We start from the raw sequence: 72,089 nt of genomic DNA, 5'->3' as shown, positions 1-72,089 counted from the left end.
GTGACAGCACATGCTGTCAGAAATTTTGTTTATGAAACTGAAAATAAAACTTTACTGTGTTTTGCAGGATTAGGACAATCTAACCCCAGCCCTTCTCATCTGCTACCAACTTCTGCATCCTGAGTACATCATGCTCTTGACAATGTTACTGCTATTGTTTTCTGTGCCACTTCAAGTTTCCCATCTAAATTATTTTATCATACATTATTTATTATGTGTGTGTGCCTGTACGTGTGTGAATACATATGTATAGGTGTGTGCAATGGTTGCATGCAGTAGTCCTACTCCAAGCCACTAGAATGTCTTAGTAACTATCACCTCTAGGTCCCACTCCCTAGAGTGTCCCCATTTCATTCAGAATACTTCTCAGTGTGTTTACCAGTTATGAAATGCCTGTACTGCTGGACTATGAGATCTTGAAGACAAACAGAAAGTAATGATCAATTCACCTAGCAGTCTATTTGAAATAGCATCCTCTTTTAATAAAAAATGGCTTAAAATAATGAAGATGCTCAGTGTGGTACATTACTATTAATGGCAGCACTCAGGTGTCTGGAGCAGTTTCAAAAAAGAGTTGAAAATTCCTTAATTCATGTCTGGGACCTATTAATTTAGATTAACTTTCTCTGTTCTTGAATTCAGATCTCTTGTTACTTTTGCATCCTTTGTGATTAATATGTAGTATTCCATAAAGTTTTGAGTATGTGGAATAAAAATATTAGTAAAGTAAAAAGCTACTAAAATGAGGGATTCACCAAGGAAGATTTTAGTATACTTGAATGGCTTGAAATCATTGCCAACACTTTTTATTTTTAAAAATAAAAGATGAAGACCTTTGGTTTTACATTTTATACTTTTATTATAGTTTGTAGGTGATTGTTAATTTAATTTTTTATACAGTGTATTTTGGTCATGTTTCCCCTCTTCCAACTATTGCTAAATTCTCCTTATCTCCCTACCTACCCAACCTTCCTGTTCATTGTTTCTCTCAACAAGTTAATTAATTAATTAAAAAATCAAAATCAAAATAAATACTAAAATTAAAAATAAACTGACAAGACAAAACAACAGGAAACAGGAAAGCCTATGAAAATATTAAGCTATTTTTGTGACATTTAGTTTGGGGAATGAGACTAGCCCTGGAGTGTAGCTCTTTATATACCTAGGCACAGTCCACAGAAGAAATTTGATTTTCCTTTTTCTAGAAGTTATTAATTGCAAATGGCATCTTTGTTATTGGTGGAACCTAGTGTCTAATTCCCTCTTTCAGTGCTGGGACCATGTCTGACTTGAATCTGTGCAGATTGTATGCATGCAGTCATAGACTCTCTGAGTTCATGTATGCATCAGTCCTGCTGAGTCTGGAAGATACTGTTTCCTTGGAATCATCTAACACTTCTGGTGCTTACAGCCTTTCCGCCCTTTGTCCACATAGATCTCTGAGTGCTTTTTTTAGGGGGGGGGGTGATGGGCTTTGATAAAGACATCCCATTTAGGACTGAGTGTTTTAAAGTCACTCATTCTCTACATGTTGTCTACTGTGGGTCTATGTATTATCTCCCATCTACTGCAACAAAAAGCTTTTCTGATGGGGGTTGAGTGGTTGAGCACTGATCTATGAGTAAAGCAATGGGGCATTAGGGGTCATTTTATTGCTATGTTCACTTATTAGAATAATGGTAACATGTTTTCCCATAGGTCTATTACTACTCTAGTTTCAGGTTCTTGGCCATGTTCAGTTTCTGGTATATGTTTCATCTCATGCAGTAGGCCTTAAGTTAAAAAAAAATGTTGTTGATTAATTCCATATCATTTGTGAGGGATGTCTCAGCCATTAAAGGCTATGCTAACAAGCACAAACACAAATTCTACCTTTTTAAGACTCTCCAGAAAGCAAAAACTCCATACTAAACAACATCTCAATTACTCAACCGAAAATGAAGAAATACCTTATGAATAATTTTATTAAATCATAAGCTTATGATGTATAATGAACCTACAAAGAAATATAAATTTGCTAAACAACCAATAATAAAACCAGTAGTCAAACTCCCCAAAATTGAATAAAGTATTTACACATACATTCTAAATGGGTCCTATTAACAGGTAATATCATTTTCAATAATGGTTAAGAATATATTATTTTCCAGCTCAAAAGTGTGATCAAGAAGATAGGTATATGGAGACGTATTATAGTAGTAGGATAACAGCCTACCATGTGCAAATCTCATCTTCAGTCCCTAGTACTCCATGAAATCAAGAATAGTAGTGTACACCTGTAATCCCAGCAACCAGGAGGGGAAAGCAAGAGGATCAGAGGTTCAAAAAGTCATCCTCACGATGCTAAAATAGGAATATCTCAAGCTCTAGACAAGTCTGAGCTGTATAGGAAATTTAGGACTAGCCTGGGCTACAGAGCAATATCATGCCGCCCCCCAAAAAACTATAACAAGAAACTTAAAAGAAATTAAAAGGATATAAATTAAAATATTTATATATAGTTGCGATGGCATAAAACTTGAATCCCAGCACTCAAGAGGCAAAGACAGTAAGATTTCTGTGAGTTTGACATCAACTTAGTGAGGTTCAAGCCAGCCATTGTTCCAAAGTGATACTCTGTCTAAAATATATATGTATCTGAATAACCTATATAATGAATATATATTTATAATATATAAATAGTTTATAACTGTAATTAGTCTATACTTTATAAATAATATATTTGTATATATAACATAGACTATTTATTTTAACCAATAATTTAATTTATATCTCATCATTTTTGTAATATGATGCTTAAGACAAAAAGTATGTCAATATTTTTTTATTAAAACACAAGTTACCTGTTGTGTAACTTTAGGCAGATTACCTGACCACTCTAAATTTTATTCTTTTAATTATAAATGTAACAACAATGATAGAATTTGCCCCTAAGAATAAAAAATATGTTTCATAAACATTACATGCACATGGAAACACTTCAATCAATATCACACATCAGTAACAGAGTTTTGTGGCTTTAGCAGGAACACCAATCTGACTCACAAGAAATCTAAATTCTAATACTAGTTCTACCATGAATCTGCTGTTCGACCTCAGGCTAATTGCTTGGTCATTACTGTGGTTTATCTTGATTAACTTGAGAGGATCAGCAATCAACTAATAGACACATTTCTGGGTCAATAAAGGCATTTTTAGAAAGGATTAACAGAGTGGGAAAGACCCTTGCTGAGAATGAAAACAATCTTCATCAGGTGGCCTACCCTTATGAGGTCTAAGTCACAAAGTGAAGTTGGTTGCCTGCCTGATTTTCCTCCAGTTATACACTTTCTAGAAGATATGTAGATCAATGTAAACTCTGTCCCTAGAGAAAAGCCCTGTTTGCACCAGAATCAAAGTCCTACTTTTATCATATGCATGCATTAAACATTTAAACAAATTCATTTATTTTGGGGAAGATTATTCTAATTTATTCCAATTATTTTGAAAGGGAAACACTGTGTATCCAAACAAGCTATTTTGTACCATTCTCAAAGACATACCTTATTGCTGGTATAACACTTTGTGCAAGTGTTACATTTTTTTATCTCTAAGCCTTCCATTTGCTTTTTGGGCAAGCTATTTTCAGACTAAAATGGAAATGTAGCAACTGTCTAGTTAACAGGATCAATTTACACAGGAGGAGGTCTGGCTGAGTTGCAGAGTTTAGCATTTAGCTTAGAGCCTAGGTTTTAAGAAAGGCTAAAAATGTTTTATAAAAAAAAAAAAGATTTGGGAAGTTCAATGGTCACGTTTCCTTGGATTCTTCTCTATAAAAATCACTCAAACTTATCAGATAATTGTGATTAACTACATTTCAATGGTTCCTTAAAATTTTATAGTTTTTCTTCTCAAAATTCTCATGCCTACCACACACTTCTGAAATAACTATATTTTTGACAAGACATATGGGATACTTTGATGAACGTTTAGAAACTATATAGTATATGAAATTATATAATCTCCATTATTTTTCAATAGCATAGAATAAAAACTCACCTGACACCTGCACATCTGCCTGAAGACAAATGACATAGATTTCTGCTATTAATTTGCTTACTTTTAATTGAGTGTAAAAGTGCCTGAGGTTAATGTAACTGGCTTGAAAAGAGCTCAACTACCAGTAGAAAAATTCTGATTAAGAATATTGTACTGCTTATACATGTATTTAAAAAACAACATCTGTCTAACACATATCCCCCAAGAGATCAATTCCCCCAAGGCTCAGAAAGATTGTAATAGGTAGAAGCGGTAGATAGCTTCCAGGAAACTGTTTTCCAGACACAGCAGGAGCAGTTGCACATATGAAGCCAATGGCAATTATGAAAGCACTCACAAATCAGACAAAATTCTAGGTATTTGAAGCTGATGGAAGAGAGAGAGGGTGAATACTTGTTAATGGTGTGACTGCCCCTAGGAGGACAACTATATTCCAGAGTAGGACCCACTGCTAAGAGTCATTAGACAGTGTAAATTGGAATCAATTTCTTTTTAAAGAAGCAGACTTGAATTTGGGTAAGTAGAAAAGTGAAAGTGACTGGGGGTGAACATGGAAGGAGAGGGGTGGTGAATCTGATCAAAATACATTGCATGACATTCTAAATATTAATAAAATATTATTTTTAAAAGTTAAAATAAAATTTTAACAGGATTCGTAATATAAAATAACCTACAATAAGAGATAAACTATATTACCATTTGTGCTCATTTTGAACAGTACTATACAATGAGAAGTGAAAGACTAAAACTTATATTTATGAAAGAAAATACCTGCAAAGATCTGTAAGAGAATAATTATAATGTTTCAGCAAAATAAACAGTCACAATAAATAGGAGACAATGTAGAGGATGGGGAAAAATTTTTTTACCCATTATATATTAAACATGACACCATTGCGTTTCGCAAAATGAGCCAGAACTAGCAAGGTAAATAACATGTATTTTCTCCCATTTAAAAAAAATCTAAGTTTAAATTTTTATGTGCATGTGTGTATGTCAGGATTGTAGAAAAAAGACTATGAAAGGGGGAAAGAGATTTTAAAGGAAAAAGGAAGGTAAACAGAATACCTGTAACATGGAGGAGAATGGAGACTATTCCTGGGAAGGATGGAAAAGAGCAAGAGAGAAAAATAGGTGATTAATGGAAACAATGCATATACACATATAAACATGTACACACACACACATATATATATATATATCTGCATCTACATATATGTATATATGTGAAAATTCTAGGATAAAATCTTTACTTTGAATGCTAACTTTGAAAATTGACTGGTAGGGATTTCTGCAGATACCAAGCCATTCCACATGGCTAGATATGATAAAAACAAAAACAAACAAAAACCTCACCTTCCACTAGAGTCTGCTGATTTCACTCCAGGACCCTCTGCTGCAGATGCTCAGATATTCCATCAACCAGATCTAGTAAAATAAATGCCTGATCTCCTCTTCCCTGCCCTCTTAGAAGTCACCCTAGCTGTCAGGCTAATCACTTTACTTTGGGACTTCAGCTCAATGGGCTAAAACCATAACAAAAGACACATTCAGCAACCTATCACCAGATACTCAATTCCTTTCCCAGCAGCACAGTACAAGTAATGTCCAAAAAACAAACACCAAAAAACAAACAAACAAAAAAACCCCTCAAGAATATATGCCCTTCTCTGCTTCCAAATTACCAGCCCCATAATAGTTGTCCCCAATGGAAACAACTATAGTGGAACTCAACAGACACGGAATTCAAAAGAACAATTATAACCATGTTCAAAGGGCTCCAAGGGGAAATAGAACCATAAATAAACTTAAAGATCACAGAAATAAATGCCTAATTGAAGTCTAAGAATAAATAAATAAATGGCTGAAGGGAATAATGACCATTCAGGATATGCAAATTAAATTCAATAAAGAGATACAAATATTGAAAAAACAAACATGAAACTGAAATTGAAGTTTTCAATGTGTCTAATAAATGGCTTACTTTGAAACATCAGCAACAGAATGGAACAAAGACAAGATGAAATGTCCAAATTTGATGACAATGTAGAAGAATCGGACCATTATTTTTTCAGTGCTTGTTTGTTTGGTTTTATTAGTGAAGCTGAGTTGAAAATATTATTAAAGATACTTTATATACAAACTTAGGAATAAGAGTGAAAAACTAGAAAGATGCTCAAATGACAATAAGAGATATGAGCCCCAAATTAAATATAAACTTCTCTAAAAGAAAGAAAGCAATTGGTTATCATAGTATACATATGGACACACATCTTTCTCCTTCTCTTTGTCTCTCTTGATTCTCTTCTTTCTTTTTCTCTGTCTCACTATCTGTGTCTCTCTGTGTCTCTGTGTCTGTGTCTCTTTGTCTCTCTGTGTCTTCTGTCTATCTTTGTCTCTCTGTCTCTGTCTCTCTCTGTGTCTCTGTCTCTGTCTCTGTCTCTCTCTCTCTCTCTCTCTCTCTCTCTCTCTCTCTCTCTCTCTCTCTCGCTCTCTCTCTCTCTCTCTCTCTCTCTCTCTGATTCTCAAGCTACATCTCTAACCAAAAATTCCTGAAGAGAAGCTGTGTCTGCAGAGACTGATTGGCTGATGAGAATTTTTGTACTGTGGAGGAACTGGAATGTTACCATTCCAGGTAATAATTACCTTATCTTGAACTAAAGTCTAGCTCTCCAGAACAACCATTCCTTGCTCATGTTTGTGTCATCACTAACATATGTGACAGTAGATAAAAGCCTTTTTGTAATCTACAAATTTTTTAATAAATTTTGTAGCAGAAATTATGGAATTTCAAGAAAACACCAAATCTACAAATAATTGGTGTAGAAGGAGAATAATTCCATATTATACACAAGGAAAATGTATTCAATAAAACCTCAGATTCTTCCCCAAATTCAGGGGGAATGATGCCTATCCACTTATAAGAGGTTCATAGAACACTAAGTAGAAAGAGCCAGAAAATACACCCCATATTGTAGTGTAACTAAAAAACACACTAAATTCACAGAACAAAGGGTACTAAGAGCTGCAAGAGAGGAGGCCCAAGTTGTATGTATAGGTGGGCACATCAGAACAGCTGATTTCTCAATGGAAACTTTAAAAGGCAGAAAAGCTTGTAGGAGCATGTTTCAAATTCTGAAACAACAGAGATGTCGGTCCAAGCTAATTTAGCCAGCAGAACTTTCTGTCATAATTGAAGACAAATAAAAATGCTTCTAGGACAAAAGCAAGATAAATGAATTTATTTTCACCATGTCTTCCTTACAGACAAGGAGAAAATTGTTTGTACTAAGGAGAAAAAAAGACCACCAAGAGGCTACCATAAATGGTGGTAGGGAAGCCGTTGTGCAGAGATTAGACCAAGAAAACAAGCACCCAAAATGACAAAAGCAATAAAATGACAGCAGTCAATATACCTGTCAATAATAATTCTGAATATTAATGGCCTTAATTATACAATCAAAATTCACAAGGTAGTTGATTGGAATAGAAAAAAATAAATCCATCTTTTTGTTAATTACAAGAAACACACCTCCTCTTCAAGTGTAGATACTAAATGATGACAAAAGTATCCTCAGCAAATGGAACCAGAAACAAGCAGGCACTATTATTCTAGCAACTGACTATATGGACTTGAAGTTAAAATTAATCAGAGCACTTCATTTTGATGGTGGGAACAATGCCAAGTCCTTATAATTCTATCCATATATTCATTAAACATGGGTGCACCCAAATAAAACAGATAATATTGAACATTAAGCCATGGATTTCCATCCCTCTAACCCTCAGAAATAGAAGGTGATTTTAATACCCCATGTTCACCAACAGACAGGTCATCAAACAAAATAAACAGACAATATTAGAGTTAAGTGAGATCATAGATTAAAGGGAACCAGAGGATAGCTACAGAATATTCTTCCCAAACACCACAGAATACACATTCTTCTCAACAGTCATGGAAGTCTCTTTAAAATTGATCATATACTGATACTCAAAGCTAATATCAATAATTTTAAAATACTAGAAATAACTCAATGTATTCTGACTATAATGAAATAGAAACTTGAAATTAATAAGCAAACAAAAAACTTCTCCAAAATATAGGCATTCATGGAGATTAAACAATATACCACTGAATGATAAATGTATCACTGGAGAAATCAAGAGAGAAATAAAATACCCCCTGTAATTAAATTAGAACAAAAAGGTAATATTTCAGAATCTATGGAATACAACAAAAGCAGTCCTAAGGGGAAGATGTGTAGTTGTAAGTGCCTGCATCAAGAAGTGAGAAAAGGTTTCAGCCTGGAAGATCCAGGAACAGACAACTCATGCTCCCTTAATTAAGGAAATAGCTGGCCTGTATGTATGTGTATGCTGTAAGTTCTGTTCATTTGAGAGTTGTCCAGTCTGCTGCTGTGCGATTTGCTGTTTTAATTATTGAAATATATGAAAAAATAGATATGAACAGAACTATTTTTTTCAGTATGATTTTTGTGCCACAAATGTCATCAAAGGAAAAAATAAAAGAAAAGAAGAAACATTCTGAAAACCAGATGCATATCCATTGAACAGATACGATGGCCATATGTCACATATCAAATACAAGGCCAAGCTACTAACTATTGATTATATAGTTGATACAAAAGGAGATAAGATGAGCCTAGATTTTATGATAAAACCCCATAGAATAGTGTCAGCTGGTCATTCTCAGGGACAATACGAACAAAGGATCTCCATCATCATATCCCTTTCTGTCATAAAAGTTTTTCATCAGCCAAAAAACAACCCTCTTTATATCTTCAAAACAAGTGTCCCTATGCCAATGAGGTCCTTTCCAGAACCAAGTAGTATTCAGTCACAACCCACACAGGCAAGTCCATGGACATCAACTGTCTTAAATCTGACTACTTTCTTTAAAAACAACAACAACAAAAACAAAGAAACAAAAAACCAAAAACAAAACCAAAAAACTCATCATTGTGTTTGTTTATATTTCAATTGATATTCCCCTTCCATCCCCCTTCCCTGTTACTCATCCACAACTTCTGAAACTCATTTCCTTCTCCCCCTCCCTTTTTGCCATTTATGAGGGTACTCATTCACTCATTCACTCACTCACTCACTCACTCACTCACTCACTCCCACCTCACTGTTCTAGCATCCCCCTACCCTGGAGCATGAAGCCTTGCCTCCATTGATGTCAGATGAGGTTATCGGCCTCTACATGTGTATCTGGAGCCATGGATCCCTCCATGTGTACTCTTTGATTGGAGGTTTAGTCCCTGGGAGCTCTGGATGGTAATGTTTAGCTGATATTGTTCTTCCTATGGGATTGCAATCCCCTTCAGCTCCTTCAGTCCTTTCACTAGCTATTCAGTTGGGGTCCCTGGACTCAGTTCAATGGTTGAATGTGAGTAGCTGCATCTGTATTGGTTAGTTAAGTGCTGGTAGAACCTCTCAGAGAAGAGTCATACCAGGTTCCTGTCATCAACATCATGGGGGTTTGGTGTCTACAGTTGAGATGGATTCCTAGGTGGGGCAGTCTCTGGATGACCTTTTCTTTCACCTATGTTCCATTTTTGTTCCAGTCTTTCCTTCGGACAGGATTATTTCTGGGATAAAAATTTTGAGTTGCATAGTTGGCCCCATCTCTCAACTGGGGGCCATGCTGAAGGCGGTTTCTAGAGGTTGTATCTCCTCTTTGTTGGATATTTCAGCTAAAGTCATCTCAGTTGAGTCCTGGAAGCCTCCTGCTTCCTTAGAGTCTGGGACTTTCTAATAGCTACCCAAGTTCCCCATCCCCCACTGCCACATACTTCTATTCAATTTCCTGTCCCTCGGTACTTCTTTCCTGTCTCTTACAGTACCCCATTCTGCCAATGTTTCCTCCCTTTCTCTCTCCTTCCCTGTTCCTCCTGTAATTGTGTTGTTCCCCCTTCTATGTAGAATTAAAGAATCTATACTTTGGTCTTTCTGCTTCTTAAGCTCCATATGGTTTGTGTGTTGTATTGTGGGTATTCTGAGCTTCTGGGCTAATACCCACTGATTAGTGAGTACATACCATGTGTGTTCTTTTATGTCTGGGCTACCTCATTTAAAATGTCATTTTTTAGTTCCATCCATTTGCCTGTGAATTTCATGAATTCATTGTTTTAATAGCTGAGTAGTAATTGTGTAAATGTTCCACAATTTTATATCCACACTTCTATTGATGGACATCTGGGTTATTTCCAGCTTCTGTCCATTATAAATAAGACTGCTATAAATATAGTGGAGCATATGTCCTTGATACATGCTGGAGCTTCTTTTGGGTATATGGCCAGTAGTGGTACAGCTAGGTCATTGGGTAGAACTATTTCCAATTATCTGAGGAACCTCCAGGTTGATTTCTACTTTCTAATATAGTACTCAAAGTTATAGCCAGAGCAATTAGGCAACAAAAAAGATTAAAGGGATACAATTTGGAAAGGAGGAAGTCAAAATATCACCATTTGCAGATGATATGATAGTATACATAAGTAACCCCAAATCTCCACCTGAGAACTGATAAACAACTTCAGCACAGTAGTTCAGTAGCCTTTCTGTATACTCAAAGAATAAATAAGCTGAGAAGGAAATTTGGGAAGCAAAATCCATCACAATAGTCCCAAATAATATAAAACTACTTGGTTTGACTCTAACCAAGCAAGTGAAATATCTGTATGACAAGAACTTCAAGTCTCTGGGGGGAAAATGTGAAGATTTCAGAAGATGGAAAAATCTTCCATGCTAATGGATTAGCAGAATTAACATAGTAAAAATGGCCATCTTGCCAAAAGCAATATACAGATTCAATTCAAAACTTATAAAACCAGAACAAAATTCTTCACAGAGATAAAAAGAGTGATTTAAAAATTCATCTAGAATAACAAAATCCAGGATAGAGTCCAGTTTCATCAGGACTGGTAGCCTGCTCTCAGGTTGCTGGGCACTCAGAGAGCCTCAGGTGGGCTCTCACTCCTGAGCCCAGAGGTGAGTCCACTTTCCTTCCCCACTGTCTATCCCTGGAGAGGCCAACTGGAACTCTCAGGGCACAGGTGGAAGTGCTGCCTAGAAACAGACACTTCAATATATGGAAATCCATCAATGTCATCCACTATATAACAAACACAAAGGGGAAAAATGATCATCTCTCTAAATGCTGAGAAAGCATTTCACAAAATTCAACACCCCTTCATGTTAAAAGTCTTGGAAAGGTCAGGAATTCAAGGCTCATACTTAAACATAGTAAAAGCCATATACAGCAAACCAGTAGCCAATATCATACCAAATGTTGAAAAACTTGAAGCTATCCCTCTAAAATCAGGAACTAACCATAGTTTCCCACTCTCTCCTTACCTATTCAATATAGTAATTGAAGTACTAGCCAGAGCAATCAGACAGCAAAAAGAGGTTAAAAAGATACAAATTGGAAGGGAAGAAGTCAAAATATCACTATTTGCAGATGATATGATAGTATGCTTAAGTAACCCCAAAAATTCTCTAGAGAACTTTTACAACTTCAGCAACGTGGCTGGATATAAAATTAGCTCAAACAAATCAGTAGCCTTCCACTACTCAAAGGACAATCAGGCTGAGGAAAAAATTAGAGAACTGACAACCTTCACAATAGTCACAAAGAATATAAAATACCTTGGTTTGACCCTAACCAAGCATGTGAAGGTTCTGTATGACAAGAACTTCAAATCTCTTAAGAACAAAATTGAAGAAAACCTTATAAGATGGAAGAATCTCCCATGTTCATGGATTAGAAGGATCATCATAATAAAAATGGTCATCTTGCCTAAGGCAATTTACAAATTCAATGTAATCTTCATCAGAATTCTAGCTAAATTCTTCATAGAGTTAAAAAGCACAACTTGAAAATTCATTTTGAATAAAAAAAACAGGATAGCAAAAATTCTCACAATGAAAAAAAATTTCCATGGGAATCACCATCCCTGACCTCAATCTGCATTACAGTTCAATTGTGATTCAAAACTCCATGGTATTGGTACAGAGACAGGCAGGTAGATCTTTGGAATAGAATTGAAGATCTAACAATGAACCCACACATCTATGATAATTTGATCTTTGACAAAGCAGCTAAAAACATTCAATGGAGAAAGGACAGTCTCTTCAACAAATGGTGTTGGCTCAACTGGAGTCAGCATGCAGAAGAATAAACACAGATTTTTTTTTCTTATCTCCTAGCACAAAGTTCAAGTCCAGGTGGATCAAAGGCCTCCACATAAAACCAGGCACACTGAAATTAATAGAACAGAAATTGGGGAAGAGCTTAGAATATAGAGGCATAGCAGAAATTTTCCTGAACAGAACTCCAATGGCTTATGCTCTAAGATCAAGTATCTACAAATGGGACCTCATGAAATTGCAAAGTTTCTGCAAGGCTAAGGACACTGTCAAAAGGACAAAACTGCAACAAAATAATTGGGAAAAATCTTTACCAACCCCACATCTGATAGAGGGCTAGTATCCAATATATTTATAGAATTCAAGAAGTTACTCTAGAGAATCAAATAATCCTATTAAAAATAGGTTACAGAGATAAATAATAAATTTTTCAACGGAATAATACTGAATGGCTGAGAAACACCAAAGAAAAGCTCAACATCCTTAGTCGTCAGGTAAATGCAAATCAAAACAACCCTGAGATTCCACCTCAAACCAGTCAGAACAGCTAAGATCAAAAACTCAGGTGATAGCAGATGCTGGCCAGGATGTAGAGAAAGAGGAACAATCCTCCATTGCTGTTGGGTTTGTACACTGGTACAACCACTCTGGAAATCAGTCTGTCAGTTACTCAGAAAATTGGACATAGTACTACCTTAGGATCCAGCTATACTACTCCTGGGAATATACCCAAAACAAACTCCAACATCTAACAGGGACACATGCTCAACCATGTTCATAGCAACCTTTTTTTAAAATAATAGCCAGAAGTTGGAAAAAACCCAGATATCTTTCAACAAAGGAATGGATAAAGAAATTGTGGTACATGTATACAATGGAGTACTACTCAGCAATCAAATAAGGATTAGCTAAAAGGGTCTGTAACCCCATGGGAAGAACAAAATTATCAACTAACCAAACCTACCACAGCTCCCAGGGAGTAAAACAACAAACAAATAGTTTAAATGAAAAGACCCATAGCCCCAAGTGCATATGCAGCAGAGAATAGTATTTTCTGACATCAATGGGAGGAGAGACCTTTGGTCCAATGAAGACTAATTTTCCCAGTGTAGGGGATCGCCAAGGTGCTGAAAGAAGTTGGTTGGAAGAGGGAGCACCTTAATTGAGGCAATGGTAGGTGGAAAGGAATGATATCATGGGAAAGGAATAACATCTGAAATGGAAATGCAGAGAATATTCAATAAAAAAATTGGGGGAGAATAAAAAAGTCTAACAAAAAAAAAAATAAAACAGAAAAGTGAAAACCATCCTCAACAATAAAAGAAATTCCAATTTCAAGCTCTACTAAAGAACAATAGTGATAAAATCTGCAATGGTATTGGTACAGAGACAGGTTGCTCAATGGAGTATAATTGAAGACCCAGAAATAAATCCACACACCTCTGTTTACTTGGCTTTTGACAAAGAAGTCAAACAATCCAGTGGGGAAAAGGCAGCATTTTCAACATACAGTGCTCGTTCAATTGGCAGTCAGCATCTAGAAAAATGAAAATTGATCCATTCTTATCTCCTAGTATAAAGCACAAATCTAGACACACTGAATCTGAATCTAATTAATAGAAAGTGGGAAAGAACCTCTAACACCTTGGCATGGGGAAATTTTTCTGAACCGAACACCAATGGCTCATATTCTAAGATCAACAACTCACAAAGGGGACCTCATAAAATTGAAAATGAAAGGCAGGGGACAATATGGATAGGATAAAACTACAACCCACAAATTGGAAAAAGATCTTCACAAGCCTTACATTCAATAGAGGGCTAATATCCAAAATATACAAAGTACTAAACTTAGACTCCAGAGAACCAAATAACCTTATTAATAATGGGGTACAGAGCTAAACAAAGAATTCTTAACTGAGGTATCTTGAATGGCTGAAAATTCCTTAAAGAAATGATACATATCCTTAGTCATCAGGGAAATACAAATCAACATGACCCTGAGATTCCACCTCACACCAATTATAAAGGTTAAGATAAAAAATGCAGGTGACAGCAGATACTGGCAAGGATGTGCAGAAAAAAGGAAGACTTCTCCATTGCTAGTGGAACTGTCAGCTAGTAAAACCACTTTGGAAATCTTTCTACTTTCATGGTCCCAGGAACCCCAAGGAGTGGTCATCAGGTTTGGCCCAGCTGTTGGGTTTTGGTACAAGTGTAGATATTGAGGCTTGAAATAAGGCTTTATCATTTGCAGCTTCAACTTCCCCTATACCACTGCAGCTTGGTGTTGTACTATGCCTGTATTATCTAAAAACTGGTCATCTGCACAATTTATGAAAAATCTTTTTCAGAGTAATATTTTTCACCTTCTGCCACGCCCCCTCAATCCTCTCTTATGATGTCCTCTGTTTTGCCCATGCCTCCTTAATTACCTTCAGGAAAGAGCTTTCCAAAGAACATCACCAGCACTCTCATAGACACAGTTGGAGATAAAGAAATCTGAAGGTTAAAGAAATCAAGAATGTGAAAGAAATGTTAGGGATTTCTAGTCTGAAAGCCACTTGCTCTACCTTCAAGAAAGAGATAATTGCTTCACATTAGGACTTTCAGTGCTCTTTCCAGTTATTTTAACAGCAAAGTTGGCAGGGACTTCTCAGGTGTGTTTGGACCATGATAATTTTGATGCCAATCAACTGCTGAACAAAATCAGTGAACCACCCAAACAAGCTCCCACACAAGGTATGCTGTCAATTGCCATGGCTGCTAAAACACATCAGAGAATCCATTTTCTAAAGGATGATTCAGTTCAGCACAGCCCTCTTTGATTCCTGCTTACTATGCCTCTTCTGATGTAATCAGGAGAGGTTTTTTGTTTGTTTGGTTGGTTGGTTGGTTCTTTGTTTCTCTTGAAAATCTTTTTGTGTGGATGATGAACTTACAATGCTGACTCTACAGCGGAACAAAAGGATGACCTTAATAGTTGAGTATAAAGCTAATGGCCAGACACATACTGATCTCTGTCCATGTTCCAGCTTTGACATATAATGTATCGACATGTTTGTCATTGCCTCTTGTATAATGAGTTTTACTACTTTTTCTTTCTTTTTAACTAAAGCTAAACAGAAACTATGACTTTATATAAATTAAGCTCCTAAACTATACAGATAAAGTATAAATGAAGTAAAGGATTACCTCAAAATCCTTCCCTCTTGTATCCCTAGAACCTTCCAGAATACTCTCTCCTTTGTCCTACAGTTGGGAGGTACAGATACATTAACCCCCATGTAATACTGCTTTGAGTAAATGTCTAGGACTTTAAAAATAAAAATCATTTGGGATTTGTGATGTTCAGCCAAAAATATAAAGATTCTATAAACATTATGGCAAGGAATCACCTTTAAAGATCATCAGTTAAAATTAGTTTAAAATCAAATGAAAAAAAGATTAACTTCTCCTTCCAAGCTTTAGAGTCTAATACATCTGAGGACCTTGTGAAAATGATGATAGTATCTCTACTAATTGGGTCATTTACAAAACCTGACCTAAGAGGTAATGTAGATTGTCCTGAAGCTGTTTGTATTTTAATGTCAATTCCACTTCCCCAAGAAGGGCTGGCTAGTCACAAGACTCCAACCGAACCTTCCCATTTTAATTAGTAAAATAATGGAAAGCCAGTGACTGGGCAGGGTGAGGGAGGTGGAGAGGGCTGAGAGGTCTGAGGAGGTCAGGTCGGAGAGGGAGGTGGAGAGAGGACAGGTCTCAGAGGTCAGAGGACGGAGGGTGGAGGTCATGGCAATGTGGAATTTCCCAAGGACCAGCTAGACGCAGATGGGATTGATTGGTGTTAAAAAGCTATGAACATTAAGGATTTTACAGGTCTAGTATCTCATATAAAAAGGCAGTTTGTATCTTTGTCTATGTGATGTAATCTTGTTGTGTAGAGGGTTTGTGGATATTGTGGAGAGTTGAATATATAAACCCGTATGAAAAGCTATCAGGCTGTAGAATTTTGTTTGTGGGATTTTGAGGTAGAGAAACACCCTGAGACAGAGGCAGAGAACAGGTGGTAGAAAACCACTAGAGAAGGGAGTTGTGCGGACAAGTTGGTGCCAGAGGTGCATGAGGTTCCGTATCAGGTTCGGGCCTGAGGAGTGAGAGATAATCATTATTATTTTTTAATATTTACTGCAACAAGGTACTTGCAGTTAGCTAGAAGAAAAACATTTTGCCATTTGTTTATCCTAGTAATCTTATGGCCTAAATTTTTCTGGATGGCTTTAATTTTATTTCATGTCATTTTTTCTCAATAAAGATAATTATTATGTGAATAACTTTTAAAAATTGGAAAAGGCCCTAGTTGGTGTTATGATGCACCTTAATAGTTTAGAAAATGTAGAATAAAAGAAACCCAAGAGAAGTAGATGGGTAGAAACAACCAAAACAAGGACAAAATTAACAAAATGAATACTAAAAAGCATCAAGTCAACAAAGAATTGGTTCTTTGAAAAGATAAAACAAGGCCAAAAAGCCCTATGTCAAATTATTCAAAAGAAAGAAGAAAAGGACCAATTAATAAAATTAGAGATGCACAGACAGAGAAACATCACAATAGACATCAAATAAACCACTTTAGAAACATTTCCATATACACATGAGCTGCCAAAGTTAAAACAAGATCTAAAAGAAAGTATGACTTTATAAAATTATATCACCTACAAAATTTAAATTGAGATTATGTAAACAATATACACATATCTATTAAAAAAGCAAAGAGATTGAAAGAGTAATAAAGAAAGATCCCTCCAGACATAAATCCACCCAGTTCCTGAAGCATTCACAGTAGAGTTTATCAGTACTTTAAAGCAGAACTACAACCAATGCTTATTCCACAAAATAGAAATAGACATAAAACTTTAAATTCTTCATGCAAAGCCAGTATTACCAAACCAGATAAAGATAAAGAAAAAGAGAAGAAGAGAGAAGAAAAGAGAAGAGAAAAGTAAAGCTTGAATATTCTGTGTAAAGCTCAGGGACAGAGCAAAAATATCTAAGAGCCAGAAGATAGAAAGAAGTGTGAATTATTGTCATCTGAACATGACACAGCCATGGTAAACATGATCTAATAGGAGCTGCGTCTTCCTATACAAGATTGGGTCTTTCAACAGCTAATAATAGTAGGTCAGGCTCCTACTTCTCCTTGCTGAATTTTTGCCTACTAATAGATTCTAAGACAGGGTAGTCTTAGTTGTGAACTCACAGATAAGCTCACCAGACTTGACAAAGAGTTGTAAACTTATGGTCACATAGGTAGACCTGGTTAAACTTAATAGTCACCCACACACAAAAAGACATGAGTGTGATGAAAGAACTTAAAAAAGAAAGGAGCACTAACATGGGTAGGAAGAATATTGGAAAAGATGGTAGCAGGTAGAGTAACCAGAATACATTATAAACATGTATGAAATCATCCAATGATAAATTTAATACAAATAGTAATAAAATTAGATTTTAAAAATATGATAGAAAAAGAATATTTTGACTATGTTGACACTGAAGATATTTACTCTACATTTCATAAACTTTTATGCAGTGGCTTTTGTACCATTATAGTGCAGTAGTCTAACATCAAAACTAGTTGAATATAAACAAGTAAACCGATACTCCATTTATTTTGTTAATGTTATTCCCAGGTCACATATAGAATTTGATAGAAAACATATTTTTATAATTCACAATCTATTTTAGTGTTGGAAAGTTTTGAGATCATTATAACTCAGCATGGGATGTCTGCTGATTAACCTAGCAGTAAATGCAAAATTCATCCAGCAGAACTAAAGAATAAGACAACAGTTTGATTTCACCTTAATGAATTTTGATCTACCACCAATAGTATACACCCCTGCCAGTCATAATTACCAGACTCGTTATGTTCAGGAATAAGGTAGGTGGGCAGAATTGTGGAAATGAACTTAAAGATACCAGGAAGTGTCTTTTCTATCTTTCCTCCAAGTTCTAACTTAATGTTTTTGAAAGAAGACATTGGAGTTTACTGAAATGTTTATGTTCCTTTGAGAAGTTAGCACTAAATCTTAATTCTAAATAACCATATGTGCTGATTCTTCCTTGAGAACTGGTAAGAAGACAGATGAGTAAAGGAAGAGAAAAAACGAAAGACATCCCCAAAAGAATGCAGATGCTTATGCTTAAACCATGTGCATTCAGTGAATGAGGAAGCCAGGAAATGATGTTGGATCCCATGGAACTGGAGTTATTGGTGGTTGTGAGCTGCTATGTGAGTAGTAGAATATGAACCCTGCAGTGACAGTGTTTAACCACCATACCACCTTTACAGTCTCAAAAGCTTCTTCTAACAAGATACATCTTAGTGGGACCTAAATAGCTTTAGGACAGATGTTGATCACTCACCTGCTTCTTTAATCATATTGATATGCAATGAGCTTTAGATTATGGCTTTTGGTGATCATTTGAATGTTTATGCACCAGAAAAACACACCTGCTTAAGTTCTAAACTCTCAGTAGCTTCTCTCCTTAGGGCCTTGAAAGAGAATCATAATTTGCCAATTTTCTCTATACTGTTTGGAGAATCTGAAGGCAAGGCTTGCCTTGAATGTGGTGTATAAATATTGAGCATTACTGTTTATACAGATGTAGATCCAGATACAAGAGTATGGGGGACCCATCATTGAGTTTTCTCATTTTCCATCAGCAACCTTTGAATTTGCTGAGGTTTTGAGGAACAAAAAAAAATTATCCAAAATGAAAACTCAAAGGGAGATATTTGAGAAAGAATGCCTTTAAAGATGGTTCACTCCCCTTTCTCAAAGAGGCTCTTCTATTTGCAGCTACCTGGGTAGAAATATACCCATCAGTATTAAGTTAGTGAATTAGCTGCCAATGATGGGACACGAAGCTCTGTTTCTTAGATTTTCAGAATCATTACACAGACTTACATTTATCTTCTTGACTACAATATTAAGTGTGTGTGGGGGGTCAAGTGGGTGTATGGATAACTAATGAACCATTTCTTTTGCCTCAAAATATTTTTGTTGTTGTTGTTCTAATAGCATGAATCTTGGTGGGCTTTAAATAACTACAAAATGGGTCCTGGTCAACAGCAACACCCAGAGAGTTTATTTATTTATTTATTTATTTATTTATTTATTTATTTATTTATTTATTCATTCATTTTTAGAAGCTTGGAATTTTTTGTTCTACCCTAAACTGTCAGGGAGGGGAAAATAAATAGGGATTTTAATTAATCTATAATGGCAAGCAATTTAATAATTATGTTTATTTAGTGAAAGCTCTACTAAAATCCTCAAATAAAGGTATTTGGAGAGCTTATGAGTTATGCATAACCACATGCTAAAAGGACATTTCACTTCAATGATGATGAAGGCTTCGGAAATCAGTACTTTTTAATAGATAGACCTCATCCCATACACTTTTTCATCATGATGTTCATTTACATCTTCCAAAGTAAATTATAAGATAAGTATAGTATGTTCTTGAGTTCCATGAGTTGTTTAGCAAATTCTGACACTTAAGAAGGAAAGCCACATGAATCTCAGACTTGGAACCAAGTTAGAAGTATGGCTACACTGGATACCTAATGGTCTGGCACTGAAATCTAAAATAAGAAAGTAGATTTACATAGGAATGGGTTATTGGATATCTGGAATCTGAAAATAGTTTTGGGCAGTTAATTTTTTAAACTTTATTTTAAAAAACAAAGATAAAAAAATTAAACATTTTTGCATAAATATATACAAATACATTTTTATGAGTGCTTGGCTTTTGTTTCTTTTTTTTAAGGTTTGATACTCTGCATTAAGGTCTTACTAGTTACAATGAGCAAAAAGTACATGTAAAACAGGATGTAACCCAGAATTAGTCAACGTTTTCTTGGTGTGTAAGGATTGAGCATAATGTTTTTTTGTTTGTTTGTTTGGTTTGGTTTGGTTTTGTTTTCTTTTTTTCCTTGAGCTTCACACAGTCTGTGAGTTGTTTCTGGGGCAGTCCGAGCCTCTGGGGTTAACATCCCACTATCAGTGACTGCATATTATATCTTTTCTTTTGTGACTGGGTTATCTCACTCAGGATGACATTCTCTAGATGCAACCATTTTCTTAAGAATTTGGTTAAGTCATTGTTTCTGATAGCTGAGTAGTACTCCACTGTGTAAATGTACCACAATTTTTGTATCCATTCATCTACTGAAGGACATCTGGGCTCTTTCCAGGTTCTGGCTATTATAAATAGAGCTGCTATGAACATTGTGGTGCATGTATCTTTGTTGTATATTGGAGTGTCTCTGGGGTATATGCCCAGAAGTGGAATAGCTGGATCTTCAGGTAGTACTATATCCAATTTTCTGGGCAGTTAATTTGAACACTGAACTGAGTTGTGGGATGCCTAATTGATGTTGGAAAATTTGAGAAAAGGTTTTATGGGATAAAACATATACATATCCCTCTGATACTACCTTAAGTGTTTCTCCCTGAATATTTCAGACAGCCTACTAACTGTCACACAGTGCTTGGTCGTTTCAATCTCTTCCCCCAACCCCCTTACTCCCAAAATATGGTCTTCCAACAAGAGAAGTCTCACTTTGTTATTTCTATGTTTAATATCTGCAATGATGAACAGAGGAGACAGCTCAGGTAGTCATATGCCTACCCCATAAACATGAGAACCTGAATTCAGATCCCCAAAACACACACACACACACACACACACATCTGTAACCCACTGCTGGAGAGGAGACAGGTGTAAAGATGGAGTTCATAGACAATTGCTGAATTCTAAGTTCAGTGTGAGACCATCTTTCAAAAATCTAGGGGTGAAAGCAACAGAGGAAAATACCAGATGTCATCTTTGGCCTCCATATGCATTTATATAGAAGTACATATGCATAAACACACACACACACACACACACACACACACACACTCACAGAGAGAGAGGCAGAGACACAGAGAGACAGAGAGACAGCAACAGCAGCATCTGATGGCCTTTAACAATGTTCAGAGTCTCTAGGGAGGCACAAAGACTAGATAAAATTGCCTTCTCAGTCCTCTAGTTACAGTTTCTGCTTCATCCCACATATACTTACTGCCATTGAATTTCTTGCACTTTCCTTGATAACTTTTGCAACATGTGTTTGCATTTAACATTCTTTTAACCACTGCTTCACCTGACACTTAATCTATTCCTCCATGTGTGAGACACTGTGTTGAATATTAGACCTACTTTGATAAAGAGAGCACTTCGTGTAGCTTATAATCCTGAGAGAAAGACAAACACTGAACAATGCAAAGGATAGCTAAGTTAGATAAACTAGGAAGAAAAAGAAAAAGAAGGAGGAAGAGGAGCAAGAGGAGACAGAGATAAAGGCAGAGACAGAGACAGAGGGAGAATACCTCCTCATTAACTTTTGCGTGTGCATGTGCATTTCAGAGGCCAGAGGACAATGTCAATTGTCATTTCTGAAATGCCTTCCTCATTTTTAGCGTCTTCCACTGGTCTGTACTGGTGAAGTAGACCAAGATGGCTGGCATATGAGCTTCCACAGTATTGGGTTTACAAGTGTGTATTGTGAGACTCCACTTTTTATTTAAACATGAGTTGTGGAGATCTAGCTCAGGTGCCTATGCTTATACAAGGTAAATCTCTTACTGACTGAGTGATTTTTTTAGTCCTCATCATTAACCATTACTTTTTATTCCAGACTACAAGATATGTCACCCAACTTATGGCAACCTGCCTTAACTACTCATGGCACAAAAATTAAATATTCATTTTTATAGCAGTGTACGATAACTAATGTTTTTCTTAACTGTCTTCTTCATGAAACCCTAAAATATTTGTAGGGAGTAACATTATATACATAATATATCTGGAATATATTCATCCATTATAATATATATCCATCATATATTATATATCATAATATATCCATCGTCATATCTGGAATCTAGTAGAAACATAAATATATTTAATGAAGCAAAGTCACTTAATTTTATTTCAACATACAATCCGTTATGAACAGAACATCCAATTTTAATGAGTTATAAAAGTTCTCTTTGTGGCCATGATTTGTATTGACTATCCTTGGCTATAGCTTGGGTGTGTTCTTGTAAAAAACATAGGCAGTAATCACTTTTCCCAATTTCCAGGAAAGGAACATTCTAAGTAATCCTTTCATAAGAAATGGGAGGTTTGGGTGTGGCCAGTAAGATTAAGGAGGAATGATTTGAGAATTGGAAGGAAGGAAGAGAAGAAGTAAATGAGTGGGGAAACCCAAGGCACAAGCTGAGCCAGATTGGCAAACCCTTTACAGTCTGTTTGCACTAGATAATTGTTTTCATTTCAAGTGTAGTCATGTCACTAGAACTCTCTGAAACCTTTTTATTTGGGGGGGGGGACAACCGACAGGTTCTGAATTTAAATTTCCTTTAGGCCTCCAAAAATTAGTTCCTATTACTCATGTCTGGGAAAAGTCATTGGTTATCTATCCTGACCTTCAGTGCCTGACGAAATGAAGACTCATTCGATACCAATTCAACAACAACAACAACAAAATGGACAGAAATCACTTAGGAAAGTCTCACAAACCAATCTTTTCCATTGTCTGGCTTATTATAAACTCTACAGACATGCTACTGGAAGTTTCTTTGGCATATTCTGGGTGAATCAGCATAAAACCAAAAGCAATTTTACTGACAAGTTGAAATTTAAATATATGAAGAATGTTATTTATAGTTTCTAAAAGCTGTCCTCAGACCTGGAATCCCAAGCAATGATAGGCCCTTTCTAACCTCATTGAAAGTCATACCTGTAACCTGTGGCTTGACACCATCTCCACTTCCAGTGGCACTGTGATTACTTATTTTTCATTATTTGCCTCAACAACTTCAGTCTTGTTTTCACTGTTGCTATTGGTAACAGTAGCTTATCTTCAGGGAACATATATTTATATTACTTTTATCTGTGTATGATGACTTGGCAAGCAGCAAAACCACTTCTAAGTATACTCTGTTCATGATTTCTTCCTTTTCATGGCAGATTCTGATAATGCCTTTTCAGGTTGAAAGTGATTGTGGCCTGTGGATTTAAGATCCACACTTTAGCAAGCAAAACCAAGTTGGGTTCCATCGAGAAATCCCTACACTATAAGAAGTTGACAATCCGCTTTCATGTTAACAGAAGCTTGTATTTTAGATACTGTGTTGCAGGCATACATCTATAGGTTTGCAAGAAATGAAGACTCTGGCCTGAATATTTCAGTAGATGTAGAAAAGCAAGTTCATAGTTGAACTCAGTCCAGCCATTCCATCAGAGGATGGTACATACATTATGACTATAATAAATTCCATTTGTCATGAATGACTCTCATTCATTAACTGTCCCAAAGACAGCCTTACATGTAACTGATTAATGTCATCCTCCACACATAAGATTCATGTTACAGAAACCATATGATTATATATTGATTCCCCAATTGCTTTAAAAATGAAAAAAATATGGAGAGGGGTATAAAAGATATAGCTAACCAGTATACTGAAAGCATTTTTTGAGGTTGTGTGATAGGATCTCACTCCGTAGCCGTGGCTAGGCTGGAACTTGCTATATAGATCAGGCTGGCCTTGTACTCACAGAATTCTTCCTGCTTCTGACTTGTGAGTTCTTGAACCAAAGGTATGCATCACCACACCCAGCATTAAAGCATTAAGTGTAGCTGTAAATGTATTGTTTACAGCACTTACTGAAGTAGTAAACCCAAACCATAATGTGGATGTTACATATTAATACAATGATACATTAATGTTGGGAACCCACAGTAGGTGGTCACTATCAATTTTTATTCTGTAAATATTCCCCTAAAAATTTTGGAATTTGGGAATGGTTATAACCTTATAAAAGCAAGTTTTCATCAACATAAATGGTTGACTGTTAACATCTAATGAAATGTAAAGATTTTGTTCTGTTTCTCATTTCTGGAAATTATTGCTGTCATTTATTTTCCTGTCTCGGACAGTTATGCAAGTGAAGTTGTAGTCAGAACTTAATTATGTGACTCCTTTGACTTACTCAAATAGGGATTCACTTAGGAAAATGTGTTCCCATAAATTGGTGTTTAAATATTAAACTGTAGTGAGACTCTAAAACAGAAAATCATAATGGAAATGGCAAGTTTTGGTGACTAGAATATCAGTCAGCCCTAACTTTGTCTGGCAAACATCAATGTCATAATGGCTTTAGAGCTTTAACAAGTCACTGATAAACTCCTATGTTGAAGAAAAGTTCGAGTGTGTCAGTATTTGTGAATAGGAGAAAATGTGTAAGCATTAAATAATGCTATATTTGTCCATCTAGGCAAGTTTGTTAGTTCTAATTATACAATTAATCCACAACTGCCAGAGTTGAGTATTCACAAAGGCTGAGAGGGAGGCTTGATCATTTCCATTCTCTAAAGCATATAAAAATAACACCTCCTTGATCCCAGGGCCAAAGGAAAAAAATGAAGAGATTGGGGATTTGAGTTTTTTCCTTTACATTTCAAGGTTATTTTTCAAATTAATTAATTTGTTTATCCACTTTATACCCCATCACAGTCCCATCACTCCTTCTGGTTCCTTCCAGCCTCCCCCTTTCTTCTATAAGAAGGGGGAGTCCCCCACATCATCCCACCATAGCATATCAAGTCATATTAGGATTAGACACATCCTTTCCCACTGAGCCCAGAGAAGGCAGGCCAGTCGGGGGAACTGAATCCACAGACAGGCAATAGAATCAAGGACAGCCCCTGCTCCAGTTATTGGGGGATTTGTTTGAAGACCAAGCTGTACATCTGCTACATATGTGTGGTTGTCCTGGGTCCAGCCCATGCATGCTCTTTGGTTGATGTTTCAGCCTCTGGGAGCCCCCAAGTGTCCAGGTTAATTGACTCCCTTGATTTTCCTGTGGAGTTTCTATACTCTTAGGGTCCTTCAATTCTACCTTCCACAAAACTCTCTGGGTTCTGTCCAATGTTTGGCTGTGGGTCTCTGCATCTGTTTCAGACAGCTTCTGGATGGAGTCTCTCAGAGGATAGCCAAAGTTGACTCCTCTCTGTAAGCAGTGTAACATCAATAGTATTAGGGCTTTGTTCTTGCCCATAGGATGGGTGTCAAGTTGGGTCCGACATTGGTTGGCCATTACCCCAGTCTCTGCTCTGTCTTTGCCCTTGAACATCTTGTAGACAGGACACAATTTGGGTAGAAGGCTTTATGGGTGGTTTGGTGTCCTTATCCTTCCACTGGGAGTCCTGTATGGCTACTGGAGGTGGCCACTTCTGGCTCCATGTTTCCCACTGCAAGAAGTCTCATCTATAGTCACTCTCAACCACAGCTTTGACACCTGGGGAACTTATGAGATGCAAATATACTAATATTTATATAAATGAATCTTGGGGATGGTAAAAGCAGAAAATGGGTGAAAATGGAGAGGTCCACGGGAGAAATGCTGTAGTTTCTTGAAATATCGACTATATAACATACCTCCCTTCTTGCCCTGGGGTCTTTTTTCTGACCCATTGGTGTGAAAAGCATTTCTATGTGGATTTTTCTCAGAAACATAAGTCTGGCCAGGTGTCTGACATGTATGGAAGAAGGCATCAGTAATACCAAATATGAGCACACTATGCTATAACTCTCTGGCAATGTGAAGGCAAACAAAAGCAACAAAAATGTTGGCATGGCTGGGCTATAGGAAATGTACAATAGGAAATAGGTAGAGGGAAAGGTAAGTGTCAGATAACTAGGGTGTTGAAAAGCCACATTATTTTCATTTGTGTATCCCCAAACAATAAAAACTGGGTTACTAAACTATCATTTAGTGATTATGCTGTACATATTTAGGCAAATAAATTGGATACAGTTCAATTAGATTCAGGAAAACAGTTCAGAAGACAATTTTCACAGTTTAGGAATACAATTATTGTATCTTGGTGATGGTAAAAGCAGAAGAAATGGTTGGAAATGGACTGATGTAGGTGGAAACACTGCTGTGATTTCTTTAAGTATGACCATGAAGAAAGTAGAAAGATGATGTTCCAGAAATTATCCTTGCATTTTGTTATGTGGGATCTACTGGGGACATTTTATTAAAAGCAAAAAGCAGTAAAAGAAGGTCAGATGTGAAAAAGAAAGCACATGGCCATAATGTTAAACTCCCATGTTAAGTAGGCAACTGGATGTGATAAACCGAAAGTCAGAAGACCTGAGATGGTCTGTACTACTTTCAATAATCCATGGGTTTATTTTGTGCACACACTTCAAGATTTCTATAAAATATTCAGATTCCAAGGATGATGCTTTCGTGCTACCCCGTGCTGCTAGATTAGGATAATTCATAATAAACACTCCTATCATGCCCCATTTTCTAATAATTTTGGATGGGGAATTAAGTTTCTAATATGTACCTTTTAGGGACACTTTCAACTACAGAACATATAAGCACTAAAATTAGCTAAGGCCCAGACCACTAATTTTAAAACTCTTCTCATAAGAGATGATAGAAGAGAAAAGATACAAGAGCAGTTTTTCAGGTTACTGCAATAAGCAGAAAGGACATATACACAAGTATAACAAATACTAGGATGAAATTCTCTCTACATCTTCTTCCAAGAACATCGTAAGCATAATATCAAAAGGGAAATTCTGGGGGAATCTTATTAACACAGATACAAAATGTTGGCTAAAACAGTGTGACATGGAATAAACATGGTGCAGTATTACTAATTTGGTTCTATGCCAGCAATTCAGAGTTTTTTAAAACAGAAAATCTAGCAAAATTCCATAGTAATGTTTAAACTTTTTTATAATCATCTAAGTATATGGGGAACATTATTCAGTAAAATTCAAAAATCATTCCTAATTTTAAAAGTGTTAAAGTAGGAATATGACAGAACTTAATTCATCTGATGAAAAGCACTTTTAAGAAGTCAGAGAACTCTCTTGCCTTCTTCATCCAGGTTTGTCTTCTTTTCCCTCTCTCCCCCTCTCCCCATTCCTGCCTCACACCTCTCTCTATGTCCTTATCTCTTCCTCCCTCTCTTCCTTTCAACTCCCCTCCCCATGCCCCAAATAAACTCTATTCTATACAAAAAGTCAAACAATAAACTTCCTGTGCAACATGGAAGTGCTGGAACAATAATGACAAAAGCAGGAGCAAGATGGGGACCATGTTACTAGCCAGTTTTTTTTTTTTTTTAATTTAGAACTGCCCTCATCACAACAAGAGAAAAAATGAAGAAAAATGTTGTTGCTCTAAGATGATACCATAATCTCCACAGAAACTATAGTTTCTTATTATCTATAAATCTTTTTTTCAGGTTTCAACTTATAAAGTTGCAATTTAAAATGCATATTATAGAAATGTTTTCTCAAGATGAAATAAAGACTTAAATGTGAAACAAAATTTCAGAAGGAACATGGATATAATCTGCAAGACATTGAGTTTGAAAGTAAGTTTTTAGACATGACCTCTAAAAAAAAAAAAAGAAGCCAGAATGGATGTAATTGAGATATTTCAAAAGTAAAAGCATTAACTAACTCTGTGAAGAATACACGGAGATAATGGAAAGGAAAACAACAAAGAGGGAAATTATTTTTAAATCACAAATGTCATAAATAGCTTGAAAGATAAAATAAACTCATACAATTTGATATAAAAAGACAGCCCACCCAGGTCTCCTTCTAATGTATAAAAATTTGGAGCAGACACTTCACCAAATGAAAATGTATAGGTGGAAAATATACTAATGGGAAGATGTTCAAAATTATTAGTCATTTCAAAATTTCAAGGTGCATGCAATCCTAGGCAGGCACTCAAGAGTTAAAAATCTCAGGGTAGAGGGGTAAGGGGGGATAGGACCGATTTGTATGGCACACTCATGGTAACTACATGAATGTGTTTTTGAGAAGACACAGAAGTTTGCATCACTAGGAAAGCCTTTTATTGCATATGAAGTTTAAAAGTCAATCAAAATATCTGGGAAATACAAGATACAACTCAGAATATTTAAATGAAAGTATGCTATAAATGTATGATATAAACCCATTAACAAATTGAAAAGAGCTGAATTAAGTAGCCTTGGGAAACAGTCCTCTCACTCAAAACTATATTGCCAAAGGAAAAACAAAACAAAACAAAAAAAAGCCACCTATAGATACATATTCTATTGTGAGAATCTTGTTTCTCCTAATGGTGAAGGCTAGCAGTGGTGACCTTTATTTGCATATATACTGGAGCTGTTACATATAAGCAACTCTGCTGTGCCCAATGAAAACCTTGTCACTGTCACAATCAGATGGGAGAAAATCACATGAACTCTTTCTACAGAGATACAAGAGTACAGACTTATTTTGAAGAATAGGGGAGAACAACAGGAAGGAAGAAAGGAAGGAAGGAAGGAAGGAAGACCAAAGCAGAAAGATTACAAGTTTAAGACCAGCTTAGACAAGTTAGCTTAGCATTGCCTTGGGTAAAACAAAGTGGACTTGGATATAAGCATGTTTTATAATCACTACAAATATACATAAAATACAGAAGAGCAGTTTATAATACATGTACAATAATTTATGTTTATACATATATATGTATATGTATGAATATATATGAATATGTGAGGTTTTTCTCTCACACAATACACCCAAACTGCAGTTTCCCCTCCTTCCATTTCTCCCAGCTCCCTGCTACCTTTCTCATTCCCTGGTTCCCCTCTTCCTCCATCTCACATGAGAAAAGACCAGTCCTCCAAGAGATAACAAACAAACACAACAAATCAAAATTCAGTAAGGTAAGGCAAGATCACACTGAAGCTGGACAAAGCAACCAAACAGGAGTAAAAGTCTCAAGAACAGAAAAACAGTCAGAAACACACTTGCTCTCATAGTTATTGAATATGAGTAAAGCCAAATATACACAGATATACATATTCTATTTTGGAAACAAAATGTATGAATAGTAATGTGCGTTATATTAGGAAAGCAAGTGTATCTGCATATAAAGTTATGAATATCTGCTTTATATAAGAAAGTTTTAAGCTCTTCCACCTAGACCAGCAGGTAACCTGGGGTACAGACCTAGTGAGGTTGTGCAGTGAGTACCCAGAGCACAGAGAAGGCTTGGCGGTGGGGCTTGTGGCAAAGGTTCCTTTCAGGCCCACAGTAAGGGAGTAACCAGATCTGCTGGGAAAGGTTGTGCTTCTGAACCAGACACCCAGACGCTCTGCCATTTGGACTAGCAGATGACCTGGGGCACAGGCCTGGGGAGGCTGCAGCGTGAGCACACAGAAAAGACAGTGCTTGGAGGGGGTGCTTGTAGCAAAAGTTCCTTTCTGGCTCACAGTAAGAGAATATATGGATCTGCCCACCCAGAAAGGCTGTGCTGGCGGACCTGATGCCCAGGAGCTCTTCCACCTAGACCAGCAGGTGACCTGGAGTGCAGACCTAGTGAGGTTGTGCAGTGAGTACTCAAGAGCACGAAGAGTGCTTGGAGGCAGTGTCCAGGACTGTGTCAGAGAATCATGATCTGCCTGGGGAAGGCAGTTCTGGAATATCAGCTCCATGGGCGCTTTTACACCTGGACCAGAGGTGAAACTGACACAAAGGCCCACGAAAGGCACACCATGAGTTCTCAGTGAGCAAAGAGTGTTGTATTCACTGGAAAAGGATCCATTTTGTCCTGGAGAAAGTGCCAGATCTTAATCACTAGTATTCAGGACCAGTAGACAAAGGGCTGAGCTCCCAGAGCAACCTTACAAGAGCTCCCCCACCTGAGCCCACAAAGACAACTGAGAAGTTACCACTAGAACTCACTGCTCGCCCACAAAATAGCTGAGACCTCAGAAGCAATTTTCTTCCTGAGTCCATGGGCCTTCAGATCCATGGGAGAGACAGGTGCCAGTCACTGACAACAAGACCACATCTAACCACAGATAACAAGATGGCAAAAGGAAAGTGAATGAACTTAAGCAATGGAAACCAAGACAACCTGGTAACATCAGAACCCAGCTCTCTCATCACAGCAAATAGTGGATTGTCAAACACTCCAGAAAAACAAGACTCAGACCTGAAATCATACCTCACGACGATGATAGAGATCTTTGAGAAGAGTATGAATAACTAACTCCCTTAAACACAGGAGAAGACACATATACAAATGGAAGCTTTTAAAGAGGAAACACAAAAATCACTCAAAGAACTACAGGAAAACACAACCAAAGATATGAAAGAATTGAAAATGAAAATAGAAACAATAAAGTAAACACAATAAGAGACAACCCTAGAGATGGAAAACCTAAAAAAGAAATCAGGAGTCACAGATGCAAGCGTCTCCAACAGACTACAAGAGATGGAAGAGAGAATCTTAGGGGCTGAAGACAACATTGAAAACACAGAAAAAACATTCAGAGAAGATGCAAAAACCAAAAAGCTCCTAACCCAAAATTTCCAGGAGATCTAGGACACAATGAGAAGACCAAACCTAAGGAAAATAGGAATAGAAGAGGGTAAAGGATACCAATTAAAAGGCACAGTAAATATCTTCAACAAAATCATAGAAAAAAACTTCCTATTCCCTAAGAATGAAAAGACTATGACCATAAAAGAAGCCTGCAGAACTCCAAATAGATTGGACCAAAAACAAAATTTTTCCAACACATAATAGTCAAAAGGCTGAGTGTTCAAAACAAAGGAAGAATACTAAAAGCAGTAAGGGAAAAAGGTCATGTAACATATGAAGGCAGACCAATCAGAATTACACCTGACTTCACAACAAAGCCTATGAAAGCTACAAGATCCAGGACAGATATGATACAGACCCAAAGAGAACACAAATGACAGCCCAGGTTACCATACCTAGCAAAACTCTCAATAACCATAGAGAGAGAGAGAGAGACCAAGATATTCTAGGACAAAACTAAATTTACATAATATCTGACCACAAATCCAGCCCTACAAAAAATAATAGATGGAAAACCAAACACAAGGAGAGAAACTACACTCTAGAAAAAGTAAAAAAATAAATAAGCAAGAAAACGAAAAGAAGAAAGACACACAGACATAATTCTACCTCTAAAAGCAAAAACAGCAGGAAACAACAACCACTATTCCTTAATCTGTTAACATAAACGGACTCAATTCCCAAATAAAGAGACATAGACTATCAGACTGGATACATAAAGAGAATCCAGTATTTTGCTGCATACAACAAACTCATCTCAGAGACAAAGACAGACACTATCTCAGAGTAAAAGGCTGAGAAAAAAACCTTCCAAGAAAATGGCCCCTAGAAACAAGCTGGAGTAGCCATTCTAATATCGAATAAAGTAGATTTTCAAACAAAAGTTATCAAAATAGATAAGAAAGGACACATTTTACTCATTACAGGAAAAATTTATCAGGATGAATTCTCAATCCTTAACATATATGCTTCAAATACAACAGCAAGAATATTCATTAAAAAAAAAAAAACCTACCAAAGCTCAAAACATACATTACACCACATACAATAATAGTGGGAGACTTCAATATCCCACTCTCACCAATGGACAGATTATCAAAGCAGAAACTGAACAACACAGTAAAAAGTGCAAAAGTTATGAACCAATTGGAATTAATAGACATCTACAGAACATTTCACCCTAAAACAAAAGAATACACCTTCTCAGCACCTCACAGCACCTTCTCCAAAATTGACCATATAATCGGTCACAAAACAAGCCTCAATAGATATAAGAAGACTGAAATATTCCCATGTATCCTATCAGATCACCATGGTCTAAGGCTGGTCTTTAATAAAAACAAAAAGCCCATATACACATGGAAAGTAAACAATGCTCTATTAAACAATAGCATGGTCAAAAAAGAAATAAAGAAATAAATTAAATATTTTCTAGAATTTAATGAAAACGAAAATGCGACATACCCAAACCTATGGGATACAATGAAAGCAGTACTGAGAGGAAAACTCATAGCTCTGAGTGCTTTCAAAAAGAAACTGGAGAGAGCATGCACTAGCAACTTGACAGCACAGTTGAAAGCTCTAGAATAAAAGGAAGCAGATACACCCTAGAGGAGTAGACAGCAAGAAATAATCAAACTTAGGGCAGAAATCGACCAAATAGAAACAAAAAGAACCATTCAAAGGAAACCAAGAGCTGGTTCTTAGAGAAAAATAACAGGATTAATGAACCTTAGCCATACTAACTAGAAGACAATGAGAGAGTATCCAAATTAAAAAAATGAGAAATGAAAGTGGAGACATAACAACTGAAATTGAGGACATTCAAAGAATAATCAGATCTTACAAGAAAAAAGCCTACACTAAACAAACTGGAAAATCTGGAAGAAATGGATGAATACCTAGACAGATACCAGATAGCAAAAATAAACCAGGACCAGGTAAGCCATCTAAATCATCCCATAACACCTAAAGAAATAGAAACTGTCATCAAAACCCTCCCATCCAAAAAAAAAAAAAAAAAAAAAGCCCAGGTGTAGATGGGTTCAGTGCAGAATTGTATCAGATATTTATTGATGACCTAATACTAATACTCTCAAAACTATTTCACAAAATAGAGGCAGATGTAACACTACCTAACTCATTTTTCGAGGCCACAATATCCCTCATTCCTAAGTACACGAAGACCCTACAAGGAAAGAGTACTTCAAACCAATATCACTTATGAATATTGATGCAAAAATACTCAACAAAATTCTTGCAAACCGAATCCAAGAACACATCAAAACGATCATTCACCGTGATCAAGTAGGCTTCATCCCTGGGATGCAGGGATGGTTTAATATACAGAAATCCATCAATGCAATCCACCATATAAACAAACTCAAATAAAAAAAAGACATGGTCATCTCACAAGATGCTGAGAAATCATTTGCCAAAATTCAACACCCCTTCATGTTAAAAGTCTTAGAAACAACAGGAATCCAAGCCCCATACCTATATGTAATAAAAGCAATATGCAGCCAACCTATAGCCAACATCAAACTTAACAGTGAGAAACTTGAAGCAATCCCACAAAAATCAGGCACTAGGAAAGGCTGCCCACTCTCCCTTTACCTATTCAACATAGAACTGGAAGTCCTGCAAGGAGCAATTAGACAGCAAAAGAAAATCAAAGGGATACAAATTGGAAAGGAAGAAGTAAAAATATCACTATTTGCAGATGACATGATAGCATACTTAAGTGACCCCAAATATTCCACCAGAGAACTTTTATAGCTGATAAACAACTTTAGCAATGTGGCTGGATATAAAAGTAACTCAAATAAATCAGTAGCCGGCCTCTATTCAAAGGACAAACAGGCTGAGAAAGAAAGTAGGGAAAAGATACCCTGCCCAGTAGCCACAAACAACATGAAATACTGTGGTGTGACCCTAACTAGGCAAGTGAAGGAACTTCAAATCTCTGAAGAAGGAAATTGAAGATCTCAGAAGATGGAAAGATCTCCCATGCTCATGGATTAGAAGGGTCAACATTGGAAAAATAGCCATCTTACCAAAATCAATCTACAGATTCAATGCAATCCTTATCAAAATTCCAACTCAATTCTTCATAGAGTTGGAAAAAGCAATTTGCAGGTGCATCTGGAATAACAAAAAACCCAGTATAGCAAAAGTCTATTCTCAACAACAAGAAAATATCTGCAGGGCTCACCATCCCTGGCCTCAAGCTATATTACAAAGCAATTGTGTTAAAAACCACATGGTACTAGTATAGAAATAAGAAGGTAGATCAATGTAACAGAATTGAAGATCCAGAAATGAACTCTCACACTTGATTTTTGACAAAGGAGCTGAAAACATTCAATGGAAAAAGGATAGCCTTTTCAACAAATGGTGTTGGATCAACTAGCAGTCAGCATGCAGAAGAATGAAAATAGATCCTTTCTTATCTTCTTGTACAAAGCTCAAGTGCAAGTGGATCAAAGATCTCCACATTAAACCAGGTACATTGAAACTATTAGAAGAGAAATTGGTAAAACCCTAGAACACATAGGCATAGTGGAAATTTTCCTGAACAAAACACCAATGGTTTGTGTTCTAAGACCAAGGATGGAGAAATGGGACTTAATGATATTGCAAATTTTCTGTAAAGCTAAGAACACTGTCAAGAAAACAAAATGGCAGCCAACAAATTGGGAAAAGATCTTTACCAACCCCACATATGATAGAGGTCTAATATCCAATATATACAAAGAACTCAAGAAGTTAGACTCCAGAGAACCAAACAATCCTATTAAAAATGGGGTACATAGCTAAACAAAGCATTCTCAATTGAGGAATATTGAACATCTGAGAAGCACCTAAGGAAAGCTCGACATCCCTAATCATCAGGGAAATGCAAATTAAAGCAACTCTGAGATTCCACCTCACACCAGTCAGAATGCCTAAGATAGAAAACTCAGATGTCAGCAGATGCTAGCAAGGATGTGAAGAAAGAACATTCCTCCACTGCTGGTGTGGTTGTAAACTAGTACCACCGCTCTGGAAATCAGTCTTGCGGTTCCTCAGAAAATTGGATATAGTACCTGAAGACCCAGTTATCCCAATTCTGGGCACATACCCCAAAGATGCTCCAACGTACAATAAGAGCATATGCACCACAATGTTCATAGCAGCCCTATTTATAATAGCCAGAACCTGGAAAGAACGCAGATGTCCTTCAGTAGATGAATGGCTACAAAACTTGTGGTATATTTACACAATGGAGTACTACTCAGCTAGTAGAAACAATGATGTTATTAAATTCCTAGGAAAATGTATATATAGAGAGAATATCATCCTGAGTGAGGCAACTCAGTCACAAAACAACAGACACAATATGCAGTCACTGATAATTGGATACTAGCCTCAGAAAGCTCTGAATACCCAAGAAAACCTCTCACATATGAAGCTCAAAAAAAAAAAAAAAAAAAAAAAAAAAAAAAAAAAAAAAAAAAAAGGCCAAAATTTGAAGCCTCAGTTCTTCTTAGAAAGAAAAAATACTAAGTGTACAGCACCATGTCAGAGTGGGATACACCTAGACCTTAAACCATTAATAACTCTCGAACTAAGAAGATAGTCTGTGGCAATTATTAGTAGTTAATAAACATTATGTTTAATCTTTACATACAAAAAACTTTGACTATTTCCATGTTATGTTTTGTTTTACATATACTTTATAATCTTTGTAAATAGTAAGACTTCAATGCATATTATCAAACCTTTAAAGAAAATCAAGTACTGTGAAAAATATATTCATATATGTCTACACTAATTTTTTTAATAATCTGTATATGTATCTCTGTTTCTTTTTTTAAATAAACTTTACAGAGAAAGAGTTGAAAACAAAACTAAAAATTTTAATAGTTAGAGAAAAAGAAAACTAGGGAGGATTACATAACTTTATTTTGCAAATAAAAATCCTAAAAGTGACATTATTAGCTATAAAAATCCTTTACATGTACTATAACTTTATGAGACAACTTTATTTTAAACTGTTAAACTTAAAATAAGTAGTAAAGTAAAACCTGAAGAGTACAATTCATTTTTAAATAAACAAAATTCAAACCCACAAAAAAAAGAAATGTTCAATATCATTAATTACCAAGAAAATGCAAATCAAAACAACTCTGAGATTCTACCTCTCACTAGTCAGAATGGCTAAGATCAAAAGCTCGGGTGACAGCAGATGCTGGCAAGGGTGTGGAGAAAGAGGAACACTCCTTCACTGTTAGTGAGGTTGTAAACTAGTATAACCACTCTGGAAATCAGTCTGGCAGTTCCTCAGAAAATTGGACATAATACTACCTGAGGAGCCATCCATACCACTCCAGGGCATATACCCAAACGATGCTCCAACATACAACAAGGACACATGCTCCATTATATTCATAGCAGCCTTTTTTAAAAATAAAATAGCCAGGATCTAGAAAGTACCCATATGTCCTTCAGCAGAGGAATGGATAGAGAAATTGTGGTACATTTACACAATGGAGTATTCCTCAGCTATTAAAATTCTTGCAATTTTTAGGCAAATGGATGGAACTAGAACATATCATCCTGAATAAGGTATCTCAATCTCAAAAGAACAGTCATGGTATGCCCTCACTGATAAGTGGATATTAGCCCAAAAGCTGGGGTCACCCAAGATATAATCCACAGACCAAATAAAGCTCAAGAACTTGGAAGACAAAACATTGAATGCTTCAGTTCTTAAAAGGGGAACAAAATATCCCCAGGAGGAAATACAGAGACAAAGCCTGGAGCAGGGAATAAACAAAGGGCTATCCAGAGACTTCAGGGAGCCATCCTGTATACTGTCACCAAGCCTAGACAATAATGTGGATGCCAAGAGTTAAATGCTGACATGGCCCTGATATAGCTGTCTCCTGAGAGGCTCTGCCAAAGCCTAATAAATACAGTGAGGTGCTTTCAACCAACCATTTGATTGAGAATAGGGTCCCCAGTGGAGGAGTTAGAAAAAGGACTGACAGAGCTGAATGGGTTTGCAACCCCACAGGAAGACCAACAATATTAATCAGACACCCCCCCCCCCTTGACAGCTCCCAGAGACTAAACCACCTACCAAAGTGTGCACATGGAGGGACCCATAGTTCCAGAAACATATGTAGCAGAGTATGGCCTTATCAGGTATCCATGAGAGGAGAAGCCTTTGGCCTTGTGAAGGCTCAATACCCCAGTGTAGGAGAATTCCAGGGCCGGGAGATGGGTGGGTAGGGAAACAGTCTTATAAAAGCAGTGGGAGGGGGTGGGATAGGGAGACTCCATATGGTAAACCAGGAATAACATTTGAAATGTAAATTTAAAAATCCCAAAAAAGGGAGGTAGTTATATGTGCAATACAAACAGGTTGAAGGTGGACAAACTGTATAGTATTATGAAAAAAGATGATGGCTTAATGATATTAAGCAATTTCCATCCTAAGTGATCCCCATCCGGGTTCACTGAACACTTTCCAATAATGAGCCTTGAAGTTTCTGAGATAAAAAACAAAAACAAAAACAAAAAAAAAAAAAACCTCCAAAGTTTAAAAGAATATCTTGAGGCCGCTAAGAATTAAAGAATGAGCTTCAATGCTGCTTGCATCAGCACAAACAAAGCTTACTAAATGGTATATATATATAGTACTAGAATTAAAGCTAATTTTCTCACATAAAAATACCCTTTACACCCAGTCCTGACAACCACCAGTGCTGTGCCCAGCAAACCACATAGGACTTACTATGTCAAAAAAAAATGTACTTGCTGTCTTGTTTATTTGCCTTGAATGTCCTCTGTATTTTAGTTTCTAAGAGTCAAGGGGCTAAGGTCATAAAATGTTAATTTGTGGAATAATCAAAAGGGAACATTAGGTAAATGATTAAACTGATATGCAATTTCCTTTTTTTTTTTGGCACCAATTTAAATAGTTTTATTATTCCATGTTACTTGTATTGGGTCTCTGTGGAACAATGTTATACCCTCTACTTGGACTGACTTAATTCACTCCTTCAATGGTGGTACCTGAAGAAGCACCACCAGATGGAGAAGCTCTACCACTAGGAAAGCCACCAGGCATTCCTCCAGGCATGCCACCAGAACTCTAGTAGAGCTTGGTAATAATAGGGTTGCAAACTTTCTCCAGTTCTTTTTGCTGATGTTCAAATTCTTCCTTCTCTGCAGTCTGGTTCTTATCCAGCCAGATGATGATTTCAATGCACTTGTCAAGAATCTTCTGTTAGTCTTCATCATTGATGTTGCCTTGACGTTTCTCACAGTTGCTTTCATGTTGAAGGCATAAGACTTCACTGAATTCTTGGAGGAAACCTTATTTCTCTGCTCCTTATCCTCAGCCTTGTCCTTCTCAGCTTCTTGGACCATGTGTTCAATATGCTCCTTACTCAAGTGGCTCTTGTCATTGGTAATGGTGATTTTGTTCTTTCCTGTGTGCCTATTTACAGCAGAAACATTGATGATGTGCGGCATGCTCCTCGACCAGCGAGGAAAGATGACCACCACCAGAGGATTCTTCTCAGACCACGCTTTATCGTGGGAGCCTCTTGATTGAAGGGGAGAGCAGGAAGCGAGGGGCCTGAACTACCCTAGCTGTCCGCTTATATAGGGAGAAGCGCATACAGGCTTGCCATGATTGGTTGTCACCAGTCTGCTGACACCAGAGGCCTCGGGATTGGCCGGAGATAGGTTATGTACTGCGCATGAGCAGGGTGCAGCGCCTTAGCTGACAAGAGCATTACTATATATGGAGTTGTTTACCTCAAACCGTGAGGGAGCCAGCGCCATCTTGTAATGGTGTCCGCATTTGGCTCCCCACAGTTCCCCCTTCTGTTTTAACTTGAGCACAAGCAACATCGGACTTACTCCCGAACAAGTCTCCATCTCATGATGTGTGGACTGCTCGAAGGAGGCGGTGTCCAAGGCGTACCTTCTCCAGTGCAATGGGAACTAGCCCAGGGAGGTGCAAAGGCTACGCCAAAGACCAGGTTTTACACGTGCCTTCCCCAGTGCAATGAGACAAAGGCTGCATGTGCAACCTAACTTAAGTGCTCTTTAAGGCTGAGAGCCAAATTTGGGGTGAGGCACCATCCTCCAAGGTAGCGAATGCCTGGGTAATAGCAACCTTATCTCGCTGAGTCTGGGAGCGCAGCCGGCACACCAACCATAGACAAAGTATGCAACTTCCCAGACAGCAAGATATAAACAACCCCACCCCCACCCATTCTTAAAGTAGGACACAGCAGAGGAGAGCCAAGAGGTAAGTCCCTCAGCAAATCTAGGATCTAAGCGAGTAGCATTGATTGCAGTCACTGCTCTTCTTAGTTTGTCAAGGTTGGCATTGAAATTTTTGGACCAATATGGGCTTGGGGAATGCTGATAATATCCCCCATCTCAGGTCCGCCAAGGTCTTGGTCGCCATTGCTGTCAGTGACAGGAGCAGCAGGAACATCTTCTACCAAGGTTGACTCATTCTTGATGGGGCGCGTCAGCCAGGCTGGGACCCAATGAGGTGTTTCCTTTCCCTGGGGGAAAACACAAACAGCTCCCCTGGATCTCGATATAACCAGATCCAGCACATACCATTTATTATCCAGCACATCTTTCCACATAACTAGCCTATCCTCATCCGGTGGTCCCTCGGAGGCATGCCTGTTTGCGGCTGATTTTCCATCATCATTTAGATGCAAAAAATTAAGGGTAAAGAGTGCAAGAGAGACTCTTTCCCGGGGGGGGGGGGTAGCTCCTTCTGCTATACCCCCTTTTTGTTTTTGTAAATATTCTTTAAGATTTTTATTGACCCTTTCAACAATGTCTTGGCCTTGAGGATTATAGGGCAATCTTGTCAGGAGTGAAACTCCTATGTGATGGCAAAATTGCTTGAATTTTGATGAGGTAGGCAGGACCATTATCTGTTTTTAACACTATAGGTATGCCCCATGCACTCCATGCTTTAAGACAATGAGTAATAACATGAGAAGCCTTTTCTCCCGATAAAGGAGAAGCAAAAATGACTCTTGAACAGGTATCAATGGACACATGTAAAAGATACTGAGATAACTGTTTAGAATAATTTGCAGCTTTGGTAAAATTTTCATACTGAATACTGGTCACACATAATCCTGAGAACTTTCACTGGCAGCCCAACTGGGCATCCTGCCACAATATATCTGTTTTTGAACCAGATCAATTTTCTAAGGCATTATTATAAACAGTTTCTATATTTGGAGAAAAAGTAGAGGCCCTTAACTGCCCAACGTACTCCTCGTGATTGACAGCCAATCCAAGGAGGCAGGGCTGAATCTTTTCTTCCTGTACAGAAAGGTGACCACTTAGGTTGGGCTGGAATAGACAAATTACCCTTTGACTGGGAAATAGGCCAGCGACCTGCAATCCAGGTGGCATCAGCCTATCCAGGTTTTTTGTATAATTAGCAGTGACTCTACAAGTTTGGACTGACTTGGCCAACTCAACTAGCTTATGCTCCAGGCGGCAGACATTGTTATCTTCCTGGAACACTGGAAACATTTGCCTGAGGGCATGGTGTGTCTCCGGCGTACAAAAGAACTCACACTTCCTCTCTGAATAGACCAGAAAAGCAGAGGCAGCAGCTTTAAGAGCTTCCGGTTTTGCTACAGGAGTCTTCCGCCCGGGCTGAAACCGCTCCGCCTCACATTCTGCTGCCTCCTCCTCTAAATCTTCCTCTTCTGCCAGCTCTCAAGCTTTTTGCTCTTTTAGCGGTTACAAAGTATCCTTTCCAGGCAACTTGTACTTCGTTTCCCAGGGCACAATCGTCTCCTCTCTCAGTGGTCTTTCCGCCTTTCGATTTTCTTTTTCACCTGCAGGCACTACTTTTAAGCTTTTGTCTTTGTTTTCCTTTTTTCCTTTTTTCTTAGGCCTACCCAAGTTTTCCCCTTTTAATTTAGCTTCTGAGGTCTCTGACAAACTATCCTGGTACCTGGTTAATGCTCTGTGTCCTTCCCTACACCGCAACCAAAAGCAGCAGACAAGGGCAACAATCACCCAAATCACAAACACAGCACAGAGAACCAGGGGGTCGGGACCCGCAAGCAACATACCTGGGAAAACTTGACTTACCGACGTCGCCGCTCCTGCGTGTTGAGTTCTGGATCCTCTTCGGCCCCTCGCGCGGTCCCGGGTTCCGCCATCAGTTGCGGCGCGCTCCTCGACCAGCGAGGAAAGACGACCACCACCAGAGGATTCTTCTCAGATCACACTTTATTGTAGGAGCCTCTTGATTGAAGGGGAGAGCAGGAAGCGAGGGGGCCGAACTACCCTAGCTGTCCGCTTATATAGGGAGAAGCGCATACGGGCTTGCCACGATTGGTTGTCACCAGTCTGCTGACACCAGAAGCCTCGGGATTGGCCGGAGATAGGTTATGTACTGCGCATGAGCAGGGTGCAGCGCCTTAGCTGACAAGAGCATTACTATATATTGAGTTGTTTACCTCAAACCGTGAGGGAGCCAGCGCCATCTTGTAATGGCATCCGCATTCGGCTTCCCTCAATGATGCCTTTGACATCAATGTCAAAAGTAACCTCAATCTGAGGAACCCCATGAGGTGATGGGAGATATGCCTGTGAGCTCAAACTTAGCAAGCAGGTTGTTGTCCTTGGTCTTCGCCCTTTCATCTTCATACACCTGGATGAGTACACCTGGCTGTTTGTCAGAGAAGGTGGTGAAAGTCTGTGTCTGCTTGGTGGGAATGGTGGTACTGTGTTTGATGAGGACAGTCATGACTCCACCAGCAGTTTCAATGCCAAAGGAAAGAGGGGTGACATCCAAGAACAGCAGATCCTGAACATTCTCAGCCTTGTCTCCAGAATGGCTACCTGGACAGCTGCACCATAGGAAACAGCTTCATTGGGGTTAATGCTCTTATTCAGTTCTTTTCCATTAAAGATGTCTTACGGCAGTTTCTAAATCTTGGAGGTTCTGGTAGAAACACCCAAGAAGACAATATCATGGGTCTGTGACTTGTCTAATTTGGCATCTCAAAGGGCTTCCTCTACAGGGTCCAGTGGGCCACAGAACAGGTCAGCTTTCAACTCCTCAAATCTAGTGTGTGTAATGGAGATATCAGAGTCAATTCCCTCATAGAGAATCAATCTCAATACTGAGTGCTGGAGGAGAGGGTGACCTTGGCCCACTCACAGGCAGTGTAGAGATGCAGGACAGCTCTCTTGATCTCACTGATGTCCTTCTTGTGCTTTCACTTAAACTCAGAAATGAAATGGTTGATCATTCGGGTATCAAAGACTTCTCTACCCAAGTGGGTGTCTCCACCTGTTGATTTGACTTCACAAATTCCATCCTCAATAGTGAGGATTGACACATCAAAAGTGCCACCTCCCAAGTCAAAATTCAACACATTCCTTTCAGCTCCAACCTTCTTATCTAAGCCATAAACAATAGCAGCAGTGGTTAGTTCACTGATAATCTGAAGTACATTGAGACCAGCAATAGTTCCAGCATCTTTTGTTGCCTGCGCTGAGAGGCATTGAAGTAAGCTTGCACTGTTACCATGGCATTGGTAACAGTCATTCCAACGTAAACTTCTGCAGTTTCCTTCATCTTTGTTAGAATCATTGAGGAAATTTTCTCTGGGTATAAACTTTCTTTCTCATCCTTGTATTTGACTTAGACCTTGGGCCTACCTGCATCATTTACCACCATGAAGGGCCAGTGGTTCATATCAGACTTAACAACAGCATCATCAAACCTACATCTGATCAAATGTTTGTCATCAAAAACTGTTTTGGTCGGGTTCATTGCAACCTGATTTGTGGCCGCATCCCCAATTAATCATCCTATGTCCATGAAAGCAACATAGCTTGACGTGGTGCGTTTACCCTAGTCATTGGCAATGATTTCTACCTTTCCATGCTGGGAGATACCCACACAGGAGAAGGTGATGCCAAGATCAATGCCAACTGCAGATCCCTTAGACTTGGTGTAGACTTGTGTGTAGGCCCTGCTGCGCTGACGATGAGACCACACAAATGTCGGAGAGCTGGCTCTGTGTTCAATGAGTGATATGCAATTTTTAAGGAAGTAGCTTATGCAAATAAAAAACCAGGCTTTGTTCTGTAAGAGAGAGCTATCTCCAGCATATTACAGAACTGTCAGGTTGCATCTATCACTGACTATAACTCATTATTCTGCTGCTTTGATTTACCCCTTCCTGAGGACTCTCTCAAGCTGATGCTGGACCTTGGCAAAATCTGATTTAGCTGGTCTAGGGTCATAAGTTGGGGAATGAGGCTTTAGCTATTGGCTGCATGATATGATTATTTTCTATATCACATCTTCCCTAGTTAGAATGTATAAAGTGACAATCACTTACAGGGCCAATGACTGAAGAGCTGAATAGCTGTCGTGATTTATATATCATCATTTCCATATGGAACTTGTCCCCATGGGTATCCTAGTGGGAATATAAAATATTTTCTCCAGTGTGTGTGTGTGTGTGTGTGTGTGTGTGTGTGTGTGTGTGTGTGTGTGTTTTGAAAGTTGAGTCCCACACGGTAAAATTAATTTGAAAAATTCTGAAATCTTTATATGATGCAGCCTATCTGACGGAAGTAGGTAACTAGAGGCATGTGATTGAGGGCAATAATATAAGGGTTATCTTTTTGTCTCAGGCTTTTCTCTATATTAGGCCCAGAGAGTCAACTGAACAAAGTTGGGAAAGTGAAACCTGGACTATGTTGGAGATCCCAAGATGCTGGAAATTCCAGAATCATGGGATACCTGATAAAGAAAGTTATAAATTGGGAATGGAACCAGCCTAAGACAAAGACAGGTATTGCAGTCAACAGAGTAAAAAAGGAATTGGAGATCTGAATAGGACTTTGACACAAGACATCAAGATGCAGAATTTGGAGTTTGGCCTGTTGTTTTTTCTTTTCTTTCCTTTTTTTGTTTTGGTCCAGTATTTTCTCACTATACTTCCTTACTTCCCTTTTGAAAATGTAATGTATATCCTATTCTATTGTATTTTAGAAGCATATGATCTGCCTTTTGATTTTGACTTTGCAGGGGGATGGAGTTAAAAGATAACCATGACTTTCAGAAAAGAATTTGAATTTTGGACTTTTAAACTGTGTTGAGGCTATAACACATTATGGGAACTTTTGAAGTTGGACTAAGTGCACTTTTACATTGTGATATGGCTACAAGATTATGGAGGAGAGGGAGTGGAATGTGGTTGTCTCAGAAAGAATGGTTTCCATAGGCTCATGTAGTTGAACATGTAGAGAGTGGAACTATTGATGTAGCCTTGTTGGAGAATGTGTGTCCCTGCAGGTGGGCTTTGGAGTTTCAGAAGCCTAAGCCAGGCCCAGTGGTTCTTTCTACTACCTGTGAATTTGGATGTAGAACTCTCAGCTCATTCTCTAGTACCATCTCTAACTGTGTACTGCCATGCTCTCTGTCATGATAATAATAGACTGAAGCTCTGAAACTGTCAACAAGACCCAATGAGATCACACACACAGACACACACAGACACACACACACACACACACACACTTTTATTGTTGTTGAATCTTATTTAAACAATAGAACACTTAGAAAGTGTATGTAAAAACATCAAGACTTCTTATAAGTTACCAAGCACACTCTGAACCATGTTCTTAGTGAAAAGTGTGTGATGTGCCTTTTGTATCACAGTCCCATTCCAGACTCTGAGAGTAGAGGAATACATGAGCTGTTTTTCACGAAAGAATAGCTAGTAGATATAGGAAGGATAATTGATAGTGGCTACCATGGAAAAGGTTTCATAATAGATACATCAAATAAGTTGGAGTTATTGATCACATAAGTGAGCAAGAAAGGAACTAAACAATATGAAATGCCAACACAGGTTATCTGATATTCAGCAATCTCAGCACTTTATTTTGTAGCTTCTCAAAATTTCTGATTTGAAATAACTTGAGAAACATAAAAAAACAAATTTCCTTTGGTGAATTGAAACGTACTTATTTTATAAAAAGCACTGAGATATTCATTTTAAGATGTTTTTGAGTAAGGGATCTCTTTTAAAATGTCTGATCCATTAACACCAGCTCATGGAATATACCATCACACACATTGTCTTGTATTTTCAAAATGTAAGGAAAGTGTGCTGCTGTTGAGAATGTAAAACCCATTATTACATTCAGAACCTCATTTAATGAATAGCCTCAAACTGTCATAATTACATACTATAGCTATTTTCAAAATCATATTAACCATCCATATTGCAAATATATATGTATATATATATATACATACATATACATATATATAAAGAGAGAGTAAACTTTCCTAAAAGAGAAATGCTGTGTTCCACAATTTTTAAGTCTTTGCTAACATGTCAGTGAAACATGTCAATTGCAATTTTCATATGTTCAAATAATTTAGTTCTTTAAATATCTACACAATGCTAAACACTAATAAAATGTTTTACACACCAAATTTGCTTTTAATATAATGAAGAGAATGTCTCTAAGAGCAAAGAGTACTTTCTCCTCTGTATATATTTATATATTTTACATGTCTCTAAAAACTCAGTTAATTTGAGACAGTTGAGTATTTTCTGTACGCCAAGCCCTATTGTGCATACATACATGTACATGTATTTGTGGAGTGTGTGGGGGGTGTTGTACTATGCAAGTAGACATCAGAAACTTAAATAGAGTTTGGAAAATACAGGTTTGGGATACTTGAAGAATTACACCAAACAACCTATACCTATATAAGAATATAATAAATTAAATAAAATCATCTGTCAAATGTCTCCCCTAGTCAAAATACATTAGACAAAGCAAGGAAATGTAATGGTTGAGAAACTGGGCACTTCTCCCTTTTATGGTGGAAGAAATCGGGTTGACTTTCCTTTCAGTAGTTGTCACATCACTACTGAAAAGCTGTGGAAGAGAAGGGAACATCTAGTCAAAAAAGCACAATTAAGGTAAGTGCAGTAAAGCCCATTTTGCCCCCAAATGAAGCCCTAAATACATGGGCAATTTTCTAGGCCCTTTTACCTGCCTCCACCTAATTCTCCTTGTTTGCCCTTTCATGGCTCATTAACACTCAGTGGGCAGCTGTGCTTGTTCAGGCTTCAGCTCTCAGTCACCCAGAGCCTGCTTGAGTATCTGCTTTTCCATTATACAAAGCTTCTCCAAACTACTTTTAAAAATGTGTTTCAATAAACTTTCTATAAAGAACTCCTCCAGGCAAAAAGCTTTACAAAATATGGGCTTTTGATTTTGCTAAATTATCCATGGAGGGGGACCACACATACTAACATTCCTATTGTTCATTCATTCATTAACCTGGGAGGAGGAAACTACATGTGCTAATGGTCCTGGTTCCTGTTTTTCATTGATTGATTTGTCTTTTCTCTCTGGTTCCCTAAGACACTATTCATACCCTCACCTCCTTGGCTAAAAATTATTCTGTTGTCAGAAATTGTGACAAATCTGGATCCCTAATGGAAGTATTTGCTTCTTTGCTTAAAAATAGAGTTGAAAAAAAATCTCTCAGTCCATGCATCATGCCTCCTTTGAAACACCATTAAACCTCTCTTGGGTGCCACATGTAGTTGCCCGTGGGTAAACTTCCTAATGAAACTTTTTAGGCTCATGCTCAATAAAGCACAAAGATGCAAGTTCATGCATATCCAGCCCTATTTGCAGTAATGTAAAGAGATTCTGGGAGATGACCCATACATCTGAACTACTTGAACACTTCATCCTGCACTGCAGCTTCAGACAGCATCATTTGGAATTAAACCTACCTTTTTCACTTTCTGTCATTTCCAGATTTATCCAGCAGTATTTCTGAGTTTCCCATAAGGTTCCCTATAGGAAAGAGAATCAGCAACAATAGAACACCAATCTGAGTCTATGAAATACTGGTATTTGCATTATAAATTTATATTCTAGTTTTATATATGTATACATGCATGTATATTGTACAGAATGCATTAGTTTATAGAAAATTAATATATATATAATATTTAATTATATATTAATTTATCATTATGACATATATAAAATAAATTTATATATTTTAGATTACATTTAATATATAAATTGAAACATTATTTATTAATAGTAAATGTTTATCAATATTTAATTATATAGTAAATATATTATTCAGCTCTGGAACCTGTAAACATGATCCTTTTGCCAGAGAGGGACATTTGCAGGTGTCATTCAGTAAAGAATGTTAAAATGGAAGGGAAATCTTGTATTATCTATGGGAGCCCTAAATGCAATAACCAGGGTCTATAGATACAAGGAAGATTTGAAACACATCCAAGAGAAGAAAATACAAATATGGAATAAAAAGAAATTTGAAGATACTGTCCTTGTCTTTTGGGGTAGTAGGCTGCAGTAAGGCTAGCAATCACCAGAGCTAGAAAAAGAAAAAAAAAAATAGACTCTTTCCTGGAGCTTCCTGAGGGATTATAGTCTTGCCAACAGTTGGATTCCGGCACTGTAATGGTGACTTTAGGGGTCTGAACTCTAGTGCTAGATATTTTCCCATCTAGTTTATAGCAATTGTTCTGAAACCAGTGCAAAGTAGTTCACCTACTTACTGCAAAACATTAAGAATATATTTGATTAGGAAGCAAGCAAAGGTCAAAAGGGACCCTGGAGTTCTATCAAAGGATAAATACCCCTTGGAAGACCTATCATACCAGCCAGTTCCTACTTCTAAATCTCTACTTCATCCTCCTTAGTACCATCAGTGTTTATTAAAGAAGTAAATTCTTCATAACTATAAAGTCTCATTAAAGAAGTACTTGAAATGGAGAGAAAAATTCAGCCAAGAGAGGTGATGCCCTTATAATTTGTCATGTACTATGTATTTTTTTATTACAATACTAGCAATGGTAGAACTTTACAGATGGTCCTGTGGTTTGAGCTTTATAGATGGTCCTGTGTTTTGGACAGCATCACTGCATCACATTCTTTTAAAGTTCTGCTCTGGGAACTGGGACCACTTGTATATGACAATATATTTTAAACAGAGTACCATGATCCTGAAATAAGATCTACATGGTCCCTGTACACAGTTTCTCTTTATTAATCTGTGTTTCCTTAACACATCAGTTCAATACATTGAAGATAATTTGGAAATTTGTGCCTTGAAGTTGTCTTGGGAATCTCACAGCTTGGCTTCAAGTTCTAAAAGACACCTATCAAATAGCACAATTGGTTTTCAATTTTTTGTATTAAAAATATAGTAACAATTTCTATCCAAGCAGCTGGACACTAGTGTTCCCAGGTGCTACACATGATGAAGTTTTCAAAGTTGTGATGAATTAAACCTATGGTGTTAAGAACTTACAGTAGCAAGAGTGAACCACTATTATCTATGGTGCTGACATGTTCAGAGTCCTGTGGACACTGATGTTCTACCACTAACATTTAGATTTGAATTATAAATGAGCTTGTACATTAGCACCTTTCCATCTGTGTTCTGACTACAATGCCATCTCCCATGTATAGTGACTGGAGATATTAAGGATGGTGGCAGATATCCATTGGCCTGTGTATATTCTCAAATCTAGTATCCAAAGGGTCACCTCAACCCTCTCCATAGGTTTTGTACCAAATATCAGGAAGTTGCCTTGTGTCCGCTAAGGGCTTTTTAGTTTGATCCTTTTTAATGCCAAAGGGCATTTCTGATCATATTTTCTTACCTTTAATATGTTGATATACTGACTTTGCATTCTCTTTCTTTTCCCCAAGGATTGCTAGTAAACCCAGGGCCTCATGCTTGCTTGGTCAGTGCTCTAGTATTGAACTACCTTTTCTTGGAATTCTTAAGCAATGCAGAATAAGTGATATACATTCTGTGCATAAACAGTGCCACTCTTCCCAAATCAGGCTACAAAATGTATGCTTATCCTTACCTTTGCCATCAGTAAATATAAAGGAACATGGTAATCATTAAAGGCATAACATTGCTGTAAGAATGGAGGAATAAAGCTGAAAGAGTTTGAACAAAACATTGCTCTGCTTCTTGTTTATGCTCTGCTTTCATTTTCTTACATCCCTTGAGACCTGTATTTCTGGTCAGAATAAAATGAGAAATTTGTCTAAGGGAGAAATTGAAAGCCACAAGTACTCACAGGTACACATGTTGAAATAAATAGTAATAGAATTAAACACATAATTGTGGAAATCTACAATAGCCAGAAGTTATGTATCACTCCAATCCAGATAGAGTTCAAAGAACCACAGCACATGTACTTATTGATTTTGAGTAGAAAGTTGGTCAGGAAAGGCATACTTAATAAGAGACATAGATAAAGAGTGCAAAGAATGGCCTCTGGACAAGAACAACCATCATGGAAACACCATGAAAAGTTCAAATGCACCAATTAAACATGAAACAATCATACAAGTTTCTTTTTCCTAAGCATGAATGACTCTACAGTCTCTTCGATATGTCAGTGCTCCACAGAAATGGATACAACCTCAAAGGTTTTTATTTTGTCTATTTATTGACTGATTAATTGTAGTTCAATTCAAAGGAACACATAGATGCACACACACATGCACACACGCACACACATACATAAATACACTACAGAAACAAGACTACCACACATGCTAGAGACAACTGTGTATGTATTACATTATTTAAACTATGAAGTGGGTGCTATGAATCATGTTTAAAAGATTTGGAAACTAAGATTCAAAGAAAAAAAATTGCCCAAAATTGTAAAGCTAGGAAAACATGAAGCTGTACTTGAGACTCAGGCCTGAAAAAAACTGTTTGTACATGTTATCAGTCCAGACTTGGCCCAAGCTGGTGATCCTCTTGCTTTACCTTCCTGAGTGTTTGGTTTATAATCATAAGTCACTACACATAAACCTTATGCTCAGTTCTCAACAGTATCTTTAAGAAATATCTATGTTTAAAGCTACTGCTCATGATGATGGTCCAGCACAATTCTCTCTCACTCTCTCTCTCTCTCTCTCTCTCTCTCTCTCTCTCTCTCTCTCTCTCTCTCTCTCTCTCTCTCACACACACACACACACACACACACACTCACACTCACACACACACACACCCACACCCACACACACACACACACACACACACACAGCGAATTTGCCATGTATACCGGAGAATATTCTGCTACTATGGGATGGGAAGTTCTACAGACATACATCAAGCACACTTGGTCCAAAGTGAAGTTCAAGTCTAGTTCTTCCTTAGAAATTTCTGTCTTGTTTACCTGTCCATTGGTGAAATCAAGTATCCAAATCTCCTACTACTGCCATATTGTTCTCTATTTCTTCCCTACCTTAGAAGAATTCATAGCAAGATTGTTCCAGACTGGTTTTAAGAACTCAAAATTAAAGTATAAATAAACCCTCTAGTTCTTACATATTAAGAACTATCAGTACTTTTACAACATTGACCTCTTTTTCTTACAACTTTATTTTAAAAAAAGGTATACATGTACAGATTTTTAAAACTGTAACATAACACTATATGAATACATTTTTGTTAGAACTTGATTCTTTTAAAGGTTTGATAGTATCTATTGGAATCTCACTAGTTATCATAAGCATACATTGATCTTCTAAAAGATGATCAACAGCAGACAAAAATTTCCAGCTCTTCAACAAGGTAGAATAGCTTTGTGCTAAGCCTACCTACCCTTCTTTTTCCTGCGAAAACAAAAGCCATGACCATATTGCCTGCCATGAAGTTTTGTTTGTGCTTCTATGGCTGTTATACATAAGTGTAACAGCTTATACTGAGATAGAGAAGGTACTAGGAGCCACAAATCATAATCATTTTGCATACATTTGCTCTTATTACATTTTAACATATCTTTTCTCATTTACTAAAAAACACAGTAAACTCCAAGTGACACTGACCTGAGAATTGACACTCCTTCCCCAAACATCAACTAAACAAATTCTCAATAAATGGCAGCTACAATAGTCTCCGGACTTATGACCCCTGTTTTATCCAGTGGAGAACTCCATGGTCACATCCTATCATCGAGTTGCTCAAATCATCTTAGGAGATGGGGGTCCATGTCTCTTGGCAATATCAATTTTGGATATCACTTTTAGACTGTTTGATATTATAAGCTCAAAACTGAATACTTTAAAAAGCACTGAACATGAAAGGCTTTATCCACATGGTTCCCAAATCAGACTCTCCGTGGTCTTTCTAGTTCCTTCCAGGAGTCACACTGTCTATACTGATCTGACAGTTCTATTTGTTATACTGAAAGTTATACTTATCTGTCAGTTCTTTTTCTGGTCCATTGACCTTCAGTTTTGTTCTTTATTTAATTTTCTTATTGTTCTCGATCTTCACTACTGTCCTACCTTTCTTGGTGTTCACAGTCCCTGCAAGCAGAAAAACCAGGGAGCACAATAACATAACCTGATGCAATAGAGTGTTAGTGTTGAATTACCTTCTCTGGACACTTGCTTTACCACTTAGTGTTGATTATAGGCTATGCTTTAATATAGAATGATGCACCTTGATACCCTACTCAGACTTCTGACCCATATACCCCCCCCCCCAAGTTCTTTCTATTCCATATTATCATCCATCACACTTCGGATTTGGGAAGTATTTTTCTCCATCTAATGCCTTTGAATAAACTTTTCACACCCTGTTGCTTCTGACTGTAGAAAGTCAGCCTGATCTGTGCTGATGCAACATGGAGTTTTCTTGCCAAATGTCTAAGTGAGTTGATTTCTATGACACTTTACAACTACCCACTCAAATTCAAATTTTAAAAACTTGCAATTGTGTCTTGATTTTCTGCTCCCAGACAAACAAAACCAACAGTAATTTTTTTTCTTGCTAAAATATAACCTGTTGAGAACAGGAAAATACAGTATACTCCTTTCTAATGAATTCCCAAGTAATTAGACAGAAGGATGGTGTCTATCTACTAAAATAACAGCTATATGTGCATTGTTAAAAGGCATAAAAGTCATTTGGATGTATGTATCTGTTTCATATCCATGCATCTGAGGTAAGGTACTTTAAGCTGAGGTGGCAATCTATGCTCTTGTTTAAATTTTAACAGAGAATCAAGATCTGCTCAACTTTTTCCACTCTATAATTTCTGGCACATACCAAACTCATATTGAAAAGATTTCATGTGGTACATGCAAAATAAAATGGTCTTGTTGTGATATGACTTGCTGGATCATTGGGATCAAGTACTTAGGAATGAACAAAACAAAGAAAATAAATAGAATTTAAGGTCTTCAGTCTGAGAAAACTAGAAGAAATTTTCAAGATAACTTTGGGACTCTAGTTTCTCTATCGTTAACCCCAAACAAAGAAAAAGATACAGGCAAAACAGAATGAACTGGATGCAAAACGAAATACAAGATTACAAAACTCTATATTCTATCTGTTTATACAATGTTTTAGTTATCTTTAATATTTCTTACACTACAGTTGCTATCCCCTTCCCAGTTTGCCCTCCAACAGTACCTCATTCCATTTCTCCTCCCGTCTCCCAGAGGATGCCCCACCCCTAACCACTACCCTACCCTACCCCATCTCATCCCTTCCTATTCCCAGGGGCTTCAAGTCTCTTGAGGGTTAGGTGCCTCTTCTCTCACTGAGGCAAGACTAGGCAGTCTACTGCTGCATGTATATGTGCCAGGGGCCTCCCACCAGCTGCCTGGTTTCAAAGAGGCTTTCTTCACTCATAAGTACTATCTATCCTATGTAGTTGTGAATTCTAACTCTAAAATATTTTATCTTAGTGGTCCTTGACAAATTATTTAATCTTCTTGGTCTGTGTATTTTTGACTGTAGAACATGTATAAAAACAAGAATCTCATTGAGAGAGATTGGCATAGTGTCTGATGTGAAGAAAAATTAGCACTGATTTCAGCTATGGTTAAAATCATGGCTATAACAATTAAAAAGTGTTGCATTTTAAAACTTGAATTTCTTTGGTCCAAAACTTCAGAAGGTTTAGTCCAAGGGTGATTTGTATCATGTACTTGAGTAGAACATCATGGAAGAAGAAGTAGGTATGAAACAAAGAGCTGTTCATTTCTCACTGACCAGATAATACTTGACAGGATCAAATTCCTGATCCACCAGGGCACAGAGTAATATTCCCACTCAAAAACTGAGAGATAGAGGCGTGGGGAGGAGGGATGGAATCAAAGTAAGACTGAAATTGGAGGAAATTTATTGGAGGAAAATCCTGTAGCTCCATGTCTGGCATCTATAACATGTGGTATTCTGATTTGAGCTTGAAGAAGAATAAGGAGCTCCACCCTATCTATGGGCCTTAACATTTGTACCCCACATAGCATCTTGTTAGGGCAGGTTCCCTTCATTGCCTGCAGCTTGCATCATCAAATGTTCCAAGTTTTTGCCATCTCCCACATCCTAGGATCTCTGTTGTAGCTTTACGTTTTGTCCACACAGCTCCATTGTCTGCCTTCATAGGCCTTCCTTAAAAATCTCAGTTTAACTTCAATGACCCTATAACTCTTGCAAAAAGCAGTACCACATGAACAATGTTGTGATCTCCCACCAGTTTTAATAATAATCAGGGCCCTTTGGAGCACAACTACAACTGCTTTGGATTATCTGTATGATCTCTGAACCTAGTAAAACATCTCCCTAGGGAAATCTAAACAAACATGACATGTTGGCGACTCTATTTTCACAAGGGAACATCTGTCCAGTGAGTTTATAATTTTATACCCTAGAGTTTCTCTAGGTTGGTTCTGGCCAATTCCAGGTATTCACACAATTTTGCAAGGTAAATATTTTAATTATACTAATGTCATTATTAGTCACTCTTTTCTTGTTCATATCTTTTAACTCTAGCCCTTTCTGGAGATAAGGCATGTTTATCAAATCTTTCTACTTGGGATTTTGCTCCTGATTCTCACTCCATAGTGAGTTAAAAGCAGACAAGATTTGGGCATGTTATAGCTCTCTTAAAACCTCCTTTACTCAGTGAAATATAGTATCCATTATATTGTGTGACATCTTTAAACTCAGGCTACTTCAAAGTGTCAGGTCATGAACAAAATAGGCAAATTATTTTCCAGATGCAACATGAATTATTTTTGTCCATTTCCTAATTAGAATATTTTTCACATCGAAAACCTTGTGACTATAGCCTTTACTCTCTGTATTATATTTTTACCACTAGTCTGATCCTCTGAGATCCAACAAAATTGCCAAGTAATCTTTGCTTTGTGTGTCCTAAAGTTTCCCTCATGTAGACCACAATCCTTTCCAAATTTTGTTTCCTGAAAGCTAGTTCCAATGGTCTTTAAAACCACATGGTTGTGGTTAGTCAAAGAAAATACACTACTTCTTTGGTAACAATTTTTGTTAATTTTTTAAATCATATGTGATATAATATAATGGTGTATGCTTTCAAAGAAATCAGTCATTTGCTGTTTGGCCCCATGTACTTGAACATAACATCATAGTAGCAGGAGTGATTATGATCAACCAGAAAGCAAAATCAAATGTAGGCTTTGACATATATGGCTTCTGGTTAGAGATTCATAATAATTAGTCAAAGGTTAATATTATCAATTTCCCCAAATGTAAACAATGGGAAGACAATGTGAGAGGTGATGGTGTTTACAAAAGTAGGTAAAATTCTATGAATTTTAAAGACCTTTTGTGATCTTTAATCCTTTTGTAAATCCAACTGAAAATATGTTTTTCCCAAACCCTTGTCACCTTAATTGTGATGAAGAAAAATTTCTGGCTATAAATTAATCATTAATACTATCTTTTCCAATATCATATAGCTCTAACCCAAAGACTAAAGCACTGATTATTTGATTGGAATCCTAACTGTTGTCGAAAGTTTTTCATCATTGAGATATGAGTTGAGATATCTTCTTTCTTTCTTTATGGAAAATGAGGAAAGCAGAACATCCACTTCAGCGTCTTCACAGTTTACCTCCATAAATAATACCTATTCTGAGAGGAAAAAAAGGATATACATTATCTTCATATGTTTTAGGATCAAATACCTATAATAGCTCAGAAGCAAATATGATAAAAAGGATGATTTATGGTTTGTGACTATATGAATTTTGAGCCTCTTTGGCAGGAGGCTCTATTTCATTTCCATCTGTTAAGAATTTGAAGACAGTTCTACAGGGCATATATGAGTGAGTCTGTCTGACACACCCTTCCACACACCCTCCATATCCACTGTCACAGACTAATCTGGCCACCCTTTCCTGAATTGCAACCCAATATCTAAGCTTTTCCCAGAACCTGTTCTGTATATTTTCCAATGTACTGGTCACTCCCATACCACATTTAAACTCCACCCCAGAAGATCATCCTCATATTACAAGTATACTGGCTGGTTTTATGTCAACGTGACACAAGCTAGCATTATCAGAGAGGAAGGATCCTCAATTAAGGAAATATTTTCATGACATTCAAATGTAAGGCATTTTCCCAGTAGTAATTAATGGGGGTAGGGGGCTGGCTGGTTGTGGGTGGTACCATCTCTATGTTTGATAAGAAAGCAGGCTAAACAAGTCAGGAGAAACAAGCCAGTAAACAGCAAATCTCTATGGTCTTACCACGTGTCTCCAGGTTCCTGCTCTGCATGAGGTCCTGTCTGATTTCCTTTGGTGATAAACAGCAATGTGGAAGTATAGGTGGAATAAATGCTTTCCTCCAAATCTTTCGTGTTAGTCATGGTGTTTTGTGGCAGCAATAAAAACCCTAATTAACATAAAAGGCTTATTTCAAGATGCACAACATTTACACAAGACGAGACCCCTTTTCTACTTGATTTTGTTAAGTTTCAACCATTTCCATCCTCCAGGATAAATTCAAGTCATATATCCTTTGCTTTGCCCAAACCTACTTTGCCCATATTAGACACAGAACTGACAAAAAATTAACACATGCCCAGATTTTATCCCAAAAGGCAATATGTCAAGCCACTATCCCCCCTTTCAAACCTACCAGTCTGGCAAAATGTTTATCAATGAGAATCACCTTGATAAACCTTTATGCAAACGGAAATCATAAACTGCCTCAAAGAATTTAAGGACTTTAAAGAAGACACAACAAAGTAGTTCAATGAAATTAAAGATCTTAAGGATTATAAATGCCTAAGTGATACCCTAGAAAATACTGAAATGATGAATACAATCCAGAACATGAAAATGTAATTCAATAGACAGAATGGGATTCAAACTGAAAAGCAGATAAAATTGAAATATCCAAGAACTCAACTAAAAAATCAAAGGAAAGCTTTATAAACAGAATAGATCAAGCAGAGAATAGAATATCTGTACTCAAAAATAAACAATCTAGATAAAATAAATAAAGAATATGAAAAATAAAAACAAAGAAAAATAGAAAAGGAATATATAGGAAATGTAAGATACCATGAAAAGACCAAATCTTTGAATTGCAAGAATAGATGATGGTGAGAAATACCAAGTCAATAGCCTAGATTAGATCAATAACAAGAGCATAAAAGAAAAATTTCCCAAACTAAGGAAGGACATACAGATAAAAGAAGCATACAGAATGCCAAATAAATAAGACCAGAAAAGATAATCCCCATGGTATATCATAGTTAAAATACTATGCCTACAGAACAACAAAAAGGTGTATTAAAAACTGCAAGAGAAAAAAAAAAAAACCCACAAGTCATATAAATAAAGACCCATCACTTTAACAGCTGATCTCTCAATGGAAACTTTAAAATTGAAAAGAGCTAGAAGCAAAACATTTAATACATAAAAGACCATGGCGACCAACTTAGACTAATATAGCTAGTAAAATTATCTGCCATAGTTCTAGAAGAAAAATAAACTTTCCATGATATAAATAGTTATATTCTATGAGCCAAACTTTAAAAAAATACAGGAAATAATATTTTGGTCTGAAGAAAGTGATGAGCATGGCCAAGAGACTGTGGAAAGAAATACAAACCATAATTATTAAAATATAAAATGCTGCTGAGAGCTCAAACAACAGCACCAAAAATTAACAAGAAGATGGTTACAATTAGCATACACATTTCAAAACAACTTTATACATCAATGGCCTCAAATTCTCCCATCAAAAGATAATCTGAATGAGTAGATAAAAAAACAAAATCTATATAATCTGTTGTCTATAAAAAAAGCATATTTTAGCTTTAATGATGGGCACTGCCTTACAATATAAGAATAAACAAAAGTCAAGTGAGATCAGGCAGCCAGAAGGCTTTACTATTCTAATATCTGACAAAATAGACTCAAACTAAAACTAGTCACAAAGAGATGAGGAGGGACACAACATTCTAATCAAATAAAAATTAACCAAGAAGGTGTTATTGTCTTAAACACATATACACTACAGTCAGGGGGATCTAGTTTCATATTAAATAGACCCATGGATTTAAAGACACAGATTATTATTGACTCATTAATAGTATAAGATTTTAATGCCTCCTTTTCTTCAGTAAATAGGTCATCCAGACAAAGTATATACAGAGAACTATCAATCAAAGTTAATTGATATATCAAGTGAACTTAACAGATATCTAAAAAATATCTCAATAATTATCAAAAGAATAAAGGTATTCTTTTTTTTTCACAAAAACACCAAAGAATGCCCATTTTACTTAGCAAAACAGTGAAGTTAAAATAGACTATATTCTGGGAAAAAAATGAAAATTAAAATTTGCATGTATCATCTCGGACCTTAGTACAATAAAACTTAAAGTCAACAAGAAAAAAATCTTTAGTAGATGCATAAACTCATGGAGATTAGACAGTTCACTACTGAATAATGATATGTTCATTATTAAAGAAGAAATCAAGAGAGGAATAAAAATTTCCTGTAACTAAATGAAAATGAAAATATAAAAACAATGAAATATCTGGAACACACTAAAGGCAATCCTATAACAGATGTACTTACATTTAAAAAATCAGTTATATGTTTTAAAGATGCAATTTAAAATGTGATAAAAATAAGGACAAAACAAATACAAACCTAGTTAATGGCCAGAATAATAATAATCGGAGTAGCAATTAATGAAACAGAAATAAAGAAAACAATACAAAGAACCAATGAATCATAGAGCTAGTTCTCTGAGAAAATAAACAAGATTGACAGAACTTTGGCTCCACTAACCAAAATAAAGAACAAAAGGAACCAAATGAAAAATGAAACCTTATAACAGACAGCAAAGAAATTCAGTAAAATATAAGGAAATATTTTAAAGTTTAGACTCAATTAAATTTAGAGGAGTTAAGAAAATGGATAAATTTCTAGATTCATCCAAAATATCCAAATTAAATTATAAATAATCCAACACTTAACAACCCATAACAAAAGAGGAGATTCGAATGATAATAAAGAGCCTAGCAACTAAATATTCAGGGAGAAGTGGATTCAAACCATAAGTCTACCAGAATTTTAAAGGAAACCTACAGTCAATCTTCCTAAGCTTAGACTGTTTAAAAATTAGAAACAGAAAATAAACATTTCAAACTACTATGAAGCCAGTATCACTCCAATACAAAAATCAGGTAAAGACTCTACAAAAAAAGAAAATTACCAATCAATATCTCTGATGGACATTGATTTAAAAATGCTCAATAAAATACTTAGAAATGCAAACATGTGTTTAAAAATATGCAGCATGAACAAGTTCTACTTATCCCTGAAATGCAAAGCCAGTTCAATATATTTAAGTCGGTAAATATAATTAATCTCAACAAATTTACTAAACCACATAAGTGAATTTAATGGCAAAAATCTCACTATTACATCAATAAATGAAAAAAAAAGCAGACTGAAAATATTCAACATGCCTTCATGATAAAGTAGGGTTAGCAGAAACATAACTCAATATAATAAAAGCTATATATGAGAAACCCACAGCCAATTCCATTCTAAAAGGAGAAATACTTGAAGCAATCCCACCAAAGTCAAGAACAAGTCAAGGCTGTCAATTATGTCCACTCTTTCAATACTGTGCTCTAACCTGGAACAAGACAAAAGTTGGAATTTAAGGGGATACAACTAGGGAAAGCAGTCAAATTATTCCTATTTTCAGATGGTATGATATTAACCATTAAATATCTCAAAATTTATACCAGAAAATGTCTAAAAAATAAACAAATGCAGCAATATGGCAGAAAAGAGAATCAAATAGCACAAATCAATAGATTTCCTATATGTCATCAACAAACATGTAGAAAATGAAATGGTGGACAAACATTCATAAAACTCAAAGAAATATGTCTATGAGTAGTTCTAACAAATAAGTAAAGGGACTCCTACAATAAAAACTTTTAATGTCTGAATATAAAAAGACACAGGAAATGAAAAGATCTATCATGTTCATAGACTGGTAGAATTAATAGTGTGAAAATGAGCAATTTACCAAAAGCTATTTATAGTCCTAATCCAAATTCCTACTCATTCTTCACATAAATAGGAAAAGAAAACCACTGTAAAGTTCATCTGGAAGTACAAAAGATATGGGACAACCAAAACAATCCTGAACAAATAAGAAAAATGATAGCAGGATTATCATTCCAGATCATAAGATCTATTACAAAGTCATAGTAACAAAGAATAATAAGGCACAAAACAGACAGGTAAATCAATTGAACAAAGTTAAAAACCCCAAGATAAACACATGTAACTTCTTTTAATATTTAACAAAGATGCCAAAAACAGAAACTGAAGAAAAGAAAGTTTATTCAGCAGTGTGAAGAAAACTGAATATCCACAGGCAGAAAAATGTAATTGGACTCAAATGTGCACAAAAGCTAAATCCTAATGAACTGAAGTTCTCAACACTGAAACTGGTGAAAGCCTTCAGTGCACCACGTAAAATAGGAGTGGGAGCAGACTTTATGTAGAGGATTTCATTCACTCAAAAAATATATCTATGTACAGCTAAAAAACATGTTGGTGAAAAAATGTAGTAGGAGAGTATAAGTGAAACAAACAAACAAACAACCTGTAACAAATGCTGAAGAGAGTGTAGGGGAAAGAAAACTCTCATTAACTGCTGGTGGGATTTCAAACAATTGATGTCACTCTGGAAATCAGTATGGAGAATTCTCAATGGTCTAAAAAAATCTACCATATGACCCAGCTATACAATTTCTTGGCTTATGTCTAAAACACTAGATCTTATTTTACAGATACTTGCATAGCATGTCCTTCAACTGATAAAAATATAATAAAAATATAGTGCTCATACACTGATTATTTAATGAAATTATGAACTTAGTAGGTAAATGGAAGGAACTAGAAAGAAATGAGGTAATCTAGATCTAGAGAGGCAAGAGTTCAGAGACAAAGCCAGGTCACTGCCATCAGGACTCAGGGCCTGCCCACAGACTACTGAGCTACCAGAAGAGCCTTAGAAGTGCTCTCTCACCTAAGCACGCAAGTGAGCTCCCACTTCCTCCCAACTGACTATCCAGGGAGAGACCACTGGGAAGTTTAAGGATGCAGGTAGTGCAGTGCTGACTGGGAATGGTCTGGTTGAGCCAGAGACCTAGCTGGGCCAAATTCATCAGAACTCGTGGTGTGCCTGCAGAGAGCCAAACATCCAGGAGCAAAATCCTTCATGAGTGTACAGGTCTACAAACATACAAAAGAGACTAGCTTCAATCAGAGACAACAAGTTCAGGTAACATCACAAATAACAAGATAGAGAGAGGCTAAGTAATGAAAACTGAGACAACCTGGCAACATTATAATCCACTTCTCCCACCACAGCAAGTAGTAGTCTTCCCAACACACCAGAAAAATAAGATATAAACTTAAAATCATACTTTATGAGAATGGTGAAGGTACTCAAGAAGTGCATGAAGAACTCCTTTAAAGAATTAAAAAAGAATGATGAAAACACAAATAAAAAGTAGAAGCCCTTTAAGAGGACACACAAAAATCACTTAAAGGGCTACAGGAAAATACAATCAAACAGGTGAAGGAATTGAAGACCGAAATAGAAACAATAAAGAAATCACAAAGGAGACAACCCTGGAAATAGACAACCTAGGAGAGATCAGGAGACATAGATGAACGCATCACCAACAGACTAGAAAAGATGGAAGAGAGTATCTCAGGGGAAGAAGATAACATAGAAAACATTTACACAACAGTCAGAGAAAATGCAAAAATGCAAAAGCTCCTAACTACAAATGGTCAGGTTATCCAAGACACATGAGAAGACCAAACCTAAGAATAATGGCTGTATAAGAAATCTAAGACTCCCAAAAGAAGAAAGAGATTACTATGAACTTAAAAGAAGCCTACAGAACTCCAAATAGTTTGAACTAGAAAATAAACATCTTCCAACATATAATAGTCAAAACACTGAATGTTCAAAACAAAGAAAGAATCTTAAAATCCCTAAGGGGAAAAGGACAAGTAACATATAAAGGCAAACCAATGGGAATTACACCAGAATTCTCAACAGAGACTATGAAAGCTAGAAGATCCTGGACAGACATCATACAGACTCTAAGAGAACACAAATGTCAGCACAGGTTACTATGTCCAGCAAAATGTTCAATTACCATAGATGGAGAAACTAAGATCTTCCAGGACAAAGCCAAATTTAAACAATATCTGTCCACAAAACCAGTCATACAAAGTATAATATATGATAAACTCTAACACAAGGGGGGGAACTACCCCCTAGGAAAAGCAAGAAAATAATATTCATGCAAGAAAACCAAAAGAAGTAAAGCAAACAAACATAATTCTTCCTCTAACAACAAAAATAACAGGAAACAATAATTACTATTCCTTAATATGGCTTAACATCAATGGATTCAATTCCAGAATAAAAAGACAAAGACTATCTGACTGGATACATAAACAGGATCCAGCATTTTGTTCCATATAGGAAACTCTTTTCAGCAACAAAAACAGACACTACATCAGAATAAAGGCTGGGGAAAAAAACTTTCCAACCAAGTGGTCCCAAGAAACAAACTGAAGTGGCCATTCTAATATCGAATAAAATAGATTTTCAACCAAAATTTATCAAAATTGTAAGGAGTACAGTTTTTACTCATTACAGGAAAAATCTATCAAGAAGAACTCTCGATCCTGAATGTCTATGCCCCAAGTTCAAGAGCAGCTACATTCATAAAAGAAACTCTACTAAAGCTCAAAGCATATATTGCACCACACACAATAATAGTGGAAGACTTTAAAACCTCACTCTCATCAAAGGACAGATCATGGAAGCAGAAACTAAACAGAAATATGGTGATACTAAAAGAGGTTATGAACCAAACGGATTTAACAGACATCTATAGAACATTTTATTCTAAAACAAACAAACAAATAAAATACAACCTTATTTTCAGAACTTCATAGTACCTTCTCCAAAACTGGCCATATAGTCTGTCACAAAACAGGCCTCAACAGATACGAGAGATCAAAATACTCCCAAGAACCCTATCACATCTACATGGACTAATGCTGGTCTTCAATAACAACAAAGGCAACAAAGACTCACATACACATGGAAGCTGATATATTCTACTCAATGATAAGTTGGTCAAGGAAGAGATAAAGAAAGAAATTAAGATTTTTTTATTATTTAACAAAAATGAACGCACAACACACCCAAAATTATCCGATGCAATGAGAGCAGTACTAAAAGTAAAACTTATAGCTCGGAGTTCCTCCAAAAAGAAATTGGAGAGAGGATGCACTCGCAGCTTGACAGCACACCTGAACTTTCCAGAACAAAAAGAAGCAGATACACCTAGGAGGAGGAGAAGGCAGGGGATAATCAAATTCAGAGCTGAAATTATTCAAGTAGAAATAAAAAGAACTATACAAAGAATCAACAAAGTCAGGAACTGATTCTTTGAGAAAATCAACAAGATTGATAAATCCTTAGCCAGACTAACTAGTGGGCACAGACAGAGTATCCAAATTAACAAAATCAGAATTAAAAGAGGAGATAACAATAACAAAAACCTGGGGAATTTTAGAATTCATGAGATCCTACCACAAAAGCCTATACTCAACAGAATTGAAAAATCTAGAGTAAATGGGAAACTTGCTAGATAGATACCAGGTATCAAAGTTAAATAAGGATCAAATAAACCATCCAAATAGACCAAAAAGAAATAAAAGCAGTCATCAAAAGCCTCTCAACCAAAAAGAAGAAGAAGAAGAAGAGGAAGAAGAAGAAGAAGAAGAAGAAGAAGAAGAAGAAGAAGAAGAAGAAGAAGAAGAAGAAGAAGAAGAAGAAGAAGAAGAAGAAGAAGAACTGAGGGAGCTGAAAGGATTTGCAACCTCATGGGAAGAACAACATTATCAAGCAACCAAACCATCCAGAACCCCCAGGGTTCTAAAACACCAACCAATGAGCTCACATGGAGAGACCCATGGCTTCAGTTGCATATGTGGCAGAGGATGGCATTGTCTTGCATCAATGGAAGAAGAGGTTTTTGGTCCAGTGAAGGTGTGTTTTCCCAGTGTAAGGGAATTCTAAGGCACTGAGGTGAAGAGGGTGTTTGAGAGAGGGAACATCTTTATGGAAATAAGTGGAAGGAGGTTGGAAGTAGAGGTAAAGGGGATAACATTTAAAATGTAAATACAAAGAATATCCAATAGAAACAGAAAAGAAAAAAAATAAACAAATGTTAATACAGATCATATCCAACAAAATAACTGAAGAAAAAAATTCAGGTGTCACATGGTGTCTCTCAGTGAAGGCTCCTAACATCAAATCTTCACATGTGAGTACACATTGTAGAGTAACAATAGCAATCTGGAAAGCAAAATGAAACCACTGCCAGGGTGGAGATTTTAGAGGGAAATAGAGAGTGGAACAGCAATGTTCAAGTGATCTGATAGTATAAATAGGAGAAAATGAGATGCTCTAATTAGGAAGGGAGAAGGGAGAAAAAAACAGGAGACAGAAAACATCTGCAGGAATCACTATCCCTGACCTCAAGCTATACTACAAGGCAATTGTGATGAAAACTGCATGGTACTGGTACAGAAATAGGCATGTGGATCAATGGAATAGAATAGAAGATCCAGAAAATGAGCCCTCATGTATATGGTCACCTGATTTTTGACAAAGGAGCAGTAAACATTCAATGGAAAAAGTACAGCCTATTCAACAAATGCTGCTGGTCCAACTGGCACTCAGCATGCAAAAGAATGAAAATAGACCCTTTCTTATCTCCTTGTACAAAGCTCAAGTGTAAGTGGATCAAAGATCTCCACATTAAACCAGATACACTGAAACTGTTAGATAAGAAAGTAGGGAAAACCTTAGAACACATAGGCACAGGAGAAAATTTCCTGAACAAAACACCAATGGCTCAAGCTCTAAGGTCAAAGATTAACAAATGGGACTTAATGAGATTGCAAAGTTTCTGTAAGACTAAGGACATTGTCAAGAAAACAAAACAGCAACCAACAGAATGGGAAAAGATCTTTACCAACTCCACATCAGATAGAGGCCTAATATCCAAGGTATACAAGGAACTCAAAAAGCTAGACACCAGAGAATCAAATAACCCTATTAAAAAATGGGGTACAGAGCTAAACAAAACGTTCTCAGTTGAGGAACACCGAAAGGCCGAGAAACATCTGAGGAAGTGCTCCACATCCTTAGCCATCAGGGAAATGCAAATCAAAACAACCCTGAGATTCCACCTCACACCAGTCAGATTGGCCAAGATCAAAAACTTAGATGACAGCAGATGGTGGCGAGGCTTCGGAGAAAGAGGAACACTTCTCCACTGTTGGTGGGGTTGCAAACAAATACAACCACTCTGGAAATCTGTCTGGCGATACCTCAGAAAATTGGATATAGTACTACCTGAAGACCCAGCTATTCCACTTTTGGGCATATACCCCAGATACACTTTAATACACAACAAAGATATATGCACCACAATGTTCATAGCAGCTCTATTTATAATAGCCAGAAGCTGGAAAGAACCCAGATGTCCTTCCGAAGATGAATGGATACAAAAATTGTGGTACATTTACACAATGGAATACTACTCAGCCACCAGAAACAATGACTTAACCAAATTCTTAAGAAAATGGCTGCATCTAGAGAATATCATCCTGAGTGAGATAACCCAGTCACAAAAGAACAGACATAATATGCAGTCACTGATATTGGGATGCTAACCCCAGAGGCTTGCACTGCCCCAGAAACAACTCACAGACTGTATGAAGTCCAAGAAATAAAGAAAACAAAACAAAATATTTACAAAACAAGAAGACTTTGACTATTTCCATGTTGCGTTTTGTTTTGCATGTACTTTACGCTCATTGTAACTATTAGGTTCTCAATGCATACTGTCAAGCCTTTGAAAAAATCAAGTACTGACTAAAAAATATATTCATATAGTTTCATGTAAAAATTATTTTAAAATCTGAAAAAACAGTACTGACAAAAATGTATAATTTTAAGCAAAAAATGTTTAAAATCTGTACATTTATCTATGTTTTGTAAAATAAAATTGTTTTAAAAAAAAGGAATATCAGAAGCTACACCTATAAAGTCTCTCAAATATGACTGCCTGAACATGAAGTGACCAAGGACAACAAAAACAACAGACATGTTAAAGTGAATAGCAAACATGAGCCCAGGATGATTCAACCCTACACAAAGAACTATAAGCACCTAATTAATGCTGGATGTGGGAGAAATAATTTCTAGAAGAACACACCAATTGGTTATCCATACAAGTAATATTGTACTTACCAAACAGGTTATATTTATATTTTGGATACATGTATGTATACACATATATGTGTATAACAACAATTAATGAATAAAGAGGCAATGTATTTGAAATAGAGCAAGGTGTATATGGCAAGGCTTGGAGGGAGGAATAGAATGGGGAAATGATATAATCTCAAATTATAAAATATTGAAAAATAAATTCATAAATAAAATACAAAAAATAATCTAGATGTAGATCCTCCAGATTTTTTAGATTCTCCAGGATAATCTAGAGACCCATATTTTTTGTTAAATCATCTAATTTTTATTATTTTGTTTGTTTTAAGACAAGGTATCATTTGTTATATAGCTTAAGCTAGCCTGACACTTACTATGTAGTCCACAATGGAATTGAACTCATTAGCCTCCTGTCTCCTCAGTACTAGGATGATAGGCATACATCACCACTCCTAACTTGAGTAATCTCATTTTTTAAATTAAGAATGTAACTGTTGGTAAATATCCAAACACCCTATGGGGTAACAGGAGGATTCAGTTTGCAAGACATGTCCCAAGAACTAAAAGTTTGGGATCTTTTATACACAGTACACTTTCTCATACAAAGGTTTTTTTCCTCACAACAATTATGGCCAGTACCTTCAGCCATCACTCTAAATGAAATCCAGAAGAATTGTTCCCATTTCTAAGACCTCTCTTTCAAGAAGCAAAGTCTCCCCTAAGGAAAATATTGAGCATTTGTTATATTGACTATTTAGATTATTATGCTAGTTCACTGAATCCATTTTCAGAAATGAAGGCAAGACAAAATTGTAGGAATGATTGAGAATGAGAAGCCCACTTGACTTTTGTCCACCTGCAAAATAGTTTACTACACTACCCACCACACTAACTGTTGTTAAGTTCAGTTTTCTGGCATTCCCTTCTGCTTATATGTGAAAGATGAATTGTGAATGCATGGAACTTTGGCAAAAGCCAAGTGCAATTAAACATACCAAATATCTAGCCCAGACCAAGGTATCTAAAGAGAGGTTTTATATAAGAGGGGAGAGGGAACAATATTCTGGTACATAAAGGTAATTTTGAGGTGGAAGTTGGCCACAAAGGACCTCTTAGATTCAGTTAAAAAGGGTGAGAAGGCAGGAGGGAGCTGGTAACAATCAGAGCTTATCATCGATGGTGTGGCCAGAATCCTGGCCGGTAGGAGAGGATATGGACCTCCACATTAAACCAGGTACACTGAAACTACTAGAAGAGAAAGGAGGGAAAACCTTAGAACTCATAGGCACAGGAGAAAATTTCCTGAACAGAACACCAATGGCTCATGCTCTCAGGTCAAATATTGACAAATGGGACTTAATGAGACTGCAAAGTTTCTGTAAGGCCAAGGACACTGTCAGGAACACAAAATGGCAGCCAACAGATTGGGAATAGATCTTTACCAACCCCACATCTGATAGAGGCCTAATATCCAAAGTATACAAAGAACTCAAGAAGTTAGACACCAGAGAATCAAACAACCCTATTAAAAATGGGGTACAGAGCTAAACAAAAAGTTCTCCATTGAGGAATATCGAATGGCTGAGAAGCATCTAAAGAAGTGCTCGACATTCTTAGCCATCAGGGAAATGCAAATCAAAACAACCCTGAGATTCCACCTTCAAACAACCAGAATGGCTAAGATCCAAAACTCAGATGACAGCAGATGCTGGCAAGGTTGTGGAGAAAGAGGAACACTTCTCCACTGTTGGTAGGGTTGTAAACTGGTACAATCACTCTGGAAATCAGTCTGGTTATTCCTCAGAAAATTGGACATAGAGCCAGTTATTCCACTTCTGGGCATATACCCCAGAGAAGCTCCAACATACAACAAAGTCACATGCACTACAATGCTCATTGCAGCCCTATTTATAATAGCCAGAAGCTGGAAAGAACCCAGATGTCCTTCAGAAGATGAATGGATACAAAAATTGTGGTACATTTACACAATGGAGTGCTACTCAGCTATCAGAAACACTTTATGAAATTCTAAAGAAAATGGATGCATCTAGAGAATATAATCCTGAGTGAGGTAACCCCGTCACAAAAGAACAGACATAATATGAAGTCACTGATAATTGGATACTAACCCCAGAAAGCTCTGAACATGCCAGAAACAACTCACAGACTATATGAAGTTCAAGAAAAACAAAGGCCAAAAAAAGGAAAGAAAATGAAAAACCATTATGCTTAATTTTTACACACCAAGAAAACTTTGACTAGTTACAGGTTACATCTTGTTTTACATGTACTTTATGTTCATTGTAACTAGTAAGATTTTAATGCATACTATCAAACCTTTTAAACAAGTCAAGTACTTACAAAAATGTATTCATATACTTTTATGCAAAAATGCTTAAAATCTGTACATTTATCTTTGTTTTTTAAAATAAAGTTTTTCAATTTAAAAAAATGGTCTAAGGGGAGAAACAGGAAACACAGATATAATACAAAAATGCTACCTCTTAAACTGACTGACATTCTAACCTGATACAAAGCAAATTCACCCTTCTAATATTTTGGACTTATCTTTCTGGACACCCTTTCTTTGAGTTCTATATTTAAATCAATATTGCAGTCCTGTATTTTTTTCTACAATACATACATGAGTTGTGAAGCAAATACGTTGTCTCATGAAAATATAAAACAACAAAGAATTTGATGTGTTATGTTGCATAGAACTCAGGATCCTTTTTCTGAGAACCAGTTTTGACAAGTTAAGATCAACTAGGGAAATAATGAAAAATAGATAATTTGGCATGTGTATGTCAGCAGCAAGAGTCAGGAAAGGAATGAGATGTGGACACAAAACTCCATGAAAAAGACAAAAAGAAAAATGACAAATTCTATTACATACGTCTTCAGTGTTTGTATATAAAGTGTTGTATACAATCACCTTTCAGAAGTTTGACATGAAAACATCCTCATAGTTATAACATGGATGCCACATAAAGAAAGGAGAAATCATATGCCATGCACCCAAAATGGATTGACACTCCCTGGCTTCTGCTGCATGACATCACTTAGCTACTCAAACAACAAGGCTATAAATAGGTCCCTGTTTTGGTGGTTCATGAAAGAGGATATCCAGGTTTATCCAGGAGACAGGTCACAAGGAGGCATGGTTCAAGTTACATAGTGAAATTCCAAGCACCCTCACACATGTATGTAAAGGTTCAGGCATAGACATTAATGTCTACTGTCAAAGTGCTTTAAATTTCTTATACTATATCTGATTCTGACAAATCAAAGTTGTGGTTATATTCATATATTTCACATGTTTTCTTTGGTTGGCCTCTTGTCTGAGGCAAAAGATCAGACATGACATTATCCAGAGATCCTGATGCGGCTTTTCAGAAAAACACATTTCTTAGTTTGGCTTCTGTGTGTCTTAGTTGCCAAATTCCATTCTTCTGTGCTCAACCAAGCCACACTGCATCAACTCCCCCAGCTTTTTGCTTTATCTTAAATGGCTACCACAGAGCCAGCCAAAAGACTTTTCTTTTAGATCTTAAGAAAAAGGAAAAGCCTTGAGAGAGCATATTCAGCTCCGTAGCTAATTTTCAAGTATACTCCAATGCCATGTGTTAACTTATTTCTGCACCTAAGTTGCTTTGGAAAGAAAGTTGTCCAAAGAACTCTTCTTGCCAATGCAATTGCAATACTTCTTGAAATGTGTTTCTTTGGCAGAACAGAACAGAACAGGTGCCGGGCAGTGCGATTATCTACAATTTCAGATGGAAAAACTGACCATAACACCAATGAATATCTTAAGTTCATTAAAATCAAACTTTGTTTTGTTTCAAATTTAAGAATATGGACAGTTTGGGCTAGCCCTTTGAGAAACCCAAGTCAATTCAAGGCAACAATAAGTAATCTGCATTTTCCAAGAAGCTGCTCATGTGTTTTGAATGCAGTTTCTTTTTGTTTTTTAAAATAATCTTATTCTAAAAAACATTTATTTGTATTATAGTAGAAATCCAAAAATTTTGCAGTCCAGAACTTCTTTATAGTCTTGAAATTTGAAAATTTTAATGAGCATGGCTAATTTGAGTTACAACTATTAAATATTATCATGCTACAAGTAAAAATGAACGATTTACAATAGTAACTTGGAACTTTATTTTGAAAATAGCAATGTTAAAACTACAAATTAGCATAACTAAAATATTTTAGTAAAGAGAAATTTTTCCCAAAACAAAACGTAATGAGAAGATTGACATTTTTTTGCATTTTTAAATCTTTTAATAGTCTGTAATAATAAAATAGCACTAGACCCTCATACCTTTTTGTATGAGACTCTCATAGACTACTTTTGTAGTCTAGTCATAATTTTTGTGGAAGTATAAACAATTCATATTTTACAAATATATAATTTGAAAATAAATGGATCTATTTTAATAACCTGTTAGGAAAAAATGTAGATAACCCCTTTAGAAACTACGTCAAAAAATGACAAATGAAAGAACCATAAAATGTGACATGGAGGCTGGGGCATTGCTCAGTAAGTTCATCATTTGCCTGAATGAAGACTAGAGTTCAAATTGTAGAGCCCATGTACGGCCAGGTGAGCACAGCTATCTGCCTGTAATCCCAGTGCTGGGATCCCTCAATAAATAAAGAGCAAATGAGAAAACTACCCAGCATGAACACTAAGACTCCACACAAGTTCATACATGTTTATAAGTGCATACATACATCACACACATTGATATACAAAATATAGTTGGTTTTACAATAGAAACTAAAACCACATCAATGACCTTTTTATTCTCTGTTACACTATAAAATTCAGCGATATGTCTTGTAACTGAATTTGTTTTTTTCTAACTCATTTATAATTTTATAAAACTGTTAATTGGTCATTTGGAAAATATAAGTTCACCATGTTTCATCTTCCTAATGCTGACATGATTTATTATTTTAAAAAAGCAACTTTTATATAATATTCCTTAATATCAAAACTAATCTTATCAGAAAATGTCTTTAAGTATTTGGAAGCTAGAAAGCTCATGGTAGCACATATAAGCTTTCCAAAATTCTAATTTAATTTTTTTTCTTGAAAATTGGAATTTTATCATTGGCAAAAAATACTGTTAGTTGTTTTCCTTGCAATAACATGCTCACTTCATTGAGCATATCTACCATTATTTACCTGTAAAATATTTGTTCAAATAAAAATGATTGTCCATAAATAAAAGCAGGTAGGACACCTGACAACTCAAATATAAAGAACTTTAGCTTGAGACAACTATTGTATTTTGGCATGCAAAGCTTTATGTATACTTCCTAATATTCAAGCCTTAGTTGTTTTTTTAATGAATGTATTTATCCAAGCTCATGTTTGAGGATCTTGAAGCAATAGACACTGCTTGTCTGTGGTTAGATAAAAGACTGTTTTCTACTAGGAACTGGGACATTAGCACATGAATTTGGAAAAAAATAGACACAATGCAACAGCTCAGGATGAAGATTATCTATGCTTGCATATGTATGAATAAATTATGAAAATTCAACTCAACATAAACTCCTTACATCCCTTTTCAACTCAACATAAACTCCTTACATCCCAAGCAGTGCATTTTATGTTAGAAAATAAACTATCAATATTCTAAGAAACATTCTCAACAATAACAAGAAAACACCCATCTCACATGCTGTGCATGTGTTAAAATATCATGTTGTTCTTATATGTGTACTGAAAATATTGAACCTAGATTTATACATTGTTTTCTATCAGATTTATGTTTTATTGTGGGTATTGTATATGTATGCATGTGGGGGTGTGCATGTGTGTGTGCCTATGTGCACTCAGAGACCATAAGAGACAAAATTACTGGGGTTTACTAGCTAACTAATGTGGCTGAGATAGTAAGTCACAGGTTCAATAAAAGACCTTGCCTGAGGGGAATACAATGCTTCAATTCACCTGTCCTACTTTCTTTTAAGGTTCTCAGGAGAAATAAACAAACATGTTTGTGTGTGATACTAAGAAACCTTGATCACGAACAGAGGTTTTTCTTCCAAACTTATGTGTGAAGCTCTACTAACTTGAGCTGGATTCAGTACTGGCCCATTTACACAAGCAAAGTTGGCTTCAGTGACCTAGAATGAAAGCATCATAAAGACTAATCATACCTCTCTTCTCTAGTTCAAATTTCCACTTTACAATGACAAAAACTAGAATGATTTGCAGCAGCAATATTAACAATGACTAAAAGGTAGAGGTAATACAAATATTCAACAAGACATGAATGAATAATCAGATTCAGTGTATCCACATGACAGAATATTATGGAAATTTTTAAAGTAATGGAAAGGGTAGTGAGGGATAAATATGAACAAAGGGAAATTGAATATATATACACATGTACATAGAAATGTCATAATGAAACACATATTATACAACAAAGACTTAATTAAAAATTTTGATATATCATATGACGTGGATGAATTTTGAAGAAACTAACCCATGAACAA

At 36.6% G+C, this 72,089-nt stretch overlaps 1 pseudogene across 1 annotated transcript; it reads right to left on the bottom strand.

Annotated features, from left to right (window-relative positions):
• Positions 1–37,891: 37,891 nt before the first annotated feature.
• LOC308415829 (heat shock cognate 71 kDa protein-like) lies at positions 37,892–55,544 on the bottom strand (annotated as a pseudogene). Its single transcript has 5 exons — positions 55,426–55,544; positions 48,738–48,813; positions 45,623–45,735; positions 41,335–42,842; positions 37,892–38,265 (listed from the first exon to the last, which is right to left on the bottom strand). The product of its transcript is annotated as a heat shock cognate 71 kDa protein-like (transcript).
• Between the last annotated feature and the right edge of the window lie 16,545 nt (positions 55,545–72,089).

The sequence above is a fragment of the Micromys minutus genome (genome assembly GCF_963924665.1).
Source record: "Micromys minutus genome assembly, chromosome: X".
Taxonomy (NCBI): domain Eukaryota; kingdom Metazoa; phylum Chordata; class Mammalia; order Rodentia; family Muridae; genus Micromys; species Micromys minutus.
The sequence above is the reverse complement of the archived record's forward strand: the minus strand, read 5'-3'. Positions and strand labels throughout refer to the sequence as shown.